Source organism: Saimiri boliviensis, chromosome 11, assembly GCF_048565385.1.
Source record: "Saimiri boliviensis isolate mSaiBol1 chromosome 11, mSaiBol1.pri, whole genome shotgun sequence".
Classification (NCBI taxonomy): domain Eukaryota; kingdom Metazoa; phylum Chordata; class Mammalia; order Primates; family Cebidae; genus Saimiri; species Saimiri boliviensis.
The window spans coordinates 95,558,385-95,630,259 of NC_133459.1; the positions used below are offsets into that span (position 1 = coordinate 95,558,385).

A 71,875-nucleotide genomic window follows, 5' to 3' on the forward strand; every position below is an offset into this window, starting at 1 on the left:
TTTCTCGTGGTGCCCTCACCGTGCCCATCCTCTTGTCACCCACAGACAGCCCTAACTTGTCACCCTGATTCCAGACATCAAGTTGAGTCCTTGAAGTGGTTGGAGAGACAAAACAGAATTCCTGGAGACAGTGTCCTAAGGGAGTGCCAAAGACACTCATTTGTTTGACAACTAATTTTGGAGGCAGGGCTCTTCCTTGTCTTGGGATCTTCCAGTTAACAAGGCTGGAAATCTCCCCGCCTCCTGGAGCTGGCGTCTGTGGAAGAAGGCAGTCAGCAAACACATGAACAAAGACAAGCTCAGAGAGCTTAAGGTGCTGGAGAGAGGAGGAAACAAGGGTTTGTGGGTTAAATAATGTGCCCAGTGTCGTGCATTTTGTAGGGGACAGAGCCAGGACTCAATACACATGGATCTGGCACCAGAATTCACCTGACTGTGCCGCACAGGCTCTCCTGCATAGCTTCTGCTTTCACCGCCAGCAGGTAACAATGAGACCTTACCTTCGCATAGCGTTTTATAGTCTTCTGAGCAATTTCCAGCACATCACCTCATTTCACCTTGGTACATTATTATTTCTAGCTTTTCCTCTGAGGCCTGCCACGAATGCAAAGGAAAATGGTAGGAGCAGATCCTATAGCAACGGAGCCAATTAAGCTTTCTGCAAATGTAGAGCAGTTAAATCCCCATGACATGAAGGACCAAGAAAAGCCTTGAACTGACCATGTCTAGAGCAGAACCTTATGGGCCAGAATTTAAATAGGCAAAGGTCTTTTTTTTTTTTTTTTCTCCTCCTGTGACTTACAGAAACTAGTTCTTATTCAGTCTCTGAATGTGGAAAGCAGTCACTGACAGCAGCTCCTGTATTCTTAGGTGCCTGGGGATGCTGGAGCAGTGCTCTGTCCTTCCAGTGTCTCCAGGGGAAAAATATCTCTCTAGTGGATATTGCTTATCCCTTCGAGCATCCAGTCTTAGCAATAAGGTCAGCGTTTGACTGTTTAGTATTTTTGCATACTCGATCTCGTTTGAGGTTCACATAATCCCACTATGTTGCTTCTCATAATCTTTGTAACTGTTGGATGGGGAAACTGAGGGTCAGGCTGAAGGCACCCAGTGGGTACATTTCTGTGGGAATGGCAGGTGAGCTGGGCCTTGAGACTCAGGATTCCTGACACTAAAAGTCCTCCTTGTTCTGCCACTGAAAGGACGTTTGCTTTCCTGCTAGCTTTGGAAGGAACACTTTCTAAAATGTGTTATATATTTGCCTGTCTCTTACTGCAGAGGACACTGGGGATAGGGAGTATGTGGGATGGTGTAACATTTTCTTGACGAATAAAGGTATTTTTGTGAACACATAGCTCTCCATTCTGCGCAGCATCATGCCTGGGTATGACTTCTCTTACTCCAACTTTTGATAACACTCGGCCTGCTCAGCCCTTGTCCTCTCTCTTGATTTTGAGGATTTCAATCAGAAGATGATTATTACAAACTGTTGTAGGCAAATTCAGTAGGAGTGTAAATTGCTATAACTCATCTGAGGGGCAATTAGGTGGGGAGTTTAAGAAGCTTTAAAAATAGGCCGGGCGCGGTGGCTCATGCCTGTAATCCCAGCACTTTGGGAGGCCGAGGTGGGCGGATCATGAGGTCAAGAGATCGAGACCATCCTGGTCAACATGGTGAAACCCCGTCTCTACTAAAAATAAAAAAAATTATCTGGGCATGGTGGCATGTGCCTGTAATCCCAGCTACTCAGGAGGCTGAGGCAGGAGAATTGCCTGAACCCAGGAGGTGGAGGTTGCGGTGAGCCGAGATCGCGCCATTGCACTCCAGCCTGGGTAACAAGAACGAAACTCTGTCTAAAAAAAAATAAAAAATAAAAAAAATAAGCTTTAAAAATGTTTGGCTAGGTACAGTGGCTCATGCCTATAGTCCTAGCACTTTGGGAGGCTGAGGTGGGAGGATTTCTTGAGCCCAGGAGATTGAGACCAACGTGTGCAACATAATGAGACCCTGTCTCTATTTTAAAGAAAATTTTTTAAAAATGTAAAGAAGTTAGCCGGGCGCGGTGGCTCAAGCCTGTAATCCCAGCACTTTGGGAGGCCGAGGCGGGTGGATCATGAGGTCAAGAGATCGAGACCATCCTGATCAACTTAGTGAAACCCCGTCTCTACTAAAATTACAAAAAATTAGCTGGGCATGGTGGCGCGTGCCTGTAATCCCAGCTACTCAGGAGGTTGAGGCGGGAGAATTGCCTGAACCCAGGAGGCGGAGGTTGCGGTGAGCCGAGATTGCGCCATTGCACTCCAGCCTGGGTAACAAGAGCGAAACTGTGTCTCAAAAAAAAAAAAAAAAATGTAAAGAAGTTTATAATTTTTGATCCTGTGATATCCTAAAAAAATTCAGAAGTGTGCAAAATTATTTCTATATAGGATTATTCATCATGACATTATTTATAAATTTTAAAATGGAAAGTAATCAATATAAGGAACAATTAGACTTTGATTAAATAAAATACATGACATCCATGTGATAGAATATTACATAGCCATTAAAACTGCAAAAAAAATCCAGTCAAATAGCAGTATGCTATGTTGGTTAAACAGGTTGTAAACAGCATGCAGATTTGAATCACAATTTTGAAAAAGTAATTAATAAACACAAATAGAAAAATAACAGGAGCATACACATCAACATTTTATAGGGCTTACTTCTGCATGTGGGGTGATGGGTGTTTTTTTAAAATGCTTTCATATTTTCTATGTTGAACATGTGCTACTTTTGACATTTTTGAAACATGACTGAAATATTATTAGGCATGAAATATTGGCTATATGCTAAATGACCCACTGAGGCAGTGAGTAAGGGCCAGACCGATGGGTATGACTGTTAGACATGAAAGTGGCTTGATGAGGCTGAGACAGTGTTTTTACTGATTTCTGAATTGCGGGCTCGCTTCTGAAGGTCTCAAAAGAGCTGTTCTGGAAGGAGAAGTATTCTTTTCCTTAAGGATTTTAGTCTTGCTGGAGAGAAAATAGCCCATCAAACTATGAGAGAGCACAGGAAGGAGGGGGTGTCCACGTGGGCCCCACGGTGACAAGAGGTAGGAGCTGTGTGTGGGCAGCTGGGCCTTGAAGGGCAGATGGGAAGTCAACAGGAGGAGGACAGTGGCAGCCTGAGCAGTTTCCTTCTGCTCCTTCCCTAGAAATCCAAGCTGCCTGTTGTCGCTCTGCTTGAACCAGTGAACCCCCGAAGCTGTGTGCTGGGTTACAGCATGTGTTGCCAGACCATCTGTGAGGAGGCTGACCCAGCCTGGCATGCCATGGGGATGCCCGTGGAAGGGCATAGTCCTACCCAGCACCAACTGGGAGGGAATGGCCCAGCTGCCCGTTACCCTCAATAAACCTGGGTTACAGCTGCCAAAGCAGTTTGCCCCGGGCTTGTGCTGTCCTGCTGAGCAGCCTGTTGCTGGCTGGGCAGGAGTGTGGAAGGTGCATGAGGTATGCGCTGAGGCCTCACCATGGTATCTACTGTCTGGGTAAGAACTCCAAGTCCCCATGTGGCCCTTTATTACTGATAATAACCCTTGGGTTGTGTGCAGCAGCAAACTCATAGACATACTAAGTGCACACAGGTACACGTGCCTCAGGCAACCACCTCCACCTCCCCACATATACACACACGCCCTGCCCTGAGCATCTTTAGATTGGTGGGTCAGTGGAAATGCAGCCCCTGTCCCCTCTCGTCCTCATCCCACAGCCCTGCGTGGAGTTCCATCCTTGTGAAGCCCCATCGCGGCTGACTGGGCTCCTGGCAGCTCTGTCTTCTGGAGTGAGTCAGCCAGATTCTGGGGCCTTTGCTGCTCTGAGAACCTGCCAGAGTCTGGCAAGCCTCTGTCTCCTGGGTGACCTGGGGAGGTGCACACTCACTCTACCCACCCACCCCAGCTTCCTCAGCTTCACAAGAAGGATCAGGCAGGTGAGAGGAGTCCCTGGCTTGTCTCAACCTAAATAAGCCACGAGGCAAACTGTAACAAGGCTTAACTGACAATTGTAGTTGTTAATTGTTGGTGTGTTTTGTAGTAACTGCCCAAAAATCTTCTAAGAAGATGAGATGCCTTTTTATTCATTCATTTAGTAGATACTTATGCATGTTAAGTGCTACAAGAAATGGGAATGGAAAAGAAAAGACCCAGCAATTTCACTTTCATATGTATACTCCTAAGATAATTGAAAACTTGTACACAAGTGTTCACAGCAGAATTATTCATAATGGCCAGAAAGCAAAAACAACCCAACTATCCATCAACTGATGAATAGATTAATAAAATGTGGTATATCCCTAATGAAATATTATTTGGCCATAAAAAAGGAATAAAATACTGCTAGATGCTGCAGCGTGGATAAACCTGGAAAGCTTTCTGTTAAGTGAAGCAAGCCAGGGGCAAAAGGTGTTACTGCCATCATCCCACTTACATGAGACGCTCAAAATAGACAAATCTCTACAGATTTCTGTAGTCAGAAAGTAGATCAGTGGTTGCCTAGGGTTGAGGAGGTGGTAGATAGGACTGAGGGGCTAAGAGGAATAGGAATTCTTTTTGAGGTGTTGAAAATGTTCTAACTGTAGTGTGAGGCTTACCTCTCTGAATTCAACTCCAGGTAGAGGGGTGGATGAAAGCGTCACTGACTTGGCTGGGCTCTGCCCTCATTGCTCCCTTTGACTGGTATCCCAGGGGGTGGCTCGATTTCAAATGGGCTTGTTGGAGTGGGTGCTAGACTATAGTAAAGCCTTGGTTTCTTTAGATGAAGGCTAAGGCATGGGGTCAGACCACATGCAGGGTAGTGATTCCTGTAATTGCTAGAAAACTAGGCTAAAATTGGCATTTACTCCTCCCTCTTCTGATCCCTGGAAGGGTGGATTGGTGGCCAAGACAGATGGTGTGACTTGATAGGATGCCCTCCTGCTCCACAGCCTCCCAGTGTCCTCAGTCCCGCCAGACAGCATCTGGACAAACCAGCAGAGTCCAGCCTCTTTCTTTCCACCACTATCACTCCAAGCAACTCACCCTCGCTCTAAACACCCCCGCATTTTCCTGGGATCATCTCTTGGTTCATACTGTGTCCTCTGCCCTAAATGAACTTTCTTCATCATTCCCTGTTAAAATTCTACTCTTCTGTTAAGATGTGGACCAAATGCACCTCCTTTCACCTACCATGTGTTCTCACACCTGCCACAGGTAGGAACACTGTCACCATCCAGCATCAGGATGTATCTCTATCTCTCCTCTGTGAGTCCCATCATACCCATTATCCTCTGTGGCTGGGTGACATCACTGTCACCCTGCCCCTCTTCCTATTGTGGACATTTCTGTCTCTCCCATGGACAGTGAGCTCCTTGAGGGCAGGGATGCTCTACGATGTCAATATGTATCCTTCTTGGTGCCCCGTCCAATGCCCTGCACATGGTATGTTTTGAGAAAATGTCTGCTGAATTATGGTGCAGGCATTTTTCTAACCAGATGGGCTGTGTTTTGCAGAAACTCAGCATACAGGAATTCACCATTAATGAGTTTGAAACAAGGGGAACTGATTTCACAAATGGTACCTGTTTGCAAGATTTTTAGCTCTCTCAGTCCGTTTGCTCACTTAGGGTTGCATTCTGGGGTCAAGTTCTGCATCTCTGTACCTTCCCTCACAGATCAGCTAGCACGTTGGTAAATGCCAGTAGCTTCTGCAGGAAAACCCGGGTACAGGGTTTGCACCACGACTGGGTGTGCTCTAAGAGCTGGAAAGGGAGCTGCTAAAATTGAGAGATTTTCGTTCATTATGTTCTGTTCAGTTAAGCCATCAGTGATATTTCTTCTTTAGACCTTATCTTTTCTGCCAAACATAAAAATATTCCAACCATTTGCACCCATATTGGTGAACTGCAAGACAGTGACATGATGAATTTGTCAGCAGAAAACTGTTGTTTTTTCTCTGTGTGATTCGGAAAGATCTGTTGTCCTTTTGCATAGAGTTTTATTATATGTTCGTGCCAATTTGTATTCCAGAGGAGCACATCTCCAAATTTATAATGAAAGGCAAGCAAAGTGGGACTCCGTGGCCTTGGCTGCTCACCAAGTGATAGCTAAGTTTTGCAGCAGGGAAAGCAAAATAACAAGTCCCTGGATTGCAATTTTGGTTTCTCCTTCTGTTCTCAAACAAAATTGTTTAAATAATAAACTCTTGTCTTCATCATAATCATTAGGTAATGGATGAATGCATGTCTGTATTTCAAAAGTATATTTTTATTTTTTAGATTTTTTTTTTTTTTTTTTTGAGACGGAGTTTCGCTCTTGTTACCCAGGCTGGAGTGCAATGGCGCGATCTCGGCTCACCGCAACCTCCACCTCCTGGGTTCAAGCAATTCTCCTGCCTCAGCCTCCTGAGTAGCTGGGACTACAGGCACGTGCCACCATGCCCAGCTAATTTTTTTTGTATGTTTAGTAGAGACGGGGTTTCACCATGTTGACCAGGATGGTTTCGATCTCTCGACCTCGTGATCCACCCACCTTGGCCTCCCAAAGTGCTGGGATTACAGGCTTGAGCCACCGCGCCCGGCTATTTTTTAGATCTTAAATGTCATTCTAGGATTGGCAAATACCTTTGGGCTGCTGACCTTTGATTAAGGCAGAAGATGCTGGTAAAATGAATTAATTTTTCATTTAGCCAAATGGACTGGAAGGACAAACAGAAGTTTAGTTGACTGTTACTCTTTAAGCCTCACATTAGCTGACATCTGATCTTCAGCTAGTACAGAGAAATGATGAGTATGTCCATTCGGTAGAATGAAGGAGTTACATTTAAAACGATTTATTTTATATTTACTTGATTACAGACTCTGAAATAAGGAATGCCATTGTAACATAACTCTACCAACCATTTTGGAATCTCATTTGCTGCCAGGAACAAATGAGGATCTTAATTTATTCAATTTCTTATGTCAGAATAGAAACTTCACGCAACCCAAAAAACCTTGTCTCATGTCTCCAAATGAGGATCTTAATTTATTCAATTTTTATGTCAGAATATAAACTCTACACAGCCCCAGAAACCTTTCCCGTGTCTCCCTCCCTTTCCCGTCATGCTTGTTCTTGTCTGCTAAGACCCCTCGTAGTGTGCAGACTCTACCTCGCACATGTACACACCCAAACACACACACACACACACACACACACACACTCCTATCTCCATTCTCTGAGGACTCCCATCTGCTTCAGCCTTCACAGGTGCTAAAGGGTTAATTTATTTCTCATACCCCCAAGTAACATACCGGATTTCTTCAAATCTAAAACGACATTGATTTCAAGATGCTACATTTGTTTACGTACCATTAAAAAATTATAATGGCAAGAATCCAGAGATTGCTTATGTCCTAATTTTAAAGATGTTGAGAAATGATATAGTGTGAGCCTTGCAATCAATGAAATGTATTTAAATTTTGAAGGGAGCCTTTTGGAGGCAATACCTTGGTGACTCCAATGGTAGAGTGTCAGGGATCTTGGCAGACTCCCGGGGGAGGGGTTTGGAGTCAGTTGATGACTCTGCTGTCACATAGTCACATCATGTAGAAGGCCGCTTATCTCACAGCTCCAGTGGGACTGGCTCTAGGTGTGAAGATCCTATATATAACAAAGTGAAACATACACAAAAAAACGTGCAAGAAGAGGTGTAGACCTGGCTCTAGGAAATTCACGGATGTCCTGTGATGCTGCACAAATCTCATTGACCAGAGAAGCCTGTTACACGCATATTCTGAGAACAGCCTGTCGTGAGTCTCCTTGCCTAGGCTCTGGGCTGAGGTGACTTGAGTTCTAATTTTTGTTTTGCTGTTCTCTAGCCCAGGGGCCACGTGTCTAGGTGGGTGGTGGTTTTTGCCCTTTGTCCTCAAAGTTAGAGTTCCTCAGGGGAGGCAAAAGACCATGGGCCTTGGGCTTCAATCAGGATAGCTCCACTTTCATGTCTTGGATGTTGTACGTTTGTGATTTCCTATTTTTTTTTTTTTAAAAAAAGGTTTCTCTGTTAAAGGAAAGCTTGAAACCCATTGATTCAGATGAACTTTATACTTTCCTTCACTGCTAAAATTCTCAGATTTATTATTTCACTTTAAAAAGGTTGATTATAGAGAAATATTAGATGCTGTCTTCTTTCATAGTGGCATCGAGACAGGAGGGCCGAGGGTTATTCACGTGAGAGGCTGTTCTGTTCTAACTGCTTCCTCCTCGCTGCTCCTGCTGAGGCCTCACCCGTAAGTGAACCCTTGGGAACGAAGTAGATTTGCCCAGTGTCTGGTCTCCTATTGCTGCTGTAACAAATTACCACAAATTAAATGGCTTAAAACCAAATGTATTATTTTACAGTTTTTTAGGCTAGAAATCTGACATAGGCTAGAATAAAGATGTCTGCCGGGCTGCACTTCTTTCTGGAGGTTCTAGGGAAGAATCCATTTCCTTGCCTTTCACACTTTCTGGAGGCCACTCTTATTCCTTGGTTTATGGCTCCTTCCTCCATCTCCTCCGGCAATGGTGAGTGAGTACCTTTCACATCTCCCTGGCTGTCTTCCACAGTCACATCTCACTCTGATTCTCTTCCGCCTCCCTCTTCCACGTCTAGGGATCCTTGTAATTACATTGAGCCTGTTAAATTCAGTATAATCTTCCTATTTTAAGATCACTTGATTATCAGTCTTTTCTATCTGCAATCCTAATTTCCCTATGCCATGGAATTATCATATTCACGGGTTCTGGGGATTAGGACAAAACCCTCTTTGGAGGCCACTATTCTGTCTTCCACACCTAGAAATAGGAGTTGTGGTGTGACAGGGCTTGTGAGAATCAGAAGAAAAGAAGTGACACAAAACAAGCTTCAAAGCTGTAAGCTAGCCCATTTTGAGTTGTGATCTTATCCCCATGTTATTGCTAGATAATGCTTATTAAACAGGGAGTAGCACATAAATATTTCATGTGGGATTTGTATCACAGGTTGAGTTTCCCAGAAGCAGACCCAGAGATGGAAACTTCCACGAATGACATTTATTAGGAGTACCCTTGGGATCAACGCCTTTGGAATAGAAGGAAAGTGAGAAACGATTTGGGCAGAGAGAGAAATTGGGCTGCAAAGCAGTCTCAACATAGGCCTTCGATGACCCCACTGGGAACTTTGAAGGCGGGGTGAGGGTGCCATACCTCATTGGGTGTGGGCTGCTCCAGGAAGGGGTGTGGGGGATGACCTTGAGAGAGGCACCACTCTTCAGCTAAGGCACTTCCTGGAGAGATCTGTCTGCCAGCAAATCCCCAGCAGCTTGAGGGAATAAGTTCACCGGTTCTAAAAAGAAGTCTGGGTGGTGCATCCCAATGCCCACTACAAAAGGACTCTAGTATAGTGTGCTCATCAGTGAGCTGGAGAGAACTGTCCAAGGCGTGGGTCCTAGAGCAGAGAAACGGTGGGTAGGAAATGTAGGGATTTGCCCAGACAGGCAAAGAATTGATTCGGAAGGGATATTTTTCTTCTTCTACCCATAACCCCAGTCCCTGCAGAACTCTGAGGCTCCCTACCCATAGGGAGACAGCCTGCCTGCTGGTCACCTCCTACTCATCACTGGAATCACAGACAGGACAAGTGGTGGCAACACTGGCCTGAAGATTCTGGACAGTGAATAGATTTACACAGAGTGAACAAGAAGCTGGGCTGAGTTTGACTTGATCTCTCACCCCAGAAACCCACACGCTGACAGCAGAGTCAATTCTGCGGTATTTATGTGTCTTGGTGGCTGCTGCTTATGGTGGCTATTTCCCATGATCACATCTCATTATTCTTTATTACCTTGTCCTCTGAAGGAGGAAGGATATCATCATCAATATTCTGTGAATTCCTAAATTATTTCACTTTTTTCAGATGAACTCTCCCCCCAGCCTTGTGACCTTTGGCGTCCTGCAGAACTCTACAGAGAGGCTGGGAGTCTAGGTTCACCTCAAGTGAACGCAGAATAAGTGGCTCCCCCACTCAGGGTCACCAGAAAAATCCTAACCCATGAGAACCTTCCTACCCTGTTTTCTGATGTCTGAAGGCCCACCATTAGGGCACAACATTTTCAACTGCAAGCTCTGATCCCAATTAAATGTAGACACTCTCAGAAAGGGTCACTATCTCTCAGGCACATTTGAGATGTTTTCCTGGGGAAAAAAAATGGGATATTTAAGTAGTAATGTTCCAAATACCAAAACCTCCCTAAGTCACCGTGAAAAGCCATTTGGCAATAATACCAAAAGCTTTTAAATGTTCACACTCTGACCTAGCAGTTTCACTCCTGTGAATATAACCTAAGGAAACTGATCTCATTACTGACAGGACTTTATACACAAGAATGGGCCAGGAGTGTAATCCCAGCACTTTGGGACTTCAAGGTGGGAGGATCACTTTAGGTGATCGCACATACTAACCTGAAACCAGGGTTGTTGGCTCACGCCTGTAATCCCAGCACTTTGGGACGTCAAGGGGGAGGGGGTGGATCACCTTAAGTCAGGAGTTCGAGACCAGCCTGGCCAACATGGTGAAACTCTGTACTAAAAGTACAAAAATTAGCCAGGCGTGGTGGCGGGTGCCTGTAATCCCAGTTACTCAGGAGGCTGAGGCAGGAGGATCGCTTGAACCCGGGAGGCGGAGGTTACAGGGAGCCGATATCACGCCACTGCACTCCGGTCTGGGCGACAAGGGGGAGACAGTCTCAAAAAAAAAAAAAAAAAAAAAAAATCAGATCATAGAAAATAATTTATAATGGTGAAGCTTTGGAAACCACTTAAACATTTGCAAGATGCTCAAAGAAGCGACAGCATACCAACCCCATTTTTTAAAGTTCTGCCATTAAAAATTATAGGCAGGAAGCGTTTGTAATAACACGGTGAAAATGTTTATGTTACAGAGTGGAAAACAACCCTGGATTCAGGTTACTATGCATGTGCGTTTTACCACAGCTGTGCAGAAACAAATCCATACAGACGGACATAGAATGAAGTGAAACACATGCAAATGGAAATCATACTGTCCTTAAGGGCCGAATCGGAACCACCCTATTAAAGTCATTGATCATCATTCGTATTTTAAAAATGCCTTGTGATGGCTGCAGTATTTCTGTAACGAATGTTTTTTTTGTTTGTTTGTTTGGTTTTTTTTGAGACGGAGTTTCACTCTTGTTACCCAGGCTGGAGTGCAATGGCGCGATCTCGGCTCACCGCAACCTCCGCCTCCTGGGTTCAGGCAATTCTCCTGCCTCAGCCTTTTGAGTAGCTGGAATTACAGGCACGCGCCACCATGCCCAGCTAATTTTTTGTATTTTTAGTAGAGACGGGGTTTCACCATGTGGACCAGGATGGTCTCGATCTCTTGACGTCGTCACGGAGCCCTACACTGGCCGACGCGTGGGTGGGAGATCGGAGCCGCGCGCACGCTCAGGTGGCAGCCCAGGTGGCAGCCCAGGCTACCGGCGGGGGACCCTCGGCTGTCCCTGCAGGCGGAGGCTGGGCCGGGTTTGGAGGCGTCACTCAGCCTCAGGCCCGGGACCCGCCGCGAAGCGCCGCCTCCGCGGGTTGATCCTCGGCGGCCGCCGTAGCGCGGAGACGAATCCGCGCGCCCCCAGACGCCATGCGCGCGGCGTGTGGCTCCCACCTGAGCCGCGCATCCTCGGGGCCGGGGCCTGGCCTCCCCGCCTGCGAGAGGGCTCTGTGACAGTGCCCAGCTCGTGGGCCGTGTGGGGGCCGAGTGACGTCGTGCATTTGCGGTAAGAAAGTGCCCATCACGGTGCCCGATCCTAATGCGGGCTGCCAGCCTGAGGACAGAGGCACAGCCCCGGCCCAAAGGCCGGTTTCCAGGTGACCAGTCAGAGACCGGACGAAAAGGCCCCGGTCCACTCTGCTGCACGGAGCAGGGGGCAGTGTGGACGGCGGAGAGGTCTGAAGTCCCTTTAGATGGAGGATGGTGCTGCAGGTTGATAAAAGGGTCAAATGAGATGATATCTAAAGGGATTCGCACGGCAGCTGGGGCTAAAATAAATCATTTTCTCTACTGCCACCGCCCTTATAACCAGACGCCTGCAACAGCCTGCGGGTACGTCCCCTCCTTTGTAAACTGGAGTTAGTAGGTGTGTTGTAAGGATTGAGAAAACATTCAGAGGAAGAACCTGGCGTTTAACTAGGATTCAGGAAATGGTAGCAATTCTTTCTTCACCAGGTGATGGACAGGCTGCACTGTGGTGGGCACATACCCTTAGCACCGATTCTTGTGAGTGCAGGTAAAGAGCGAGAGGAGACATACTGTGTAAGTCGAAGGAGCCAGCGGTATCCAGGCAGCCCCCACACCTCAACAGTACTGTACCAGGGCCCTCTTCAGTGAACGAATCTCCTCTTTGGCCTGTTTGCTGTCTGTTTGCATTTGCTGCATCCATCAGTTCCCAAACCTGGTCTCTAAAGCCAGGAGCTCAAGGACACTTGTCCCAATCCTAGAAAACAAGTGCAGCATACACCATGAGCAGCACCCCTAAAAGCCAACCCTACTGGCAGTACAGGCCCTACAACCCCTAGGTAAGTGGCACACTCTAAGCTTCTTGCAAACAGCTAACTCAAGGCCTGACTAGCTTACTCCTGTCTCCTCTCTTCAGGAAATCAGACTTTGTAAAGTAAGAGAAAAGAAAATTGACGTAAATCCATTCCACTGTCTAATGAAATGTGTTTCACTTGTGTTTAAAGTGAATTGTTGGCTGGCGTGGAGGCTCATGCCTGTAATCCCCAACACTTTGGGAGGCCAAGGCAGGCAGATTTTTTGTAGAGACGGGATTTTTCCATGTTGCTAGCCTAGTTTCAAACTGTGAACTAGGCTAGCAACATGGAAAAATCCCGTCTCTACAAAAAAATACAAAAATTAGCAGGACGTGATGGCACATGCCCGTAGTCCCAACTGCTCCAGAGGCTGAGGCAGGAGGATGGCTTGAGCCTGGGAGGTCGAGGCTGCAGTGAGCTGTAATCATGCCAGTGCACTCCAGTCTGGGTGACAGAGTCAGATCCTGTCTCAAAAAAAAAAAAAAAGTGAATTGTAGGACCAGCTACATTTATAGAGCCCTTTCTCTTTATAGTCATGGTACCGAACTCTCTGATCTCATTTAATCCTCACAACCACCCCTCACAATGCTCTTTCCATTTTACATATTGGAAAACTAAGACTGAAGTTAAGAGTAGCTTGTTGAAGGTCACAGCTAGTAAACTGCAGAGAACCAGAATGTGAATCTGGGTTGATCCTGACTCTAAACAGTTTGCTCTTAACAACTGTACTCCTTTGAAAATGTTGACCCTTATTTTCTTCATTAAGTAAAATGCTTTCTGTATCTTAATTTTCCGAACCTCTAATAAAACATTTTGCAGAACATATTTTCTGAGTATCCCCCATCCTCCCAAACCAGGCTTCTTTCCCTCACCTTTTAGTCAGCGCAAACACATAATAGATGCATGCTGAATTTGTGAGCTTGACATGACAGGCTTTGGTTAGGGAATTCAGCTACAAGCAGCCAAACTCTCAGAGCCAAAGCCAGGGGTGCTAGGAGCCCTGGCCCTCCAGTGGCACTGTGATATGGCCTCTGTGTCCTGCCTCAGAGGCCTTTCCATCCCTACAGTTACTGGGACAGAATATCCTATGCTTTCACCCTTATGTGGCTCCAGATGTAGGATTTCATTTTTTAAAAACCTGCAGTACTGCAGCAGAAATGTAGTTATGAGTCAGGGATGTGTGTGTGTGTGTGTGTGCGCGCGCGCGTGTGTGTGTGTGTGTATTTGTGTGTGAAAGCCAGTCTCTCAGCACCAGCTAAAAATGTGAAACCGCAAGTCTGTGCTGGGAATTGAGGACACCATATGCTTACATTTCTAGGTCTTCCTAAGAGTTATATAACTGCCCCCAAAGCCAGGGGGCAGGAGCAGGGCCAGCCGTGGGAGACGTTTCCAAAGAGGAATGCTGAGGAAGGACTGACCTTGAGGAGACAGGGAGTTTGCCAGGCTGTGGAATGTTCCCAGCCTTGGGGCTTAAACAAAAACTGTATTCAGAGGGTGAGTGCTCTGTTGAGAACAAACCCTGTCTGTCTCCCTGCTTTGTCTTGGGGGCTTATCAAGGTGACCCCTTTCTCTGCAGGTGCTGGATATTGAATTTAAAGGTGGGTGCAGCTGCCAGAGCAGGGCCGTAGTAATCCTCCCAGCCATCTCTAATTAGCAGACTTCAGGGCCCACAGTGTTCTGAGGGTCAGGCAGAGGGGAGATAAGAGCTCTCATCTATTCATAGAATAAGGCGGCAGAAAGGCACCCTGGGAGGGAATACAACCAATCAACAAAGGTTTATCAAGGGCTCACTCTGTGGTCACCCTTCGGGGAGGGAGGTATCTGATTGGCCCCATCCTGCTGAGGGCTTCTGCACAGTATTCTTTCCTAGAAAACACCCCCACCCCCCACCATTCTTGCTCCCTGCTCCAGATCTTCCTTGACTAAAGCCTGTTATTCTTATAGGCCTCAGTTCAGAGGCCTGAGACCTAGAGCAATGTTTTTCAAACTGTGGGTCATGACCCATTGGTAGTTTCTGTAATTAATTTAACAGGTTACATCGAGCATTACCGTCCCCTATACCCTCCCAAAAAACAAAAACAAAATGAACAAAGGAAATAGAAAAGAGGCTATCTGAGCACATTAGACACCATGAAGTTAAGTGTTGTTTCAGTTATGTGTATGCTGGATCGTGATATAAAAAAAATTCTTGCTGGTGACTGTGATTAAAAAAAAAAAAAAAAGATTCAAAAACCCCTGACTTAAAGGCTGTATCTGGCCATATCCTTCTCACTGCAGGTGTCAGAAACCCTGGCTCAATCTAACTTAGATGTGGAGGACATTTATTATCTCACTTAAAGGGAAGTCTAGAGGTGGTACCGGCTCTATGGTGGTTGATACAGTGTCTATACTCTGCCACCAACCGTACCATGCCTTCATGGTTGGTTTTATCCTCAGACTGGTAGTAAGATAGTTACAGACGCTTCGTGTCATATCCAGAGAACCTCAGGGTGGAGAGACAGAGACTGGATCTTCTTGTGTGTCTGAAGAGTGAAGAAATTTTTTCTGGAAGCCCTCTGGCTTGAATTCACTATCTCAGTAGAGAATTGGTCACAGCTCTATTCCTACCATCACTGGCAATGGGGGTTTAGGAGTCCCATGAGTAGGTAAGACTGAGCAGGAAATCCCCCTGGAGCTGAAGAGGAGAGAGAAAGGTGCATACAAAAGTGATCAAAGTAGGACCAAATTGAAACCGGGCGCGGTGGCTCAAGCCTGTAATCCCAGCACTTTGGGAGGCCGAGGCAGGTGGATCACGAGGTCAAGAGATCGAGACCATCCTGGTCAACATGGTGTCTCTACTAAAAATACATGTCTCTACTAAAAATACAAAAAAAAAGTTAGCTGGGCATGGTGGTGCGTGCCTGTAATCCCAGCTACTCAGGAGGCTGAGACAGGAGAATTGCTTGAACCCAGGAGGCGGAGGTTGCGGTGAGCCGAGATCGCGCCATTGCACTCCAGCCTGGGTAACAAGAGCAAAACTCCGTCTCAAAAAAAAAAAAAAAAAAAAAAGTAGGACCAAATGACAGAATGGGAGAAGATGCTTGCAATATCTAAAACTGACTAATATCTAGAATACACAGGAATTCCTACAAATCAGGAAAAAGACAGCGGTCCCATAGAAGAAATGTGTAAAAGATATGAACATGCAATTTATAGAAGAATTAACCCTAAAACCTTATAAAATACGATAAAATGCTCAAAATCATTGATAATCATCAAAAATGTGAATTTAAATGAGACTACGTGCATTAGACTGAAAACAGTTATTAATAGAAAACTGTGAGGTCTGAGAAAAGTGAAATAAAAAAAAAAAAAGGAAAAAAAGCCAGGTGGATAATTCCAGTGATTGGCAGGCTGTGAGGTGATGGGAACCTCACGCTGCTGGTGAGACTGGACTGGTACAGCCATTCTGGAGGGCAGTCTGGTCTTCTTGGTGAAATGATGTCAATGAATATATCATGTGACCCACAGTTCTGCCCCGGGGGAAGTTCTCACAAAAGCCCTGAGAAGACCTGTATAAGGATGTTCCCGCAGTCTGATTGGTGGTGGAAGGGAGTTGCCCACCACCTGAGTGTCAGTTATTGTGAAAAAGAATAGGTCAGATATGGTGCATGCATACGACAAAGTACTGTGCAGCAGTTAGAAGTAATGGAGTACTCATAGCAAAAAAAAAAAAAAATCCGGTGGTTGTGAATTTTTTTGAAAGGTCATTTTCTGTTGATGCATACTGAGATGTATAATGGGTGAAACAATGTCTGGGATTGTCTTAAAATGCTTCGGAAAGAAAGAAGTAGGGATGGAAGGGAGAGACTAGATAAAACACAATTGGCAAAATGTTGGTAAAATCGTTTAAACTAGGTGATGGCTATATAGAGGTTTGTGATATTATTATCTCTACTTCTGTGCACCTTAGAGAATTTTCATGATAAAAATTTAAACACACAATACCCATGTTGCAAGAACACATTGAACTAAAAAGATGAACATTAAAATGGTTGGTTACTTTTTAGGAGAAGGAAGGAGAGCTGAGTGTGGTGTAAAAAAGTGAAGAGTGCTGGTTTTGGACATACATATGCTGCAATTGGAACCACACAGATGACCATGATTCCTGTGCAAGGGTGCCATGCAGATTCACGAAGTGTTCCATAGCTTTGTAAATAAATAAATGGAAAAAAGTGTAAATGGCCCAGAAAAATTGTGATACCCCAGTGGAGCATGGGATGGGTAAAGACCCAGGGGAAGGCGTGTGCATTTGGCAGGCAATGAGCAGGGCCTGCCCAGCACCCATCTTCATTTCCCCAGGAGCTTCCTCCCAACACTTGAGGCTTGGTTAGACTCCTTTTGTGGTTTTCTGTGGTACCAAGGGATTTTCCTCTTCTGGGACTTACGACGCATCATCTTAAGACCTGCTCATTGCACCATCTTCACCACCAGACTGTAACAGGGAGTGGGCTCTTGTGTTTGTTTTGCTCAATTCTGTGTCCCCAGCATGTGACACAGGGCCCACCATTCTGGGTGCGCTCTAAAACCTGTTTAGTGAAAAACAGTAGCCAATGTTTGTTGAGTATTATCTCACTTTATTTCCAAAACTCTATGAAGTAGGAAATAGTATTTTCACCTGTTTGATTAACAAGGAAACAGAGGCTCGGAGAGGTTAAGAGACTTGTCTAAAGTTACAGAGTTAAAGTTTGGCAGAGCAAGGATCCCGGCAGACCAGCTGCCATTAGAACCAGTGTTCTCAATCTCTGCACCATACTATCTTGAAGAGGGATGGAGGCCAGTGGTGTTGAGGAGAGAAGTTAACACACTTGAAATACTTTTCTAGCACCATCAGACACTTCCAAACCAAGAGCCAATGTGGTGGTACAACCTCTGGGAGCTGTGTGGTTGAGAAGGGAGTGGAGTGATCAGAGAGATAGGGAACACTGGAAAGAGATTAGTAGAAACAGCTGCAGATGGCCAGCAGGTGATTGCAGTTGAATCCAAGAACATCTTCCCTAAATTGTGGGGTTGAGATAGTAGGCTGAGGCCCAGCCCACCCCTGTGGGGATGTCTCTTACCTTTTAGGTAGTTCTTAATCAGTGGTTCTCCGCTGGGGGTGGTTTTACCCCTCCAGTGGACGGACATTTGACAGTATCTGGAGACACTTTTCCTTGTCACAACTGGAGGGATAGGGGTGACTAATGGCATCTACTGGGTAGAGCCCAGGGAGGCTGCTAAAATGCACAATGCACAGAATGACGCTCCCCATCCCCAATCAGATTCATCTGACCAAAATCTTAACAGTGCTGCAATTGAGAAACCCTGCTTGAAACCCATCAGTTCTTAACCTGAATGATAGTTCTGACAATTCACCACTCTGCTTCCACAGTCTTTCTCTCTCAGCTTCCAGAATCTCTAAATACAAGGACATGGCAAAGACACAGTATTGTCAAGAGAAGCCTGAGTGTGGGCTGGGCCTAGGGAGCTTCACGTAATGGCATTTCCTTTGATGGTTCATTACAGCCCAGGGCCACTGTACCATCATCCTCCTTTCTACTCTCTGATGCTTAGTCCCAGTGGTGTGCTGGTTAATGTTTAACAACCAGCTCTCTGAGAAAACAAGTCCTGGTTTGTAGCATTTGATGATTTCCATGGTGTAACGATTCCAACCTTGGCCAATTTAATGTTACCAATGAGAAGTCACCTGGTTTGCAAAATTCCTGAAAGTTTAACAAATGAGCTGGTGTGACCCAGCTCCCACACACCACTGCGTAGACCCCACCTTCCAATCTTCTGTGTTCTCTCATAAGCTACATAAATGCGTACCTACTGAGTCAATGGCTTAACACAGTAAAAGTGGGTTTCTCACACAACAGTCCGGTATGGGTGTTCCTGATAGAGTGGATCTCCTCCATGGTCCCCCTCCAAGCAGCAACTCAGGAGCAGGCTCCTTCTGTCTTGTGGCTTACTTCCTCTAGAGCGGTGGTTCTCAAACTTCCGTATACATCAGAGTCATCTTAAAATGCAAATCCCCAGAGTTTCTGACTCAGTAGGTCTGGGATGGGGCTTGCGGATGTGCATTTTCTAAGCCGTTCCCAGGCATTGCTGGTCTTGCTGGTTGGGGGATGCATTTTGAGAACCACTTCTCTGAGGCAGTGATTTTTAACCTTGGCAGCACGTTGGAATCACCTGGGAAGCTTTGTTAACTCCTGATGCCTGGTTCCACTTCCCGAGCATCTGTTTTAATTGGTCTAGGATGCAGCCTGACCAATGGGGTTATTTAAAGCTCCCATGTGATTTCAATCTACAGCCAAGGATGAGAACCACTGCTTGAGGGCCTTCCTGTTTCTTCCACCATTCAGCTGGTGGGTATAGAAAGAGAATGCTTTTTTGTGGAAGGGCATATGGGCCAGGCCTGCAAGTGATATGTACATAAAGTCAGCTCCTGTTCCATTGCTCAGAACAGACACATGGCTGTACCTCCACAAGGTGGGGTGAGAAATGTGTTCAAGGTGGTGAGTGCTTAGGAAGAAGAAGGGGTATGGTTTCTTGAACAACTAATAAGTTTCTGCCATGCCTAACTACTAGCTATTTATTTGGAATAAGTATACCTAGCTAGCTGCTCAAGTATATGGACCCACAAGAATCTGATGAGTCCCGATTATTATATGGGAGTCTCTGGCTTTAGAGTATGTTGAGATAAAAACTACCAGTGGCAACACAGGGTTCTTTTATGTCCCTAATGGGAAGCAGCTTGATTTAGTGGAAAGATTACAGCTTATAGATGTGCTCAAACACTTTTTAAAAACTATCATACTTTAAGTTCTGGGATACATGTACAGAACCTGCAGGTTTGTTACATAGGTATACATGTGCTATGATGGTTTGCTGTACCCATTCAAACCATCATCTACATTAGGTATTTCTCCTAATGCTATCCCTCCCCTAGCCCTCATTCCCTGACAGACCCCAGTATGTGATGTTCCCTTCCCTGTGTCCATGTTTTCTCATTGTTCAATTTCCACTTATGAGTGAGAACATGTGGTGTTTGGTTTTCTGTTCTTATGTTAGTTTGCTGAGAATGATGGTTTCCATCTTCATCCATGTTCCTGAAAAGGACATGAACTCATCTTTTTTTATGGCTGCATAGTATTCCATGGTGTATATGTGCCACATTTTCTTTATCCAGCCTATCATTGATGATATTTGGATTGGTCCCAAGTCTTTGCTATTGTGAACAGTGCTGCAACAAACATATGTGTGTATGAGTCTTTATAGCAGAATGATGTATAATCCTTTGGGTATATACCCAGTAACGGGATTGCTGGGTCACATGGAATTTCTATTTCTAGGTCCTTGAGGAATCACCACACTGTCTTCCACAATGGCTGAACTAATTTACACTCCCACCAACAGTGTAAAAGTGTTCCTATTTCTCCACATCCTCTCCAGCATCTGTTGTTTCCTGACTTTTTAATGATCGCCATTCTAACTCGTGTGAGATGGTATCTCATTGTGGTTTTGATTTGCATTTCTCTAATGACCAGTTCAGAAGTGTCTGTTCATATCCTCAGTTCAGAAGTGTCTGTTCATATCCTTTGCCCACTTTTTGATGGGGTTGTTTTTCTTTTGTAAATTTATCACTTCTTACAGGTTACTAACCTCTCGGTTTCTCCTCCTGCAAAGTGGGGGTTATATTTACCTCTAGCTACCTAATAGGATGAAATGAAATAAAAAGCCCCCAAAATAGTGCTGTAGGCAGTTGTACACGTTCAGTGAATGTTGATTTCCCTTCCCTTAGAAAACATTGCCTTGTTGGCACCAGTGATAAGGGAATTGGAATGGGTGACTGACAGGGACCCTGGGCTCTCTCCTGCCACAGGCACATGGGGTGAAGAGCTGGCTGTGAGCATTTTGCTGTCTCTTCTTTGGGAGAGAACCAACACACAGAAGACTTTTGTAGTAAAGGATGAATGTACGTTCTGGGATAATATTTAATTGGCAATAATATCCTCATATGCTTGTCATTTTAGCAAAACTTTAAAAACTTGCAACCAGGCTGGGCACTATGGCTCATACCTATAATCCCAGCACTTTGGGAGGCCAAGTCAGGATGATCTCTTGAGCCTAGGAGTTTGAGAGCAGCCTGGGCAACATAGTGAGTGAGACCACATCTCTCAAACAAAAACAAAAGAACCCACCACCAACAAAAACTTGCAAGCGGTTTTAAATAGAGCAATAATTTATACTACAAAAACATTCTTTGCATTAACGAATGACCTCTGTAAACAGCTCTGCTTTCCTACGCACCGATTAACTGTACTGCGTCAGAGACCTCAATGGGGAAGGGAAGAGATGAGAAGGGATGAGATCCCTGCTTTTTATAGAAGACAGGGCTGGGAGGGACAGTGTTAACACCTCTGTCTGCTGAAGGACAGTCATGAACACAGAGGAGGCCTCTCTACAGCCCACGGGAGGCAAGGGACACACCCCTGTACGCAGACAGCCGCAGCCTGGGAAGCAGGTCTGCCCATTCACCTAACAGGAGAGGCAGTGCCGAGCTTGCCTGGGATTACAGCCTCCCACCTTCACGCTTCCCAGTTACGCAAGTTGCAGCTTGATCACCCAGCAGCTCCTGGGGGCAAATCCATTTGAGTAACTGTTCAACAGCATGTGCTTAATTTCCAAGAAACTTTCCATGATCTTATGTTTTAACACCAGCTCTAACCTTCCCTGTTCTTTGTTTTTCATACAAACACTGCCCTCCTCCTGTTCTTGACCCCTAGTAGTGCTTTCTACCACCACAGCCAGCACCTCCCTAGCATGTTGGGAACCCAGGCTTCGAGCCTAGCCGTCTGGGTTCAAGGCAGATTCGCCCAACTCTGCCACTTAGTAGCTGTGTGACTTCAGGCAAGTTACTTCACTTCTCTGAGGCTCAGTTGTTTTCACTTGTGAAATAGTCATAGTTTAGGACATTGCCTGGCACGTAACAACCACTATACAGTAAGTAGCTATGTCTGTTAGGTGGGAACAGCAGCGTGTTCCCCTCTGTTTATCTTCAGGAGACACCTGGAGCACAGTTTGTGGTGGAGACGTGTGTATGGGCGGGTGTGTGAGGTGAGTGACCTTTTATTGAACCATGACGTAGGGCCAGTCACTCTGCTAAGCCCTTTCCACATTTTCCTTCACATAGTCTTCACAATAGCCTCCTGAGGTAAGAACGGGGGGTCATCTCCATTTTACAGACAGAGGCTTGGAGAGACCATGTGACTTGCCCACATTGTCCACCTAATATGCCCAGGATCCAGGCTCCCCAACCCATTGCTGAGACTGCCGCTCTCTCCGGGCACACAGGTGAGGGGATGGGGCTGAAAAGGAAACAGCTCTTGAAAGTCTGTGGGCACAAATCCCGTGCAGCCCCACCAGCGAGCCTGAGCCCAGCCAGGAGGTGCCTCCCACTGTGAGTGCCTGAACATCTGTGCACTCAGGTTTTCATCCAGGAGGGCAGCACACAACATAGCTGGTGGGAAATGTGAGACCCACTCCTTCCAGTCTCGTTCCAGCCTCGCCCCCTCCTCTTAACCACAGGACACCATGGACAAGTCACTTTGCCTGTGTGCCCTCCTCCTTCAGGAGGGAGTGTTGACCCCCTGTGCTAAGTGCTCAGTTTTCTTCGTGAGGCACTGAGCTGAGCACCAGGGATAAAAATGGAAAAGAACAGATCAGCTTTATGACCTCATAAAGCTTAGCAGGAAAAAAAGGGATATTAAATTAATAATTACATAACTGGATATCAATAATTAATTAGAATTGTGAGTTCTTTGAAGAAATAGAGAGTACTCATCAACTATCTGATGGGAGATTCCAGTCTAGTTGGGGGAAGGGAGCGGCTTCTTGTGAGAGCATTAGAAACCCAGGTCAGGGACTCAAAAGCTCCGGAACCAGGCAGATCCAGAGCTGGTGTCCTTCTTGGTGTCTGTCTTTGTGGATCTCTTCTTTACCCAGTACCTTTGCTTGCCAGATGGCTCTCCACTCAACTTTCCAACACCGCAGTTCCATGCATGACTTATTCTTACACTCTGTAACTTCAAAGTCTTGAGAGAGGAGAGGCCATAACTCACGGACAGGTGGCAAGCCAGGGCATGGGTTCCCTTGGGTGAAGTGTCAGCCCTAAGCCAAGAAGCAGACTCAAAGTGAGAGTGAATTGTTAAAATGACGGCTGTTTGGGCAACAGAAAAATGTGCATGCATCCATTTACTCTAATAAACATCCATAGCATTAGATGCTAGTGAGGGTACAGCCTGGTCCATGTCATCTAGAAACTCACAGTCTATCTGGGAACAAACAAATCAACAGAAGTGAAAGTGCTACAAGTGAGGATCCACTGAGTGTTTCCCAAAGAGCAAAGACCTAATGGACATGTTCATAGGGTGAGTGGATTCACCAGGTGAATGAAGGTTGGGGGGATGGTGGGCGGGTTGGGAGAATGCCGAAGGGACTTGCGGGATGGCAGAGGAAAGAGCGTGTGGCACTGCACAGGAGTTCGAATGGCTGAGCAGACAGGGTTTTATGTGCTGGGGTCCGGGGTGAAGACGGATAGTGGAGAGGGGCAGCCATGTTGGCTTGGAGGATGGATTAGAGCAATAGCTAAGATTTTACTGTGCCTCAGAATCACCTGGAAAGCTACTTTTAATAGATTGCTGGGTTTCCCCTCCAGTTTCTGATTCAATAGGTCTGCATGAAAATTTGCATTTCTAAGAAGCTCCCAGGTGATGCTGATGCTTCTGGTCCAGAAACACTTAAGAGAACTGCTGGATTAGAGAGAGGCAAAAATTAGGGAGACCACCAAAAGGCTGCTTCAGGCACCCAGATGTGAAGGACACGGGCAGTAGAGAGAATGACTTACTGAACAGCAGCCACTATGAGACTCCCTTTTATGCATAATCTCAATCCTTTTAACAGCTATGAAATATTGTAAAGGAAGCACAAAGATGAGTCACTATCTGTGTCTATGTTGGTAAAAGACGCCAAGTCCATTTTCTCTACCACAACATTGGAATCCACAGTAATGGGGTGTGGGGCAGAGCAGGAAAAGAGAGGGCTCACCTACCTTTCCAGTTTCTGGCTTGGGCAGTAGGGTGCCAAAAGTCATCACTGCCTAAAGCATACTTATTTGTGGGACCTCAAACTTAGGCTTGCCATTGGCACCAAGACTCAAGTGTGCTGTTCTCTCTCTGAACAAAGGCGTACGTCCAGGACAACTGGATTTACACATCGGGTTCAGGAGAGGACCAGATCAGAGCTGGAAATCATCCCAGGAAGAGTATGAAGCAGGGACAGCAGGCGGGAGGCCCTTCCTGAGGAAACGAGGGGTCGAGTAGGTGAAGAGGTGGCTGAGAGCTGAGTGCACAGAGACAATGACAGAAATATGGGAGGTCTGGTTTCCTGAAGGGTGTGATGGATGGAAGAGATATAACAGAGGCATCGGGAGGTCAGTGTGACCTCAACCAGACAATTTTGGTGGACTGGTGTTGGAGCTGGAGGAGGCAGAGGGATGACTGGCAGGTGAGCAAATAGGAGGAGTGGCAATGACTTCTTAAAAGTTCGTCCATGAGGAAGGGTGATAGTTAGAGAAGTGTGGGTCAGGATGTGAGAGGGATGAGACTCCAATTTAAATGCTGAGAAGGACCAGTAAGAAGTTGAACATAACCAGTGAGGGCTCATATATTGAAAAAGGTATGTGGTGAGAAGTATTTTGAGGGCATTTAGAAGGGTGGTCAGAGACAGAGGTCTGCAGGGAATTGACAGTGCTGAGGGTTATCGTGAGAAGCTGCTTCTGTGATTGCTCTGGAGTGATTTTAGCTCCTAGTGACAGGGCCAGAGGGAGAGTTTGAGCGTAGAGGTAGAAATGAGAGCCCAAGCCCTCCTGCTTTTAGAAAGCTAGGAAAGCTCTCACCCACAGCAGACGTGGCTTTGGTCCCAGCTTTACCCCTGAAGAGCAGCTCACTTACCTGCTTTTCCTAAATCAAATGTTTCACTGTAAAACAGTTTATTCGAAGGATTATCAGGTAGAAATGTTCTGGTGGAAAATCGGATGGGAAGTTCAGAACCTCCCTCCTGCCTTGCTCCATCTAGGGTTTCTCCAGAAGATCAGGGCTTCTTAGAGCTGTCGGAGAAACCCTGGCTTAGCGCTTTCTGGGGGTTCCCTCTTCAGAGGCTAAAGTCTCAGAGTGCTTCAAATTCTTCTGCATCAGGAAGTGCCCATGACCTTCATCACAGCAGTGTATGTGTGCTGGTCCTCTCCAGGGATGCTCGAAGTAGATGTACAGGGAGTCGAGGTATGGACACCACCAGTGTGCCAGCCTGAGCACACAAGAGTGGCCTCGATCCTGCCATCACAGCCAGGCCAGTCAGGTGCTTTCCGGGAGGACTGTTACTACCTCACTCAGAATCCTTTAATCTCAAGTTGGTATGAGCAAATGGCTCATTTTAAAGATTGCAGACAAATGTAGAGATCACCCCAGGAGAAAATGCCCCAAGAACGGAGAGTCCCAGACCACCTGCCCCTCCCAGTTCTGTGGCTGGAGTGGGTGGGTGCAACAACCACAGCCCCAGTGTATAGGAGTCACCCCTGCTCCCTCCCCCATTGCCTCAGCTTGGAGGTGCACAGCAACCAAGCTTGAGGACTCAGTTAAGCTTTTCAGAGAAAAAAGACACTGTGATCATCTGGCAGATCACGATCACTGTTTAGTGCCAGAGGTAAGGACTCCTCGTTGTGTTTGCTTGGAGGCAACACTCGGCAATGACAGCCCGGGAGAAGCACGGGCAGTTAACAGCACTCGCACCACTCATGGCTGAGACTGAGAGGAGCCTTTTACAGCAGCGCTGAAAGCAGGTGTTCTCAGACTTGACCCTAAACACATCTCTTTCACCTTTTTCTTAAGTGCCTGCTGTCACATAACCACTTGCTGAAATTGTGTCGTTTGATGCTAAATTAGGAACATGTTATATGGAAGGAAGGTAACCACTCTTCCATGAGCACACATGCCCAGGCAGACTGTGTGTGATAGATTTCTGCTTCTCAGGTAAGCCCTGGGCTAGAGACACTGGAGACTATTGCGGTGGTGATCTCTGGAGGAAAAGCAGGAAGGCCTGTGGTCTGTGTTTAAGACTGGACCAGAAGGGCCTCATCTGCAGTTTATCATACTCTGAGGCTCTGGAGATCCTTTGTGCTTTTCCATCAAAACGCCAGATGCTAAGGCAGCAGAGGTAGAGTTACAGCCGTATCACCCCAGGCAATACCCAGAAAAATGGTTCATGTAAGCTCACCTACTCCAAATAAGAGAGCACGGACAGAATGCTTCCTCTTAGCCAGTGGTTTTCAAACTTGAATGTAAATCAGAATCACCTGAGGGCTTACTAAGCCACATTGGTGATGCACCTCTGACTCAGTGGGTCTGGGCCTGCCTTCCTAGCAAGCTCCCAGGTGATGCTGATAAACCGGTCAGGGACTCGTATGTTGAAAACCAGAGCTCCAGACCACACAGACATCTGTACCAAAGAAGCGACGAGGGCACAAACTCCATTATAATAGCCATCTTTATTTGTAAAAATCCAGATATAAAATGTATTCTTTCAGTCTTTCCGAGTGTTCCTTTTTTACAAAAACAAAAAGGCACATAAAAACCTTCCCCACTGTCATTTCCACAGATGGATGGTTTTCAGGCAGCCCTCCCCCCTCCCCCCATAGAGCTACATGCTTCATTCCAGGACGTCTCGCTTCCCCACATGCTGCGGTGCTTTCCTACCAGGGTAGAGTTCCGAACTCCAAGACTGAAGTACACAAAGAGGGGGTGGGTAGCGGATGCAGAGTGTGTGGCCTGGTGCTCCACGGCGTGCAGGATGGGGGGCTAGTAGTAGGTTTCCTTCTCCACCCAGCCTGTGGGTGGCAGAGAGACAGACAAGACACATGACAGTCAGTCTTCCTCACTCCAGCATTACAGAAAGGGAAAACGGATAAAAACCAGCCTGAGGATGAGGGGGTTGGGTGTGCTAAAATCCAAATTCAACACGGGACCTCAACTACACTTATTTAAATTTTTTTAGGAATACAACGTTACCTGGAAAGATGGTTCAGATTTCTGACAGGTTTTCACTGAATCATACTTGGTTTGTATTTTAAAGTCTAAAAATGACCACTCCTCAAACCGTAACTGAGATCTACATTCTGAAGATGTGACTATGGGTCAGTGTGCTGGTCCAATAACCTGGGCCAATCGGACTGCCCACTGAGGGAGCCCATTCACTTTGGTGGAAACAAAAAGCCAGTACGTCTACAGCCCCTCCCACTCCTCCTCCAACCAAAGTCAGAATGCCCATAATTACCGCCAGGGCGTCGCCTGATGATGAGTTTTCTGACTTCGTCATATACGAAGATGAGAAGAGAGTAGGGGAAGGCACAGAACCACCAGGTAGGTCTGGAAATAGAATGAGGTACCAATTTATATGCACGCAACCACAATTCAGATAAAGGGGAGAAACTGCACGTCACCACAGTGACAACGAAATAATAAGCCTGAAAGGAGAAGCCAAGTACAGTCACAGTTAACTACTGAGTCATTAACAGAACAAATAAAAATGTCTTAAAACAGATTGCTACTTCGTGTGCCCAGGGCCTAGAGACGCGTGAGAAATCCGTCTGCAGATTTTGAAACGAATCCCTACTCATCTTCAGTTTGGATTTCATAAGACTTGGTTTATAGGATGAGCAGAGTACATTTTCTTTTAACCATCCCAGGGCAACTCAACATTTTGATTCTTTCATTTCCAAAGTGTTTAAGAAGCTTTTAAGACCATCTGCCTAATGTCCTGACATTTGAAGATACAGACCTGCCAGTGTGGGTCAAAACCAGCTTATCCCCAAATCTAATCTCGTTGACAGCAGTATTTGGGATATGCAGCTCAGTGTTCTGAGTCCTGGTCCTGGGGACTGAAAAAGCTGAACCCAGAGGCTTCCAAGGGGCCTGGAGACTGAGCCACACAGTCTCCAGCCTGCTGACAGGCAGCCTATGTGATCACCAGCTCCCTGCTGTGGTGAGAAAGGCTGTCCCTGGGCAGGGACCCGGGGGTCTCTTCCTCTTCCTGTGTGTCTGCCACAGAAGCTAAGAGATGACCTCATTTGACTCAGTCACCTAGTAACTGAACCACCTTCCAAAATTAGGCAGAACCTGTTAGAACAATCTCTTGGGTGGTAGCAAAAACAAAACAAAAAAAACAAACCCAGAAATGGAAATGCACCCTTTTCAGTGTGATTTCCATCAGCCTTTTTGGAAATCTCTGTGACCTTTCCCACCCACTCTTGATACATAATGGTCCAAGCTGACAGAATTCAACTTGGACACGGCTGGCCCCTGCTGTATACCAGCTCTGTGTAGTGGGCTGGGGGTGCACAGAGAAGGAAAACACTGTGGCCCATGCCTTCCTGATTAAAACCTAGCAAGGAGGTGAAATGACAAGTAACAAGTAATGCCACAGAAGAGGTGTGGGTGCACAGGCTCTGGAGGGACAGGCTCCAAGGAAACCAGCCCTGAAGGGACTCTCAGGATTGCCAGAGTAGGAGGGAACAGGAGGAGGGACCCGAGGGGAGGAAGCATCCTTACCAAATACAAAGGCAGAGGAAGAAAACTGAATTCACCTAACGAGCTTGGATGGTTCAGATGGGTCTGAGCAAGGATAGGGACAACAGGAATTCAAAGGAGACTAATGCTTTAAATCAAAAGCTTTCTCGAAAGAACTTAACAAATGGGTCCCGCAATCTGTGGCTTAGCACATTTCAATCAAGTTGCAGCTGCTTAACTTCAACCAGTTACCAGGTATCGCCAAACATACTCAGTGTTGCAGAAAGCTAACAGAGTGTGTGATGAACCCTCTACTTGCAAATTCAGGTTTATCAGAAATGCAGTCATTTACTGTGTTTAAAGCCAAAGTCTAACAGTATGCTTCCTGTGATCAAATCTACGCATGACTGATTATAAAGTAAAAGGGACCTCAGATCCGCTTCTCCAGCCATCTTTAAGAGCAGAGGATTCAGAGTCCAAGAAAGGTGGAGGACTTGGACAGTGATTAAGCAAATCAAGATTTGGGCCCGGATGCCTAAGCTCCGGCATATCCCCAGTTGGCCTCTAAAGACAACTGGACTGAGTGCTCCATGCGGTTCACTGCTGAGCAATTCTACGGAGCTAGAGCCTGTGTGGCTTCATCTTATCCTGGGCCAAATTCTAATCACCACCTGCCATCATGGAGACCTCAGGATTTGCTAGTCTGATTTACTGACATGTCAACATTTTTTTTTTTTTTTTTTGAGACGGAGTTTCGCTCTTGTTACCCAGGCTGGAGTGCAATGGCGCAATCTCGGCTCACCGCAACCTCCGCCTCCTGGGTTCAGGCAATTCTCCTGCCTCAGCCTCCTGAGTAGCTGGGATTACAGGCACGCGCCACCATGCCCAGCTAATGTTTTGTATTTTTAGTAGAGACGGGGTTTCACCATGTTGACCAGGATGGTCTCGATCTCTTGACCTCGTGATCCACCCGCCTCGGCCTCCCAAAGTGCTGGGATTACAGGCTTGAGCCACCGCACCCGGCACATGTCAACATTTTTTAGTTTTCCAATCCAGAAGAATTTTTGTACATACCACTCCAAGTTCTGAAAATAACAGCTATTACTGTAAGTCATGGTTGCGGGGGAAAGCCGTACATACTATTTCATACTTTCTGGGGCTACAAGAGGGTCAACTTACTTGAGGGGATACATCCTAAGAGCAACACCCATTCCAGGGCAGTAGGAAAGGAACGCAGCCAGGGCAGTCTCTTCAAAGAGGCCAAATATCAAGATCTTGTTCCTAAAATCAAAGTGGGGGAGAAAAAGCTTCAAAGATGCAAATAAAGGTTTATCTTCTAATGCTATGCATTAAAGTGGCAGATCAACATCTTTATGTATTAGCTGTACTTGAAAACTTGGAGGTCAGATGAAAAAACGAGAAAATTACATTTCTTGGTTTCTATATTTGCTGTATAAGCTAGAGATTCCAGAAACCTGGCTGTATGTTTCAAACGTTGTGTTTCTGGCAAAGGGTTACAAATCACCAGACCCCTTCTTTGCGCCAAGGCCTTGCCATGTCCTTCATTACTTACTTCATCCCCTGCTGGAAGACTGAATTCCTCCTGGTCTTACAGATGACCAAGTCAGCCCACTGCACCACCACGATACTGACGAAGAAGGCTGTGTGGCAGGTGAACTCCACGATTTTCCTCTGCTCATAGGTCTGAAATGCAAGACAGAAGATGAGCTCTGGCTTTTCACCTGCATGGCCGGCGGCAGCGAGGAGCTGTGGAATAGATCAGGGGAGAGGCGCCCACTTACCCACTGCTGTCCGTAGCTGTCTTCCACGTCGTTGATCCAGCGGTCATCCCAGTCCACTCGGAGGCCCAACAGGTGAAGTGGGAGGAAGCCATTCTCAGCCAGAATCACAAAGTACGTAAAGAAGCCACCCAGGGCCTGGATCATACCTAAATTGGAAAAACAACCTGATTACTAGAACCTCACACACAAGGGCACCTGCAGAGCCTTCAGCTGATTACTGTAGTAGGCCTGGAACAGCACATATGGAGTGTTTCCCACTGTGATAAAAGCACAGGAAGTAACTGCTGGGTCACTCACAGGCTATGAGGGATGGGACGGAGCATCCCAGAGGTACACTCCAATCTCGGGGTCCTCTGCTTTTTGAGACATCTTTTGGAGCTTACACAAAGACACATGCTTACACAAAGGCATGACTGCCTTGCTCTCAAAACACCCACCTCTATTATTACCTGACCAGCTGCCTCTATCAGGGCATGACCCTTAGGGGAAAATCTGACAAATAAGTTCTTTTCCATCTCTCAGAATTCCTACATGCTGCCATTTTTCTAGCCACTGTGGCGTCTTCTGACTCTCCGCCACACCTTCAGGACCCTCCTTCAATCTAACCACACTGCTCCAAGTTCCTCGGGGCAGGGTTTCATCTTAAACCACCCGAGACCTAGTCTTCCTTCCTCTCAAAAGTAGGCCTTGGAGGAGGTCAGGATGGGCCACCAGCCAATTACTTTGTTGCCAACAACTGTCCAGTGAATCTTTGCCATAATTTGCACAATGTTCTAATCTGTCTGACTTTATCCAAATGTTCAGTTATGTGACCCATTAATCCAGGAGAAGACATCCATGGTGGCTTCACCAGGTTTTCTTGAAGGAGCCCTAGGCAGAGGATGTAAAAACGAATGGCATGCTGATTGCCCACCACCTACCTAGACTGCCTGTTAGCTAGTTATGCTCCACTGCGGGGGCCAAAGTCCAGCGTGAGGCAGATGGAGGGTCACCCTTTGGTGGTGACCTACCAGCCAAACCCTCAAACACGTATGCCTTCTCCAGTGCCTAACTCTCCATCCAAGTGAGTGACAGATAAGTGTGTATCCCCAGGGAAACCTGCCTGTGCATCAATATACACATTCCTCAGAACTCTGCCTTGTGTTCCGCAAGGCTCAGTGAGGAAGGACATCTTCAGTTCTCAGGCAGAGTTGAGCCAAGTTTCAAGGTGCTCAGTACAAAAAAACCAGTTTCCACAAAAGGTAACTGGGCAAAAGCAACAGATGTGTTCTCACATGGAAGAGAGTTTAGAGAAACTCCACAGGCTCACCCCTAGACCTGAAAGTCACCCTGGATTTGCAGCCTCCGAAATCAACCTGGACCTGAGGTGGATAGCATCACCTCGGATGCCTTAGATGTGCCAGCTTCCTACTCCAGGCTACGGCTTACCAATCTGCCCATAGGCCATACTGATCAGCCGCTCGTTCACAAGTTTGTCTGTTTTGGGATTTCTGGGCTGTCTCTTCATGATGTCACTCTCAGCCTGCTCGTAAGCCAGGGAGATGGCAGGAACCTGGGGAGGGGTGGGGAGAATGAATTTAGAGTTACCAAAAATAAGGAAACTAATATTGTGAACCTTTTGTTATAAAATTCTTGCCCTCCCATTTAAAAATCTTTTAGGTCAACTATACAAAAATAAAGATTCCCATCTGATAAACAGATGTCAACTGTGGCCTTGAAGAGTGGTAATACTGATTCTGTGACGCGGGGGCTGAGACACACACTGGATATGGGTCCTGAGAATTTCTTTTCCCAATGCTAGCCTCATGGATCCCGGGAGCACAGTGCCAGTGAATGAAGACACAGCTCACACCTCACTACTGTCAATCTGTGGCTGTTGCGACACTCACCATGTCAGTGCCCAAGTCAATGCAGAGGATGGTGACGGTCCCCAGTGGTAGTGGAATGTTTGCAATAATAAATATCAGGAAGGGGGTGATCTCGGGAATGTTACTGGTTAAGGTATAAGCAATGGATTTCTTTAAGTTATCAAAGATCAGACGACCTATGAAAGCAAGATTTTTTACTGTTAGCTTATGAGACAAGCACACTGGAAACTGAACATATCCAAGAAGTGTACAGAAATGGATGCCGATGGGCAGTATCTGAACATGATCTTGGTGTGCACCTTAAGTAGCTCTCACCTTCCTCTACTCCAGTCACAATTGAGGCAAAGTTGTCATCCAAAAGAATCATGTCAGCAGCTTGCTTGGACACATCTGAGCCAGCAATCCCCATGGCAACCCCAATGTCCGCTTTCTTCAAAGCTGGAGAGTCATTCACACCGTCACCTGTCACAGCCACGATAGCACCCTATCCCGGAAAAGGGAAGACCGGTGAATACAAACCACTTTTTCTAGGGATGGAAACAGTGAGCCCTCATTACAGACACTGCTCCTTTTCTATTGAGACCCATCTACGTAGCTTGGGAACCGTCACAGCCAAGTATCCACACAGGCCCTACACCAAGTAACAACGGAGAAGTGACAACAAACAGCATCCCAGCATTAACAAGGGCTACTCAATGACTCTGGTGTGTGGCATTCCAGAAAATCCCATTCCTGTATGCACGCTCTGTAGTCTCCTGGCCACTCACATCTCTACTGCAAATATTAGGACCTCATATCAGATGACTCCACTGAGGGGTCAGGCTCTGGGACACAGTGGATACCCAGACTTTAAAGTGCTTCTGTTACTGCTAAACCATTAATGAGTCACCTCTCTATGCCTGGGAGCTTCCTACTGGCCTATTTATACTGAGTCCAATACAGCCAGGTACGTGTCCATCACCATTGCTCCATTTCCACTGGAACTCCGATCCCTAAAGCCAACGGTGCCCAAAGCAGTCTGACCCTCGTGTTGCTGACCTGTCTCTGGCAGCCTTCCACAATGATGAGCTTCTGCTGAGGGGAGGTCCTGGCAAACACAATCTCAGTGTGGTACTTCAAAATGTCATCCAGCTGCTCGGAGGTCATGTCCTTTAGATCACTGCCATGAACTACACAGGCCTTGGCATCCCTAGAATTAAGACAAAAAAAAAAAGTCACGAATCACATCACCAGCCCAGTGCTCATTACCTCAGGAGGGGATATCCTTATGCAGATCACTTTATACACATAACATACAGGGAATTTTCCCCAGCATGTGAAAGTTATTAAGTGTTCAGTACTTCACAGGTTACAAAGCATTTTCACCTATTTTATCTCATTTGAGACTCATGACACCTGTGGGGGGTGGGGGGCCTGTCTGTATTCTTCCTTTCCCTAGCTTCCTAAGACACATTGAAATGTAACCAAGTTTTAGCTGAGTGTGGTGGCTCACGCCTGTAATCCCAGCACTTTGGAAGGCCAAGGCGAGTGGATCACTTGAGGTCAGGAGTTTGAAACCAGTTTGGCCAACATGGTGAAACCCCATCTCTACTAAAAATTCAAAAATTAGCTGGGTGTGGTGGCGGGCGCCCGTAATCCCAGCTACTTGGGAGGCTGAGGCAGGAGAATCGCTTGAACTCAGGAGGTGGAGGTTGCAGTGAGCCAAAATCATGCTACTGCACTTCAGCCTGGGCGACACAGCGAGACTCCATCTTAAAAAAGAAAGAAAAGAAAAGAAATATAATGAAGTTTTAGAAAGTGGCAGAGCTGATACAAGACCGACCCCTCCCAACCCTAACAGAGGGTGAAAGGGCCTGAACTTTAAAACAAAACCAATTTGCTGTTACCTGTTTTACTTCATTGACAAATGTTTCCTATGTCTGCATGAACGACCTAAGTAATTATCCCTTCCTCACTTTATTTTGATAGTGTGGACCTGGAAAGTGCACAAGGTGCTAGGTGCTAGGCAGTAGAGTCAGTGGCTAACAGCATGAAATCAGAAGCCAGATTGCTGAATTTACTGCACGACCTTACCAGTTCTGAGGTACTTCAAAGCCTCTTGAATCCTCGGCTTCCCCACTCTGAAAATAACAGGTCACCATAACAAGCCCTTAGAACATTAAATACCATCTAAGTGCTAGTTATTATGACTTGCTCTTACTTAAAATCCTCCCTAGGAATGACAAGGTTGGTTTCTGGCAGTGCAGGTACATTTCCTAATCAGAGCAAGCCTAGATGCAAACCGTTACAGAACCACGCTGAAGATTTTAAACTATCACTATTTGCTCGTTCACAGCAGACTGTGATTTGAGCTTCTTGCCTTACCTGGGGTTCACCTGGTTGACTGGGATGTTGAGACGGGCAGCGATGTCTTCTACGGTCTCATTGCCTTCTGAGATGATGCCCACACCTTTGGCAATAGCTTTAGCTGTGATGGGATGGTCTCCTGTGACCATGATGACCTGTAATAAATAAGACAATGTGGTGAATGCAACTGTCAAGTAAATTACCTTAAAAAGTCTTCCATGTCAGCAGGCAAGAGTAAATACTAAGGATGATTCAGCTTAGATTATCAAAAGGAGAGGAATGCAAACATAAAACTAAGAAACATCAATTAGCCAAAAATATAAACCTATGTATGCACAGAAAGAAAACACAAAGCCAATATTCAGGTTTTATCTTGGTATACAATCACTGGCATACACAATATCTATTTTTTCCTTCTACAGTCACGTAAAAATACTCAAAAATTACTTAAACCAGCAAAAAATGCTGCTGGCTATCATTCTCAAATTGGCCCAATTTGGGGGAAAAGCAACATGTGACAAGAATTCAAAGCTGTTATTTTTTTGATGCAGTGATTATACTTAGAATATACTTTAAAAAGCAGCAGTTGGGGTGGTGAGGGAGTAACTTCTACAAAGCTTTTCAGGGCAGTATTAATCCTGAGAGGAGGCCGGGCATGGTGGCTTATGCCTGTGATCCCAGCACTTTGGGAGGCTGAGGCGGGTAGATCGCTTGAGTCCAGGAGTTTGAAACCAGCCTGGCCAACATGGTGAATGAAACCCCATCTCTACTAAAAAATCCAAAAATTTGCTGGGCCTGGTGGCTCACGCATGTAATCCCAGCTACTCAGGAGGCTGGAGCAGAAGTGCTTGAACCCGGGAGGTGGAGGTTGCAGTGAGCTGAGATCACGCTACTACACTCCAGCCCGGGCAACAAAGTGAGACTCTCAGAAAGAAAAAAAAAAAAATCCTGAGAGTAAAAAACAGAAACATCAAATACCCAGAACAGGATATTTGTACACTTGAGTAATATTCAGCTACTTAAAAAAAGACAGATACACAGAGGACAGCAAACACTCATTAACAATAACTGAAAACACAGAAAACATGCCGTTCACTGCATAAGACACATTAATTTAGAATCATGCAAGTATTTTAAAACTTCAAGTCTTTTGCTCTTTTTAGTTTGCTTACATTTCTTTTTTAAACAAGTGATTTCTAAACATTTTAAATTCCTAGTGTGTTTACACCACCATATTTTAATACTGTTCGGTCTTTTCTGGCTGCAAGTAAAGCTTTGGAGATGAGAAATTACTACTCCAGGTGAGATAAAACGGCTAGCCATCGGGACCTCAAAGGGCAACACTGACTGAGTAGGGTGTCCCAAGACACTAAGAGATGAAGCCGAGAAGGTGCCTGGCACTACCTTAATTCCAGCACTTCGACATTTGCCCACAGCATCGGGAACAGCCGCCCGTGGAGGATCGATCATGGAGATGAGCCCAACAAAGCACAGATTATCGATAGGGAAATTCACATCATCGGTGTCAAACTGGAACCCTTCAGGAAACTGTTCGTCTGGCAGAAAGAGGTGGCAGAAACCTGCGAAGAGGACAGGAGCCTTTGAAAATTTTAGTACTACAGCAGTGATGGCAGGCAGCCTGTTCAGCCCATCTACCTTTCACTGGAGTGTTTAGTTTGGAAAATTTTTCAAGTCTATTTTTATAACAAGAGTGAGGGCTTTAACATTTATGAATGATACACAGTCACTGAAAGAAAAAAAAAAAACATTCAAAGGACAGAATCCATCACACCAAGCCTCAAAGGAATTGTAAATTGTTTCATGTGGAGAAGACTAAATTGATGACAGTAATTTTGAGCACCGGGATATTAAGGGTTCTAGACTTGCCCACTGGTAATGAAAGTCAATTACTTAGATTTGGCAAATCATGGGATTAACTCTCTCAGCTACCTTCTCTGAAAACATCAAGGCCATATCTGCTCTCTTGTTCATTTAACTGAAATATATTACCGAGCACCAATATCATTCTAGCTACTTTTGAGGATAAGTACAGGTCAGATGCATTCTGCCCAAGGGGTTTATCATCTAGTATAGTCAATACCAGAATCAAGGCACTCCTTTCAATGTTGTATGAAGGTTACAATGATCTTTGAAATAGAATGATATGCCATGTGGACTCAAGAGAGACTGCTTCCACTTTGGGGTGGTGGAGGTAGGGAAGTGAAAAATACTTAAGAGAAGACAGCAGTCCTTTGGTTGGATAGACACATATTAAAGATACTGTGAGTCTGATTTACCCAAGTTAAGAACAGGAAGAATTATCAACCTACGAAATATTATAAATGCCACTTTCCCAATACATTAGACAATGTAAGTGAACTTCTTAGCCTCAGTAGCTATCAGGGTAGAAAAAAATAGGTAGCAACTCAGACTAATGGTTTACCATTCGTCTGGTTCTGAACTGCGCACTTAAGTACTGAAGTAAATTCAGCACTTTCCAAGGCAGTCAGGAAATAATTATGTCTAACTTAGACACACTAAGCATGAATTAACTTTAATTTACTTAAGCTTACCGTTTATGTTCATAGCAACAAAGGTTAGATAAGATCTTCTTCCACCATTGTTTTTTTTTTTAAAGAAAAAACAAACAGAATTGACTAGCCTGAGACCAAAGGTCTAAGTACAAGTCAGAAGTGAACCGTCAGGACAGTTCCCACAGCCCAATACACTGAACACTTCTCCAGCACTTACTGTTTTCAAAATAATAGGAGGCAAATAAACAGGTAGGAGGATTGCCCCAGAAAGATGTACAGGAAGGTCAACAAGTCTTAGAGGTTAACGGGATCACTCGTTAACTGTCTACAACTAGGTTACCTGACAGAAACATGCCCAGGCGCTTTGTCACCAGGTTATCTGCGTACCTAAGACTCGCTCCCCGAGGCCCCCCAGCTCCAAGTAGGCATTCTGAAAGGCGTCTTTCAGCTCCTCATCAAGGGGCTGCTCCTTGCCGTGTAGGAGGATGGAGCTGCACCGGTCCAGGATCCTTTCCGGGGCACCCTTCATCACCAACAGGTGTCGGGGCTCCGAGGCATTGGGGTTCTTATGAATGGACAACTGTGAAGGATTGTTGAGATGTAAACATTGGATGGTTGGATGTGTGGCAATCCACGGTGGAAAACAAAGCATCACTCACTATTTACTAATTGCTCTAAACGACCCAAGATCCGTCATTTCTGAACTCTGAAGTATCTTAGCACTATGATGTATTCATAAATTCCTGATACTTGATTGGGGCACACTTGTGCACACACACCTCCAGGCTTCTCCCCACAGGCCCCAAACCACAAGTATTTAGAAGGGCTCAATGGTGTTTTCCTAAGAGGCTTCATTTATCCTGCTGATATTCAACTAAATTATGACAGTCTGTATGTAATCAAGGGTAAAATTTAAAGCTAAAGCTTATAAAACTCCTAAGGGAGACTATTTCCTCTTCCTGTTCGTGTACCTCCCTTCTTTGCCCCCCAGCCTGCCCTCGCCCTCTGTGTGCCCACTGATCTTCAGACCTGGTACTTGTTGGTGGAGTTGAAGGGTATCTCGACGATTTTGGCATATCTTTCTCTCATCTCCTTCACGGAACCACAGCACAGCTCGATGCATTTTAACAGTGCTGACTCAGAGGCATCTCCCGCAACTGCCCGCTGTGAACAGAGACATCATCTGTAAATTAGCTCAAAAAAATTTCACTGACGCATCACTGAAAAACAGGAAAAATAACTAAAGACACGTTCCAATCTTGTCAGAGGTAGCAGAGGACGGGCAAGAAGGAGGCAGTGGTGTCAAGTGGGACCGGAGTCCCTCTAGCCCAGACCACTGCTGTTCACAGCCCTTCGGACTCAAACCCCAACTTCCTTCCCTGCCACACAGCAGCTTCTAGGGAAAGGGTGTGGGAAGGTGTCACCTTCGCTAGCAGAGGTATAACACACCCTTCCATCCTACTCCAGTCTATTTTTATCTTCCCCTGGCCTAGTGAAAAGTCTCAAAGCCAATACTATTCCCAACTGCCTATTTCTGGTTATTTATCTGAAAATACCAAGTGAGAGACTAAACGTTTATAGCACCTTTCATTACCCTAGAATTTATTTAAAAATGCCCTAGGGTCTCAGGACTGGGGACAAACTGCCTGTGTCAAGGGCAAAGTAGAAGACTTTACGTTCTAAACATAGTTGCGCAAAGTTCACCGGGCCTGAAGGATGTGAACTGAAAGCTATTACCAACTCCAACAGTAATGAAATCTAACCAGGTAACATTTTAGTTAAAGCCCACGCTTCGGGTGATACACATATTTTCTGTGATACATGATGACACACTTATATTTTGACATACTGAAAGCATTTTCAGTTGTAAACAATTCTTATATAGGTAAACCTTTTAGAACTGTAACATGTAAGGCTGCATATGCAGATGAACAAATTAATGCTCACAAGTATCGCAGCTCCATAGAGCAAGGAAGTTGGCCAGGTTTGGAAAGAAACAAACAATAAATAAGTGGGGGTCATTTTTAATAAAAGCCAGTTATTTTAACAAAAGCAGACTAGAGCTGCTGCTTCCTCCACTTTTTAGTAATAATGCCATCAACATGGCCCCACTCTGGAAGTCCTTAGAATACAGCTTCTGCTACCTTTCTGGGGTCTTTAAGTCAGGAAAGATTTGATACTTTCGGGACCTGTTGCTCAAAGCCTAGAACATTTCCACTTTGAGATAAAGAAAACCATGAAACACTTATCTCAAGTTTTATCCCCAAGATAAACAATATCACCGTCAAATGAACATGGATTCAATGCCAAGAAAATCTCCTTTGCAGAATAAATGAACTCTATCCTCACCACAGAAAGCATCTGAGTTACATGCAAGCCATATTCCCTTTGGCAATTTAGTTTACACCCACAACTACTACGGGCAGCTTCACAGAGAAGGTGGGGCCCAGAGAGCCTCACACAGCCGCCTCCTCCTACAGGACTTTACACAAATTCAGGATCCTTCTAAGATTGCATCTTCACTTGGGCAGCACAGTAAAACCTCAATCATTTCAAACTGCATCAGAATTCCACAGGCTGAAGCTGAGCTTATTTTGGCCTGGAGCTTATTTTCACATCATTAGTAAACAAGCTAAGGACCAATAAGATAAGATAAGCTGAGCTATTTCAGGAAAATAAATGGCTTAAAGGATTGACTGGAATCTACTGTATCCTAATATGCAAAGACGATTATGGAGTCACTACAGCCCTCAGCCCTCAGCTCTCACTGTCCACTAGGTTAGGTGATCATATAAACTCAGAGTAGTAAAAGCAGATGAATTAGGTTTTTTATCAATGAAGACTCTTCTACCTCCTCCCATCCCGCTTTGGTCAGATTTTTACTGCGTCTTCCCTTTTTCATCAACCTACATGGAGCAGGGGGTCCTATAACACACTGAGATCTACAGGCAACACAATGTAAGTTACACACAGGAAAGTACTGTACAGACTGCTCCAGATGTCCTACAGTGAACAGTCATACAGACTGCAAAGGTAATGTGCCACTTTTAACACTCAAATGGCAGTTCTCATGTGCCGCCTACACCCCTCCAAAAGGCAACTCATCGGTTAACTCCTGAGCATACCTTAAGAATAGGTAGGTTTTCCTGGTTAGCCTGAAACACTGCCCTGTTGCAAAGACCTGCAATTCTGGACAGAGCAAGCCAGGTAGCTGAAGTCTTGTCAAAAGAGACACCTGATGGAGGCAAGAAAACACAACAGGAAAGTAATGCATTAGCCTCAAATGCTATGTTCTCAGTTCTCCTATTAAAGCCCCATAGAACGCTGCAGTGACACATCTCATTTCCCAATTAATGAAACCAATCATGTTTTAGGCATTCTTCAATCACGTCTGTAGGGCAATTTAAAGTTCCTACTGACATGCAAAAAAAAAAAAAAAAAAAATCAAAATCCCATACCCTCGACTCATTACTAAATGATTTAAAAAAAAAAAAAGAAAAAGAAAAAACTGTCGTGAGCTGAAAAAAAAAATTTTTCATGTCATTTCTTAAAAGAAAAGCAAGCAAGTGAAGCGAGCAGGTGGCTGAGGGGTGTGACGGCCCTGGCCTTACCACTCTGATTCTCTGTCGTATCAGCTTCATGGATTTGATTGTCAAACCACATGTGGGCCACTGTCATCCGGTTCTGAGTCAGAGTCCCAGTTTTATCCGAGCAGATGGTGGACGTGGACCCCAAAGTCTCCACCGCTTCTAAGTTCTTCACTAAGCAGTTCTTCCTCGCCATGCGCTTGGCGGTAAGCGTCAGACAGACCTGAAAAACAGGAGGAAAAGTATTACTTCATTTGACCAGGTTAGAATCTACACAAATTCTTCCTACACCCTAATGTGGAAGAAGTTTGTCTGAAATTAAATCTCCCCAACCTTTTTCTGAAGAAATAATAACGGGAACCCATACGTGAGGCTTCTCCTTCCTTCCAGAAAAGTAAATACTAAGAAAAATAACAGGGTCCTACCACAATCTATTCCCCTACTGGATCCCAAGTTCTTCTCCCTTCTCCACTGAACTGTTCTGGACCACGGGATAATTTAAAAGCAAAATGTATGCTTGGGGGTTATTATCTTACATATAAACACCCGCTGAGGTTTTCTCACTGTCAAAAGTCACATGTGATGTGGCTCTGAAGAAAAACTGTATTAAACATGCAGAATGAAACATAAGTTGGTGATCCCTTAGAAGAGGATAGCAGACAAGTGTTAACCATCACGCAAGCTGATCTGAGCCAGGGTGACCATCACCTGCCTCTTACCGTGACAGTGGCCAGCAAACCTTCCGGCACATTGGCCACGATGATACCGATGAGGAAGATGACAGCCTCAAGCCAGGTGTACTCAAGGATGAGAGAAAGGATGAAGAAAGACACACCCAGGAACACAGCCACACCCGTGATGATGTGGATAAAATGTTCAATTTCTGCAGCAATGGGGGTCTGGCCTCCTTCGAGCCCAGAAGCAAGTGTGGCAATTCTTCCCATCACAGTGCGATCCCCAGTGTAGACAACAATGCCACGGGCGGTGCCTTTAAAAGAAGGGGAGGGAGAACTGTACCTAATTTTATCTAACCTGAAAGCAGCCACAGATTTTACACCATTACATAGCATGGCTAAAAAAAAAAAAAAAAAAAAAAGTTGACCTCACAACAGCACACTTTTTAAGGGCCAGCTCTTTGGCTGTATATGCTGTTTGTGAAAGGAACTTCAACCCAGTAACAGGACAGCAGCTCCAACACCCATGCCAGGCTGGTGGTGTTGAGAGAAGAGGCAGGGAGGGAAGGGAAATAGCCACGAGGTTTCCTGCCAGCATGGAAGACACCTCTGCTCTGTGCTTGACTCAAGTTGTCAGAAATGGAGCCAACAAAACGTGAGATTGTGCCTATGGTTTGTTTTTGTTAATGCCCAAGAGAAATACCACACCGTGCTCACAGTGCCAAAAAATGGCCTACCTTCAACACAATTGGTTGAAAAGAAGGCAATGTTCCTAGTCTCCAGGGGGTTTTCATTTGTGAAATCTGGAGACCTAGTCTGGGGTTCTGATTCACCAGTGAGGGAGGAGTTATCCACCTGTATGTGAGGAAAAAAGGAAAATGTCACGTGACTACCCCAGCCTCATCATGGGCTTCTGGACCCCCTCAACTCACACTGCCCAGACACCAGAGCTAGCTATGAGGTTTGTTGAAATAAAAGATCTACCTTGCAGCCATTTGCAGATATGATTCTGAGGTCAGCAGGAATTCGGTCTCCCCCTTTTACTTCTACCAGATCCCCAACCACAACTTCCTCGGCATTTATGCTCATCTTCTCACCATTTCGAATCACAAGGGCTTGCTTTGGAAAGGAAACCATTTATACCGTTAGGATACCAACAAAGGGAAGGTATGTCCAAAACAAGAAAATCAAATTAAAAATGGTCTACAATCCTAATTATCTGAATACATAACAAAGATATTATTCACTTTTTTATTTATGCAAGTTACAAAAAGCTTGCTTTCCAGTTTAAGAGAGATTGCTGTTACATGGCGTGCCTGCATTCAGAGTTTACCTTCAAAAGAAAGGCTGCCACTTTTTCGGGGTAGAAGGAAAACAGGTGGTTTGGGGTAGGCTAGAAGACATCCATGTCTCTGATGGAGTCATGTAACACTTGGAAAGCCTTAACTCCCCACTAAGTTACAGGCTGACAAGCCTGGAGAAGGAGAAAGCATCTGGTACCTGAGGGACCATGTTTTTGAAGGATTCCATGATCTTTGAACTTTTAGCTTCCTGATAGTAGGAGAAGCAACCAGTTATAATGACAACAGCTGATAGCACCACACCCAGGTACAGCTGGAAAAAAAAAGACAAGTTAACGCTGATGGCTCTAAGCAAGAATTAGGGACATTCAATTAATTTTTTGACTGAGTAAAAAACAGGTTTTTCAATAGAGAAATCAAGGTTTCAGAAATATAGAACTCATGTTTTCCTATTTATCCTTCCAGAGACCACACAGGAAGGGTCAGAAATGGAGTCAGCCACACCAACACCTGATCACTAACTGGACGTTTGGAAATGTTCTAGATGCATCTATGAAACAAAATGTTTTTCAACCGACTTGTGGATTTTGAAGAATGGCCACCAAGCATTTCTGGACAGGTGACTGTGCCAACATTAAAAGCTGTGCTCTGCCATCCAGTGGGTGGTGGCAGGGGCCTCACAGCGCTGCCTGCTCACAGCAGCACATGCAGGGGGCTTCCCAATTGGAAGATACGTGATGTGTACTACAAATCCACATGCTGAACTACGCAACTCACATTATCGTTTTGAGGTTCCTCTTCTGTAGCAGCTTGGATGCTATAAGCCAAGAAACAAAGAATCGCTCCAATCCACAGTAACATTGAGAAGCCCCCAAAGAGCTGCCGACAAAATTTGATCCATTCAGGAGTAGTGGGAGGGGGAGTGAGGGCGTTGGGGCCATCTCGCGCCAGGATCTCAGCTGCTCGAGCAGATGTTAAGCCCTGAGAAGCAGAAGAATATAAACAAATAAGGCAAACCGTACGCATTTACAAGCCAATATACTTATCTGATAGCTGGACAGCTGCAACAAGGATTTAAGGAAGAAACAAAATGTCCCAAGCTGGAGAGCCAAGGTAAAACCTAGCAAATTCCTCCATGAATAGTTCTGCTAATGAGCCAGCCCCAACAGGGTTCAGGCAAACAATTGCCCGCGTTTCCCAAGGAAACCGTAACACCCAGATTCAAACTCTTCAAATTGACCCATCAATACATTTGAATCCAGCCTGGTTTCTTCTAAGTTTTAGATCAATGGATTCATGCCAAATTGCATTTCTACCAAAAAGATAACCATTTTTACAAAACCATTCAGTTTTGCAAATAAAGAGCTTTGAGTTTTCTGTGTATTGATTCTGTCTGGAGGGGGGAAAAAAAAACCCTCTCCAAACATCACAGGAGAAAGAACTTCCTGTAGAAATCCGTTGGGTTAACAGCCAAGTTTTAAATATACAGCTTGACTCTTTGCTTGTCTGGCAGGGAAGCGCTCACCTCCATGTGCATTTTAGCCAACTCCCAGTAAACCCGGGGACTGAAGGGTGTTCACCAGAAAAACCCACTGTACTAAAGCCTGCTGTTTTTCTAATGGGCCTTAACCCAAGATTCACTGACAGCAGACAATTAGATACAGGTTCTCATTAAGAGAGGAAAATTATGATCACTTTTATACTATCAAAATACCAAGCTAAACAAAAGAAAATAGTTTTGTCTAAAGTATCTATTTGTATTTTGTGCTTATGTTACCAAACACTTGAGTGCTCATCTACATGCCAGGCACTGAATTCAGTGCTGTAATTAACTTGTTCAATTCTCATGACAATCCTTTTCAGGCATTATTAACCTCATTTTACAAGTAAGGAAATAGACCCACAGCATTTGAGTAATGGGCACAGGTCAGCGAGAGCACACTTCGTAAGACTCTAATAAAAACTTAAGTGAGATGATGTATGTGAAGTGGCTGGAGACTGCCGGGCACACAGTGAGCAGAGTCACTGCTGGCATGTTGTTCTGAGTCAAGTCGAGGCCCCCTCTTGGAGCTTAAAGTACCTGTGTCAAGAAAAACACTCTCAAACCACATTCTTCTCTATTCTCTTTTTTTTGAGACAGAGTTTAGCTCTTGTTGCCCAGGCTGGAGTGCAATGGAGTGTAATCTCAGCTCACTGCAACCTCTGCCTCCTGGGTTCAAGCAATTCTGCCTCAGCATCCTGATTAGCTGGGATTACAGGCACGCACCACCATGCCCAGCTAATTTTGTATTTTTAGTAGAGACATGGTTTTGCCATGTTGGTCAGGTGGTTTCGAACTCCTGACCTCAGGTGATCCACTGCACCCACTGGGCCTCTTCTCTATTTTTACATCACAACAAACAACACAGAATGTGACTTCTGTAACCAAAGGTGTGGTGGTTTCTCCCCATCACCAAGGTTTCCTCCAATTCAATTCCAACACTATCTACCTGGAAAATCAGAAAGGTGGAACAAGATTAGAGTCCTGCCTTGGGGCAGGTGAAAGGAGGGCAGGGGAGAGAGATTCTGTTTCCTGAAGCCTGTGCTGAGGCCTCACACACCCATCACTATAACAACAGACTGTTTTAAGGACTGCCGGAGTTATGAACCAGGAACTGTGGACAAAAACCAATATATATCAAAACACCACAGTACCCATAGCTCTTGATGCCTTACTGAAAAAAATGCTACATATTTGCTTGTTATTCAAGTTATTCCCAGACTTTTCAGTGATTATCTGGAAAGAAGACACCCCTAGACTATTTACTTTTAAAACATTTGTTGCACATTTAATATCAAAATCCTCTGGATAATAAGATACACAATGCCTATTTTATGAAAAGCTTTCTTTAAATTTTGTACAAAACAATTTCCAAACAAATGATAGAGTCACTAAACAAATGATAGTATAATCTATAACACGCTAAAATGGGTTAGCTGGGAAAAGTGCAAAAATGTGAAATGTTGAAGATTCAACTAGGTGAAATATTCAACTCAATTTAACACATGTAGAAAAAGAAAGGGAAAATTTATCATCAAAAGGTCAAGGCATAAGCATAGCTTTGAAGCCAACTGCCAAGTCCTGGGCTCCCACTTACTGGCTCTCAACTACTATAAAACAGGGAAAATAACATCAGGGATTTTTTTTTTTTTTAACATCAGGGACGTTTTCAGGGAAATGAAAATGGTAGGATATAAAAGCCCAAGCTCTGTGCAGATGGTGTCTGTCATTTTCTTACTAGTGCCTGTGAGGTTAGACCTGTATGTAATACAGGAAAAAATGTAATAGGGAAAGCTAGGATTCTGTACAACAGCTTTCCAACTAGAACATACCCGGCTCAAGTCTGTTCCATATTTACGATGAAGTTCATCAAGGCTAAGTTTATGATCATCCTAAGGAAAAACAGAAACAAAGAAAATAGTTAAACACTGTAGTATAAAAAATGACCAAAAAAAAAAAAATCAGCATTACTCATTATCATCATGAAACTTAATAAACGAAGGGCAGATGTTTTCTTCAGTGCAGAAGTTGGTACACTTTTCACCGTCACTTCGTGGCTTCGCAACCACACAGCTATCATGACAGCTAGCTCTTCACTGGAGAATGGCTAGAGCTGAGTGACAGTGGCCCGCCACCACTTGCCACAACACTTTGGAGAAACCCAGCAGCTCTCAGGGATCTCGCCAAACCTTATCTGCGTTCAATCCCAGGCAGGGTAAAGACTTGGAAGCTTCCATAGCCTGGAGAGGCTGAATTTCCCAATGTTTGACATAATCCAGAGAAAAGCAAAGACTCGTGATATCAACCTCAGTTCCTTCTGTTGATTTCTGGTTATGCCAGAGTGACTGGGTAACTTTTCCAAGCCTCTAACAGCTTTTAAAGAAGAAAACGTTCAGCATTAACCTCTACAACTAGATGAGATCTGCACAACTGCTATGATCTCTTTTAATATAAAGCAATTACCTGGCTGAAGACGACAGTGAAGCTTGGGGGTAGTGTATGATCCAAGATATAGGATACAATGGATTTTTAGTAAGGATGGAATACAGCATTCCTCCTAGTACTTACCATAGAAACTTCTTTCTTCAGTTCATCCATATCCCTTTCTTTTTTGACCTTTTTGCCCTTTTTATCACCTTGTTCCGAAACAGCCGCAGGTTCATATTTATCACGTCCAACCTATAGGACAAGGTGGGACAAGTGAGGCTGTGAATTATGTACTTCCTCTGAAACGGAAAATTCTGGAGTAGGGGATTTTGGTAGTTTTTAGGGTAGCCATAATTTGGAACAGTCATTACGATACTAGTCACAAACACGTATGCCCTTATGTTGCATCCTATATATGCAAAGCAATCTACTAACTAATAATACATTATCTCAAAGCACATCCTCTCCATCCAAGAGCATTAAGACCAGTGGGAAAGTCTTAATGCTTCTGATGCTAGTGGTAGGCTTCAGAATGGCCCTGTCAGTACCACTTCCATTTGGGGTTAACGAGGAGATTTTTGTTATCAAAATCCCTATTTTGCAGCCTTCCATCTTCCCTACTGAAAGGATAAAACTAACTTTGCGTTATTAACTTAGAGTGCAATATTGTGTGTAAGAGTCTGCGTTCTTAATCAGACAGGCTTGAGTTAAAATCCTGGGCTTCGGCCGGGCGCGGTGGCTCATGCCTGTAATCCCAGCACTTTGGGAGGCCGAGGCGGGTGGATCACGAGGTCAAGAGATCGAGACCATCCTGGTCAACATGGTGAAACTCCGTCTCTACTAAAAATACAAAAAATTAGCTGGGCATGGTGGCGTGTGCCTGTAATCCCAGCTACTCAGGAGGCTGAGGCAGGAGAATTGCCTGAACCCAGGAGGCGGAGGTTGCGGTGAGCCGAGATCGCGCCATTGCACTCCAGCCTGGGCAACAAGAGCGAAACTCCGTCTCAAAAAAAAAAAAAAAAAAAAAAAAAAAATCCTGGGCTTCACCGCTGACCCAGCAATGTATCCTTAGGCACGTTACTGACTCCTATATTTCAACTTCCTCTTCCATAGAAGTGGAGATAAAGAACAGTGCCAACCTTTTTGTATTTTTAAGAATTAAATGATATAATACATCTAAATGCTACTTACTTTGATATTGTTTATGTTCTTTGCTTTGCAAAGACATTATTACATATCAAATTTAAGTATCTTTAGCGCTCACGGAAGAGCACGGACCTTTTTCAGCTTCTCATATTAAAAAGTCACCCTAAGACTCCTTAAAATTCTTTCCATAAGAGATAAAAAAGGGAGCCCCCCCACCCCATTCTGTAGCCTGAAAATAAAACCTCCAAAATGAAAATCTCTGGAAATGTTTTGACATAAGCAGGATGTAGGAAAAGCATGTGCATTACCACATAATTCACAGGATCCACCTACGCCTCTTGAAAACTGGAACAATTTTTAAAGAAAATGTTGATTCTATAGTTTAAATTTAGATTGTTCCACTCCCCCACTCCTGTTGAAAATCCCTGAGCTTTTCTACACAAACCCTGAACTTGGTGCCCCAAAGCTTAGTGGAGCAGAAAAGCCCCTTGTTCCAGACACCTCCCCGCCCCAGGCAGCCTCCCACAAGGACAACTGAAGGCCAAAAAGTAGACATTAACAATTTTCTTCAAATGTGTGACACGTGGTGCTATTCCTATTCTGTGGCTCTCCCTTACTCATTTCTAACTTTCTGAAGTGCATTACCAGCTACCAAAGCAGTAATTAGGAACTCATGTGTCCATATTATAATTGTATTGTGCTGAAATGAAAAAAAGAAAATCAAAAAGAGTATGTGTGTTTCAGTCCTAACTAATACAGCTGCAAATAAAATCCAGTGTTCACATAAATTTTAAAAATATCCCCTTAAGACTCCAAGGAGAAATCCTTCTCCAAATTCACTGGTGTGGCCCACATGTAGTGACACATCATTTACATTTGTAACTTCTGTGGTCACGTGTGCAGGGCTACTTGACTAGTAACTTATTCCAAGCGGGTAAAGTTATTAGTTTCTATCTTATCTATTAATGAAGCAGGTCTAAAGATAGTCAACATTCTTGACATTCTCTCCACTATGGAACAGCTACATTTGTAGGCGCTTCTTTCAGTACAGCTGTTGGTGGCAGAGTTTAAAAGAAAAAATAATAACATACAAATGGACAAATAAAAAGGAAACGGCAGCTCATCTACCAGAAGGGAACCACAGCTAAAGTGGTTATTTCCTTCATACCTTTAACGAGAAAGCACGACACTTAAAAACCATTTTACAACATTGACTAAGGATCTTTACAAGATTTATGTGACCACTTCCTATTGATTTTTAAAATACAGCTCACAAATTCTCTCTAAGCAAGTTGAGTATCATTGAAATATATTTTAATAAATGAAAATCAGAGTTAGAACCCCTCAGTTTCATCATCTGCATGCTTTGATTACTCTCAGACTTCCAGTATCTTCCACTCCAGAAGAGGAGAGAGGATTACTAGAGCAGCTAGGCTTTGAACACATTCCAGAGCTTCACCTCTGCTTACAGAACTGTCTTGCCCACAGTTTCATCGCTGTCAATGCTGAAGTCAGCTGGGACTCTAGACACCCTAATAACTCTCCCTTTTCTTTATCCATTCATGCTAAGTAAGGCAAAGTTTTAAATGAGGCAATTTGTGAATGAGACATGGTCAGTATTAACAAGTGAAATTGCTTTTTCTTCAAAACTTTAATTTTTTCACTAGGCAATGTTTGTACAGAAGAACCAGGCAGCTTATACAATTCAGTTCATCTCCACAAGTAAAATAATGCCTTAATATTAGCTTATCCTGGTGGGAACCAAATATTACTTAAGTCCCTCTCAATTACTGCAGTCTCAAAGCTGCAAAATTCAGAGTCAGGGAGTGCATACTAGGTGAAATGAACAATGGTATAATCAGGTAAGACAATGTTTCTTTATTATCTTTTTTTAACTTTTTTTTTTTTTTTTTACATATTTTATTGCATTTTAGGTTTTGGGGTACATGTGAAGAACATGCAAGACTGTTGCACAGGTACACACATGGCAGTGTGGTTTGCTGCCTTCCTCCCCTTCACCTATATCTGGCATTTCTCCCCATGCTCTCTCTCCCCAACTCCCCAACCCCCACTGTCCCTCCCCTATTTCCCCCCTACAGACCCCAGTGTGTAGTGCTCCCCTCCCTGTGTCCATATGTTCTCATGGTTCAACACCCGCCTATGAGTGAGAACATGCGGTGTTTGATTTTCCGTTCTTGTGTCAGTTTGCTGAGAATGATGGTTTCCAGGTTCATCCATGTTCCTACAAAGGACACGAACTCATCGTTTTTGATGGTTGCATAGTATTCCATGGTGTATATGTGCCACATTTTCCCTGTCCAATCTATCATCGATGGGCGGCGTTTGGGTTGGTTCCAGGTCTTTGCTATTGTAAACAGTGCCTTAAGGCATTTGGGAAAAAATGAAGGTCACGGGAAGAGTGAATGATAAACACGGTGTTTCCTCCATCAACTACAGTGACCTTCCTGCTCATCTGGGCATTGGGCACATACTTCCTACTTTTTCAATTAGAAAGTTCATGTCACTTCCCCACTCCCAGAGGACTGGGAGTGATTAATCCTCACTCTCACCATGTTCCACGTAAGGGCACCCCTGCCCCTGTGAGCATCTCTGAGGAAAGGTACAATGGAAGCCCAACAGGTTACACCATTCTCAAAAGGGCCACTCCTAAAAATGAAGTTGGGTTGGTTCCCCCCCACCCCCTTCCATTCTACTTTAGCAAGTGGAAAGTCACAGCAAGGGCAGGGGCTTACCTACTGTGACACAGCTTAGGACAGCGTCACCATTTCATCCTGTGCTTCCCATGGATTCCATCCTGTCAAAGATTAACTAAGGATTTTGCTATTTGATCTGGGTAGAGGGAACAGGTGCCCAAGAGATGAGAAGAGAAAGTTCTTGACAGGAGCAACCAAGGTTAAAACATGTAACAAGGTTCACTCACTTAAAAATATATACCGAATCCTCACAGTCCTCACAATGAGTGAGACGTCCCAAAGACCTGCTAGAGATGAAGATGTTCCTTCCTCTTTTTTAGAAATTAGCCAGCCATTTCATGGGGACAGAGTTGGGGAGAGATATGACAGACGCAGAAATTATCCCAAAATAGGCAGGAGCTTCCATCCCAGCGGCATATCACTTGAGGGCTGCATAAGCTACAGCTACTGCCCAAGGCCTTCACACCCATCCCAAACACCAGCCTTTGCCTGTCAGCCTCAGTTTCCTAATCCCTAAAATGGGAATAACGCTTGGTGTAACTATTAGAGAACCCAGAGAAGGCATTTTCATAATCTGATTAGTCAAGAAACCATCAACTCTGAAAAATAAAACACCTAAAAACTGGACTATTTTCAGAGTCCACAAACAAAAGCTTTTGACTGGCAAGAAGGGCCCGAAGGACAGCAAAAGGAAGTGCCCCAAATGCGGCCACTTCAGAGTTGCCAAGAAGATTGTAGAAACGGCACCTCAGGACAGAATTTGGCCAATTCCACCTTAGCAGGAAAGTTGGGGGATGGCCCCTGACCCTGCTGGTTTCCTGGAGGCTGCCTAGTCTGGGCTACCCTTAATGCAAAAGTTAAGGGACAGGGGTGCTTCTCATTTTCCCGGATGATACATAATAAAACCATCCAACACAACTGTGTAAGTAAAGGTATTCTCAAAGCACTACACAAAGGCTATTACTAAACTTGGTCCTAATTAACATACACATTACTGCCATTTTTCGCTTTCCATGAAAATTCTTTTAAACCTTTAAAGAAAAAAACTCCTTTGGCTTTATTTTTCATTTGATCTTATCAGTGAAAACTTAAAGTAACAGTTTTCTCCAGTTTAGCATGGAAAAAGAAAAAGAAAATAACAGTGAAGAAATGATCACGTCCAGTTTAGTACATCTCCATTTGCTCCTAAATGACTAAGTAGCTTAGTTTATGTGCAAGGAATTGTCTAGGCAGGGATGGGAGGGCTGAGGGATGGCCAGGGTTGAGGGAGGACACTGTCATAGCACCAGCAGCAGCACATCACTGCAGGGGGCAGCAGTTCTCTGCCGAGGAGGTGAGCCTGCGGGGGCCACCATGCCTTTATCTTCCTTCTCTCGCCCACCCAAATATGCATGCTGGAGAATGTAATTTACCAAGGCCAAAGCAGTAGGTCCCTTTGTGAGCCCAGTTCAGTAACTCCGAACTTGGGCTGCAGCCCATCAGCCAGCCATGGGCAAAGAACAGTGACAGCTCTAGCCAGCAGGTTCCCTCAGCCCAAAAGAACATGACCTGCCCTTCCTCCCCAGTCTGCCTGTATGTCAATTCTTAACGAGCCTGCCAACCTACCCTACCTGCAGTAGTTAGTATACATCCACGATCATTCAAAAAATAAAAATCCTAAAAGGTGTAAAGAATCACTGCACTTTAGATACACTTTTGTTTTTTTACAATTATTAAGAACAATCAGACAAAAACTTCAGTTTCTTCAATGGGCTATTCCACCTCTACGTTAGGCACATGGGTTATGAAGGGTTAAAACTTTCTGTTTATTCCTTAACTCTCCCTATTTGCTGACCACCTTACCCTTTTTTTTTTTTCATTTTGCCAGACTGCTCCGATTTGAGAGACAACTGAATAATAATCGACATATGTGTTATGAGAGGACTGAATCAATTCTCGGTAAGTGCTGATCACTCCTCAGTAAGTACCCTGAAGCCGGTGCTAGGAAGGAAAATCACTGCCAGGCTGAAGAGGCTAAAGGCTGTCCAAGGCCCTAAAGAAATGCCACATGAGTTGAAATAATAAAACAAATACGGTGTCATGGAAGCATTACGCAGAGGAAAAAAGAAACACATTAAGAGGATAACCCCCAAAGCATATTAGGGTCCTGCCCCCACATGGGAACAGACTAGAAAGAGAAATCATGGCTGACCCACACAGCAAGGCCCACTGAGCCACAAAATCTTACACTGATTATCAGGCCCCCAAACAATACAAGTCCCAAGGACAAAGCATGAGCTACCATGAATCAACTTCTCAAATCACTGAAACCGCTGACAGTTGTTACTAAATAAGGTTTGAATAAAACCAGAAAGAGATCACATGCAGATACATTTCATCATAAATCCCAAAGGAACTAGTGAGTGAGGTCTAAAACCAGATAAAGAGAGTCACTGTGAAGTCATAAAAGAACTAAGGAATGAGGTCTATTAGTCAAAAAGCCCTTTGCTCAGTACCCAAATAAAAACCAAACCAAAGGGAGAGTATACCGTGAAGGGTACCTCTTTCCTAACAGAATCTGCTACCCCAAACACCAAATAAATGTGAAGAACTTCTTGTGGATTCCTGACAACAGATTTCAGCACAACTAATGAGGTGAGTCATATGCAAAGAACAGTCTCTCTATGACTCCAGCCAAAGAATACACACTTCCTCTCATACCCTCAATTCATAGCAACGTGAGAAAGTTCAGACCTAAGTTCCATATCCTTTCCCCAAAATATATAATAAATGAAGGAGAGATTTAAAAATGAGTGAGTAGGTTTTACAGTTCTCTCTACTGCACATTACCGTGTACTGAACATGTACTTTCAGTGTAATCTAGAATTGGACAGCTCTGGCAGGGATGGGAAACATTTTGCCTGGTGTTTTGCGGTCCAAACCCAGCCACTCTGATTACTGTGAGCCCATCTGATCTGACACTCCGGTTTCTTCTTCTAGCCTGTTGGCTGGCAGAGCGCCCTGGGCAGCTAGAAGAAGTTAGCACAGTACAAATGTTCAGGCTCCCTCTCATCACAGAAGGCTGAAAAGCCCATTTTATTTTGCAAGACTTCAAAAACGTAAAAAGGATGATCAACCATGAACAAAGTCCTTCACCTGAGAAGTGAAAGCAGACAGCAAGATGCTATTAGACAGATCTGCTTGTTGAGCATAGATAACAGTTGCAGTCATGTCAACTGACACCTCTACTCGACTTTCCTACGAAGGGCAATTAACAGTATTTTCCATTATTTTTAAACCGTAATATGTTCTCCTGATGAAAGAAAAAACCTGCTTTCTAATTTTGAAAGGGCTAATGACTCACCGACAAACAGCAAACCCAGTCTGTAAAGATGGGATCTTCTCTCGGCTCTAATTACCTATGTAAGCCCAGTAACAATAGCCACAACTTGGGCTGGCAACGCACTCCTTCCATAAACAGAACATAGATTACTTCACTTGATCCCCAGGATGAACATTCTATCCAAGAGCCCGATGAGAAACTGAAGCTTCAGGACTTTTAAATTTTATTTTAAACCTGTTCCGTTTTTAAGTGAAGAAACCAATTTTACTTTACAATACCAAATCCTTCAAAGCTATGTTAGTTAAGCCCTTCATACGGTTAAGTTTAGATATATTTAAAGGAACATGGCCTGATTTGAATAGAAAGTCACATATCTGTTCATTTGTCGCTAAAATAATCGGGAAAACAATGACTGAGGGTACTGGATGCGTGCCAAGTCTATTGTGCTTTAAAATGTTGAATTAACTTGTATTTTTAAATGCAATTTAGGAATAACATTCCCAGGAATCTGTGCATTTAAGTGTTAGCCCTCATCTGGACAAACATCAAACTGGATTTTAAAAGGCTTTTTTTTGTTGTTTTGTTTCGTTTTTTGGGCTATCAGGTTCCCCACTCTCTCCCCATCTCCCCAGGTTTAAGAGGCAGGCCTCTCGGCTTTCCTACCCTCCCACCCGAAGGTGAGTCACTACAGTGTTACAAACTTACTGGCAGAGAACACTACAAATTAACAAACAGTAAGTTACTAAAAGGGGATACACCCTCATAAAAGGGTACAGAAAGAACCGAAGAAGCAGGGAACTGTTACACACTCAACAACTGACAGGCAAAGGGTGAGGCACAGGGCTCTTCTCCGCCCCGCAGCCCCAGGCACTAGTTCTTCCTGTAACTGCTCCACTAGCTCCGGGCCAGGCCTGGGCAACTTTCCACTCTGAGGCCTCTGCCTTACAATGCTTTAAGTCTAAAGTACTAGCTTTACAGCAGACAGAGGAGCTTTGGTCACACTTGCAAGCCGAGCTCCAAAAGGGCAGCTGATAACGTTACCATACAACCAAGATTTCTGCTGACAGGTGCACCCCCCCCCCCAACTTCCCTGGAACCTTTTTTCCCTGCTCCTCTTTAAATCACCACTCATAAGCTATGATTTTTTTTTTTTTTTTTTTTTTTTTTGGTAACAACAGTCAAACTAAATCCAGAATGCAGTGAAACACCTGGTAAGATCCCCTCCTCCTCATCTTTTACACACTTGAGAAAACAAACGTTCTCACGTTTCTACACAGTTACGGTGTGTAGCTTTGGTGAGCGAAACAGTTGCGGGTGGTAGGCCTAGCTGGAGGTTTAAGCCGAGTCACTGGCAATAACACCCAGTAAGAAAAAAAGGGACAAAATCCTATTTCATCCAGGAATGATTCAGCAAGAGCTGTTCTTTCATTTTCTTAACAAATGCTTAGGAATTAGACTTTTAAGGACATACAGAATCACCTGAAATATCATCAAAACCTAGGACACAAACGGTACTGAGGAGAGGAGGGGAAGAAATTTACAATGACCTTAACAATTAGCTCCGGTCCGGGCTTCCTGGTTAACCAATTATCAGCAGGGCTTTAGTCACCACTACACCCACATTTTAATCCCCATGTGGAAAAATCCCAACATGAAATATTCTCCTGAACATTTGGACGATCACAATAAGTCACTGAGGACAAACACACATAAAAGTAACCTCATGTTCAATATATGTTCAGTGTATCAGAATACCCAAGACACTAACTACCACCCAGCAGCCAAGCAGCTCATCATCCCAGTGTTTGCCTGCTGTAATTTAATCTTCTGTTTGCTAGCCACCATACATTTTGTTCTAAGACGTCTGGGCTGAAGCTCTATTAACTATTCAGGTGGGTTACTACTGTGCCTGTGTGTGGTTATAAAAGAGACATCTAGATATATGGACATAACTTAGTTACCCAAACTACTTCCATGGCCTATTAATTCAACATCACAAATACCCTAGTTTCATCTGAAGGGTAGGTTTTGAGTTCTGTAGGGAAGGTGATGTTAAAAGCGTAAATGTATGTTCAGGCTTGAGGCCACAGGCTGTTCAAGAATCAGGGAAGCCTGGTCTGTCACAAGCCAACAGTTTGACCTTGAGCAAGTCACTTCACCTTCCTAGGCCTGGGGCACACATCTATGACCTCCACACCCCCCAAAATTAGCTCAGGAAGTAACCTTTTTTCTTTTTTAAGAGAGGACAGACAACCAATGAGCTTTCAAGTGCTTGTTTACAGGGAATGATCAAGGGTTTGATGATGTGGTAAAAGCACAGGCCACTAACCCAGTTTCCATTAGGGGAATGGAGAGGCTCTGCACTCTGCTCTTTGATGCCACTCGACCTGGACCGGCTCTCCACGCCGTATGCTTTTAAAAACGAGGCGAGCTGTGCATTTCACTTGGCCTGTTCGTCTCACCAGGTCCAAGCCTTTCAATTCTCTCCTTCAAAGCCCATTTAGAGAGTCCCAAAAGAGCGCAGTCTCCTTCTGCTCCGAACACTCGGTCTACACCCAGAAGCCTCAGGGCCTTCAAAGACCTACTCAGTGTTTGCACTGTGCTAAACCCTGGAGACAACGGAGTGGATTCTCTCCCATCTTTATTCTTTTTTTAATTTATTTATTTTACTTTAGGTGCATACTACATCTGGCATTTCTCCCATCTCTATTCTAATGACCTGGTCACTTTCATCCCATTTGGCTCCTTTGGAGTCCGGGCCCCAGTCTCCTGCAGCAGCTAGCTACCGGTAATCAAGGCTTCGCTACAGAAATGTAGGAAAGCGGTGTGGTGATGATACTCCCACCGCGCTCCGCGCCACTCTCCTGTCCCAAGACCCCTCGTTTCCTTAACGGACTGACTGTCCTTTGGTGCGTCCGCGACGCTGGAAACCGGCAGAGTATTCCTACCACCGTATTGCCCGCAGCCTCCAGTCCTCTTTCGGGTTTATTGTACCCTAAGGCCCTGGTGGGTCAGCCTATTTTCCTTCAAGGTTCGTCCCCCTCAAAAAAAATTTGCACGCCTCTCCCCACCGTCGGATAACTCCAGTTGGCACCGGCGCATCCGTGTTTACGGAAAGTGGCCCAAAAGAGCTCTCAAAAGTATACATTAAAGGCCATCTTAGGGCGGTGAAGACACACCCTTTCTGGCACCAGCTCGCCCAGCCGGCTCCGCACTCAGGGGAAGCCACTTTTTTCTTTGGGGGCGGGCGGCCGCCTCTGCGGGGAGCCAGCTAAGCCTCAGCGCCTCCAAGAGAAGGAGCCCCGAATCCGCAGGCTGCCCCCGCCGGCGCCGAGGCCGCGGCGGGAACGGAGGCCCGGGAGGGGCCCCGGCGGAGCGCCCCAGGGGAAGGGGAGGAGCGCGCCTTTCCTCCGGGTACGGAGGGCGGAGGGAAAAGGAAGGAGAGAGGAGGTGAGGGCGGGCGCGGGGAGGGGAGCCGGGCTCGGTCGGGGATGCCGGCTCGGTCCCGGGGCCGCCCAGCTGCCGCTCTCCCCCGCTCCTCCCGGCCCCGGGGCTTCCCAAGCACCGCCTCCCGGAGCCCCCGGCCCGCTCGGCCTCGGCGGCGCGCAGCCCCCACCCGGGATCGGCGCACCGCCCAGCAATGCAGCGCTGCAGCTTCTCGGTGCTCCCTTCCCCCGCCCCCCGTTACTGCGCTCCCTCCATTTCCAAAGTGCGTCGTCTTTTAAGCCGCGCGGCTCTGCCAGCCCACTCCGCGCCGCGCCGCTTCCTCCTCCGCCGCCTCCCGCGGGCCCCAGTCGCCCTCCTGACTTCCTCCTCTTGCCCTCCAGGGCTCCCCGAGCCCCCTCCCCGGGGGCGCCGGTCACTCACCCCCTTCCCCATGGTGGCGGTGCTCGGTGCCCGGCGCCGGGTCCTGTCGCTGGAGAATCAGAGAGAAAAGCAAAGAGCAGCTCCCGGCCGAGCTAGCGGGGCCGGGGGAGCCCAGTGGAGGGAGCTAGGGCTGCCGCGGGGCGGGAGGGAGGGAGGGCGGCCGGCGGCTCGGGCCGATGCCGCCGCCGCTGCTGCTGCCGCCGCCGCCGGGGCTGCTACCGCTGCTGCTGCCACGTGTCCGCCTCCTCCCGCCGCTGCTGTGAGCCCCAGACCCCGCCGCAGCTCCAGCCCGCGCCTCCTCCACACTTCCTAAAATATGCAACCTGCGTGCTGGCCCCGCCCACGCCGCGAAACGTCACCGTTACCGGAGCAACCTGACACCGGCCGCGGGCCTGGCTCCGCCCCCCCCAAGTCCCGCCCCCGGGCCCGGACCGCGCCTGCTGCGGCCAGTGCAGGCTCCCGCGGAGGGCGCCCGGTCCCCGGCCGAGAGTGCCCACCGCGTCCCGGGAGGGCTGCGGGGCGCGCCTGCTGGCTGAGCCCCGGGGACTCGGCGGCCTGAGCCCTCCCGCGCCCCTCCTCCCGCCGCCAGGCGCGACCCGCCTGCTGTGTAGGAACCGGAGGTCCGCAGTGGGTGCGCTACGGTCTCAGAACTGGGCTCCCCCATCGCCGCCGACCCGGCAACGAGAAGCCTTGCGCGGAACGGCTTTTCCAGCGCTCGGGGAATCTCCTCTAGGACTCAGGGATGCTGGAGGGGGCTGGCGCTCGGGCGTGATTGCAGCCGGCGCCTGACCGAGGGACTCCGCCCCTCTGTGGAATCCAGGCCCCGCGCCCACCTGCGGATGGCCTCCCCAGGCGCTTGCCGCCCTCCGAGTGCCTCCTGTGACTTGGGGTCCTCTTATCCCCTTCCGCTCCGTCATAGCTGGAATGGATCCCAGAAGTTCCAAGCCCCCTCCTCCCACCACCTCTCTTTCTTCAAGATTCCAAAATGAGAATCCAAAGGGCGACCAGCGAATTTATTCACGCTATTGTGTGAATGTGACCTGCTTGTCCAGTTTGGGGATTCTCTTTTTAGGGAAGAAAAACCTGAAACCCAAAGGAATGCGTATCTTTAGTTAGAGGAGCTAAATCGAGGGGGAGGCGTTTGAGGACTTGTCAGGTGCCTCTCCACTCCTCCACCTGTCACGGCAAAATCTCCAGCACAGCCTCAGGTTCTCTAAGGGGGCCCCGGAAACCACCCTTCTCCCCGAAGAACCCTGGTCCCACTGCACTTTGGGGCTTCTCTCTCATTATAGCTTCTGCTTCTTAGCAAGAGGTTGCAAAGGCTGAAGTTCTTCAACATTTTAAAAAACAAAGCATTTGCAGAAAGTCAAGTACTCTGAGAAAGGCCAGGATGTTGAGTATCTAAGCAAAGGTTCCTAAGTTAAAGCCAACTCTTATCAACTTCAAGTATTCATGTAACATGAACAAATCAGGATATGAAGCTGGAGAAAAATGGGGAAGGAAGGAAAGAAAGGAAAACTAGAAACTGTGTTGTCAGTTACATCATTAGGGTAATTCTCATCCCTTCTCAGAAGACAGTTGCTTATTAGGAGTCTCTTTCTTCTTCCTCAAAAATGTATGTTAAGGATTGATGTTGCCTCCAGTGATCTAGAGTCTTGGTTCAATCATTCCAGGCCATGGAGAGCAGAGGAATTGTCAGAATTCGAAACCCTGACTGCTTGGAGAAGAGGCCCCAAATTCCCAACAGAATTCCCAAGACTGTTAATTCAACAGAGGGTTACAGAGTGTTCAGGGATCCGTCTCTAAGCTTCTAGAAAATGCTTCCTTAACATGCTTGATAGCCTCAGTTACTGTACTTTGTAAGACGCTTCTGCTTACTAAAGATAGCTTATTTAAGATGACTCCTTGGGTGCTGGTCTGAACGGGAAAAGTGCAGCAGCAACAAATACAAAGCAAGAGTCGGAACAATATATAAAGCAAGAGTCAGAACAATGTGGATGTCTCCTGCCAGCTCATCTTCTTCCGCTCCCTTCATAAGTAAAATTCTCATTCACTCACTCAACAAAATAACCCTGGTAGATCGAGACATTTCCTTTTGTCTGTGGAGCCATTTATTTGGCAACTAAAAATTGCCAGAGGTCCTTTCAGGAGGATCCCAAAGTTCTAGCTGTGTTCCGGTGTGAAGAAAGGGCAAAACATGTAAGAAACATTATCTTAAATCTGTATTTTGCTTTTGATTTCACACAGTAATTTTAGATGCACAGTGCCCTTGAATTCTCACAAGTTGATGAGGTAAAGAAAAAGGTGAGGTTGCGGTGAGCCGAGATCGCGCCATTGCACTCCAGCCTGGGTAACAAGAGTGAAACTCCGTCTCAAAAACAAAAACAAACAAACAAAACAAAAAACAAACAAACAAACAAAAAACAAGAAAAAGGTCAGGCATGACCAGGACTGAGGTACAGAAAGGAATCTCAGATGTGAGGGAGACACCTTGGGAAATGGGTAAAACCAAAGGAGGAAAAGTCTTTTTTAATCCTTTTCTTCCCTTGGAAGAGGGGCTTCTGAATGAAATGAAACCTTACCGATGAAACATCAAGCTCCTCATGTTTTGTGATGAAGAAACTGAGGCCCAGGGAGAGATTGGCATTGAATATTCCAAGAATAGTGGCAGGACTTTCAGGTAGCTTTTCTAACTCCAGTACAGGGGACAAATTTGGATTCTAGAAGAGAGGGTGGAGAAAGTAATGCCTCTCTATTCTGTCTGCTTCTTATCCTATCAACTCTTTTTAAGCTCCTAGCTCGGGACACAGGTAAACTAATTGGCCTGGAGATTCAGCATTTATAGACCTTAAAGCTGCCAAGTATGGATGGCTTCGAGGAGAATTTGATCACAACTATAGATGGTTGCTCCAGTCATTGTGAATAGAGTCAGCAGATGTATGAAAAATAGGATGCAAGTCAGTTTTTTGAGCCAAGAAGGCTAGCACTTTGAGTCTTTGCTGAATTGAATAAACACACCATTGCAACTAAGAGCTTTAAAATATGAGTTGGAGCCCACACCAACTTAGCATTTTCCATAGGATGCAAAAATTTGGGGGCTCTATGAGCTAGAGACCTGGAAGAACAGGATGTTCTTTGGCTTTGCATTCTCCAGAGTTAGCATGGAAACAGTCATAAGCATGCATTTTTATCCTTTACCTATTTCTCATGTTACCCAGAACTTTCCACGTTACCCAGAAGTCCACTCTTGCTGCCTTAAAGTTAACTCTCTTCATCATCCAAAGTTCCTTCTAGCCGTTATCTATACCTCCATTGCAAATCTAGTTCCTTTTCTTGTGTTCAGCAGCAGACATATCACCTGTCTTTAAAAGCACAGTTCTGGATGCATTTCTGACTATCAAAATCTGTCAGCTAAATAATCCTGAATCCTATAACTTTTCCTCTCAGACTCCATTTCTCCTCATTTCTTTTTCACTTTTTTTTACCCCGGGGAGGGAGTCTCACTCTGTCGCCCAAGCTGGAGTGCAGTGGCGCAATCTTGGCTCACTGAAACCTCCACCTCCCAGGTTCAAGCAATTTGTGTGCCTCAGCCTTCTGAGTAGCTTGGATTAAAGGCAGGCACCACCAAATTCAGCTCATTTTTGTATTTGCAGTAGAGACAGGGTTTCACCACGTTGGCCAGGCCATTTTCAAACTCATGACTTCAAGGGATCTGCCCACCTTGGCTTCCCAAAGTGCTGGGATTACAGGTGTGAGCCACCAAACCCGGCCATTTCTTAATCCTTTTGAAAGCTCCTTAGTATTCTCTTAAACATATTTTCTCCTGTTAATGGTGGTTGAAGACTTCAAGTTGTGCCTCTGGGAAATTGGGAAATTTGGAAGAGTCCGCGTTTGCTTGGTAACTCTCACAGGTTATCATCAACCACAACAGAGTCAAGTCCTTGGTGTTTTACTCAGCATCCCTCTAACCCAGTTGCCCTTTAAATAGTTTGCTCTTATTAATAGCGGTCTTTGTACATAAAACAATAATAAAGGATTCTTTAGTTGTTTCCCATGTGTTTTATACCAGATCCTGAGCCAGCATTCTGTCTTCTCCTTTAGTATTCTCCCCCATACAGTTCTACTCCCCTCACCCTAGTTCACACTATGTGAAGTTACAATATCCTTCATTTAAAAACTCACCAAGTGTTTTCTGCAAATCAACAACCACCGAGGCACTGCAAAAAAAAAAAAAAATATATATATATATATATATATATATATATATATATATATATATCAAATTGTAACAAAGAAGAGATCTGGACTGAAAAATATTCTACTGCCAGAGTCTCATCTTCAGCCAGCCAGCAGAGACACAGGTTCAGGCAGTCTTACAGCTCAGCAAGGGCAAGCCCGAAGCTGGGAAGAGGTGGCCGGAGGTAACTGGCATGTAACCCTTCCTGCTCTCCAGGGAGTACGACCACAAGCACTAAGAAAATAAGTGCCATCATCATGGTGGATGGATTTGCTATTCTTGGCCTTAAACTCTTCCATGGAAAAACGATTGAGAGAGTCCTGTAGAAGCCGGTCCTACTGAGAATAATACTCTTCCATAGATGCCTTTGTACTAAAGCTGGGTTTCAGAGACTGTACAGATTGTCGTTTCAGTAAAGAACTACCTTAAGAGAACAGAATACGAAACCATCAAAAAGTGGTTGGGTTCATTTATAAGAATGGAAGTTTTTGCAACAGTAGAAGTAACCAAAAAGTAGGCCAGTCGCAAAAATAGTAACCAGCTCAATTCGTCTTTAACAGCGTACGTTTTATTCTGGAGGCGTCCATTTCAGTGATGGTGACCTCTGCATGTGGACTTTTACAAATAAGCCCCTAAGAAGGATTCCCTCTTTTTTCCCCATCTTATAAAGAGCATACTCCAGTCCTTAACTCTGGTACTATACAGTGTTTAGCAGAAGTAAAAACTAGTTTATGCGAAAAATCAGAATAAACGTTATTGAGTATCTACTCTGAGCCTAGCACAGAGCCTGTTGCTGGTGTATAAAGATAACAAAGACACACTCTCTATCCTCAAATAGCTCACCATCTGGCACAAAGAAAGACATGCAAAGAGACATTAGTAACACAGTGAGAGGTGCTGTGTCTATGCAGGCCTTCATGAGGGCATGAAGGAAGAAGTGGCCAGCTCTGCCTGCAGAGCGGGAAAGTCTTCCCTGGAAGGATCTTGAAAGATGGATAGGAATTCATTGGATGGGCGGCGTGTTAGGTGGGACCAGGGGGATGCAAGCCAAAGTGACCCGTGGGCAAGGTCTTCAGGACAGAAACAAACTGAGTGTTGGAGGACTGGCCAGTCCATTCAAATGGCTAGAGCCTGATTGTGAGAGGGATGGCAGCAGGAAGTAAGCTTGGAGAGGTGAGCAGAGTCCAGATTGTGGAGGACTTGGATGTCATCAAAGGACTTGGACTTTATCCTACGGGCCATAGGGAGACACTGTGGGGTTCTAAGCAGAGGTGTGGTAAGATCCGATTTGTGCTTTGGAAAGATTTCTCCAGTAGATAGGCCTTCATAGCCAGCACATTTATGAAAGCTTCTCTGATCACATTATTTAATTCAGAATCTCAAGAAACCTGTATCTCCTAGTGTATTTTTGTCATAGTGTGCTGATTTTATTTTCTTCCTTTTCTTGCGCACACACATGCGGCATGCCTTAATCCCCATTTCCATCCCTATGATCTACTCCCTCCCTTGAACAGAAGCTCTCAAATTGCTGGATATGATGAAAAACTGGAATTAGGACATAATTTTAACAATTGGTCAACATACAACTCCCTAGCCTCAGAAGATAGTTCAATTTGCTGGGAAGGCTCAGGCATTTTATCTGATTCCCCGGTATTTCTTGCTAAGCCAAATTCCAAATGGGCCAAGGACTTTGTTGGTTTCTACTTCTCTTCTCATAGTGCTTGGTGCAACCCCAGTGACTGAAGAGATGTTAAGCTGCCTGGTGAGCAATCTCACATATGAAGACGGAAATAAAAAAGGACACAGAAAAGAAGGAAGAGGCCAAGTTAATGAATAATTTAGCTTCGATTGTCCAACTCCCTGGGTGAGAGGGTCACTTGAGGCCAAGAATTTGAGACCAGCCTGAGCGATCTAGTGGGACCGCCCCCGCCCCCCCCCAAAAAAGTCCAAATAGCTCAAGTCCCTGCCTAACACATCTCTGCTTTTCTTTTTTGACAAGTCCCTTTCAACTTAACATTTGACATCCAGTCATGGACATGGTGTTAGAGATAGCAGTGGAGACAGAGAGGGTGGTGGTGGTAATGAAGGTGACAGTAGGAGGTGTGGGATGGTGGTGAGGGAGGTGGTGGACCCAAAGTAGTTGATCACATGACAGGATTCTAACCAACTACCTTCTTCAAACAATGTATGTAAATATGAAGCTTTTTATCTAGAAAAACTAACTTCATAACTCTACCAGTGGGTTGCTATGAGAAGCAATTGACATGATATACTTAAAGCCCTAGAACATTGCCCGCCATGTAGTCACTGTTCAAAGAGTGCCAGCAATGATGTTGTCTTGATTTCAAATTCTTACTCAGCCTGGGAGAAATAAGGTCCAAGGAAGAATGAAGGCAGCTACAAAAATTTGTCTGCAAGACGAGAGAATGAGAGCAGAATCTACTTTATGCTGGCTCACGTCTTCCCACAGCAGTCTCCTTTATCCAAAAAAGAACCCATCTACTGAATCACAGCCAGCTGAGTGTACCAAGCTGGGTGGTATAGGTCAGTCAGCACTCCACCTGTCTGAACTGGTCTGGTTATTACCAAACCTCAGGCAAGGACCGGGAAAATAAGCCCACTAAAACATCACAGCCGCAGCCCAGCTGATTGATTTTCACCTTGAGAATAAGAAGCCTGAATATCCAGGATCTCGATTGCATGGGCTACCTCGGGAGAAAGAAAGCATTGTCTCCAAATGCAATTTAAAACCTTTTCTTCTTTTTCCTTTTTCCTTAAAAAAAGATACCATCTGCTAATGCAATCACTAATTAGGGAGGGAGAGTTATTCCAGCTTCCTAAGAACAAACTCAAGAGGAGGCTGAGTTTCAAGACCATGACTCCTGCTCCAGGAATAAGAATAAGAAGGAGCAGAGTGGGACAGACACAGTACTGCCCGCTGGAGCTGCAGGGAGCGGCAGAGGCCAGGGACCCAGTTCCCTCCCCTCCCTCTAATCTCATAAACCACAAGTGCTCAAACTCAATGTATTCTTTTTCCCCTCTCATTTTTCATAATGAAAAAAAAAAAAAACAAAAAACGCTGTTAAAGTTTTGAATTAAGAAACAGTTGCCATCTGGGTAATTGAATTCTGCTTGAAGCAGGCCACCTGGTTCACATCAGCGGCCCTTGGCAGGTATGGAAGTGTCAGCTAAGGTCCTGCATTGACTTCTAAACACAGGCTCACATTCCCTGAGCAGCAGAGAAACCTTAATTTCAAAATAGTGAAAGCGGTTTTATATCAGGTTACCTCAATGCATGGTAGATTTCTTAGGCTGCGGACACGTAAAACTGTAGCAGTGATGATTGGTCTCGTCCACTCCTAGCCACATGCTGCCTTAAAAAAACAAAAACTGCAAAACCAGTTCGCTTTGGCTTCCTGTTTGGACATCCATGTCACGGAAATATGTGTGGCTTAAATCACCTTGCTCTCCTAGAGGATTCAAGAGGCTGTGTTTCCAGCTCCTCTGATAGTGGAGAGAGGAGAGGTGTCAAGGATGGACCTCAGGTTTGGATGCCAAATCCTGTCCTTCTCTGCTGCCTTCTTCATTGCCAGTTCCTCCTGTTCCTCCAGGGAGACATAATCATGCAGCATGAACGGTTTGCGGAAGTTGCCGTCCTGTTCCCCTCCCCCACCAGACTCTCACCTACGCAGAAAGATGGAGTCAGGAGCTTTGCATGCACCTCCCCAGCCAGAGCTGTCTGGGCCAACAATGCTGACCATCTACGTGCATAGCCAGAGCTGATATCAAGAGAAACACTGACATCAACATTTGGTTTGCTAGGATAAGACACAGCATAAAACAGAGCTGCTCTGAACTTGGGTGGTCTTGAGCAAGTCCTCTGAATCCATTTTTCATGTGTCTGCAATGTCTGCAACAGAATTGACTGCAATTGGGAACTTCCCCGAGGCAACATTGGATTCAAGAATTGGGGGTAGCTATGCATGGGATCGAACTCTTGTTCACAAGTAGGTTGGGTTTTACAAAGCTCCACACGGAGCTTATGGAATGAGAATTCTACACCAGAAATAATCTGGTCTCCCCTCCTCTTTTACAGGGTGGAATTGATGCTGAGTGGGTACACGTGCTTTCTCCAGGGTCACAGAGCTGCTGCTGAATGCGTGAGATCCCCAGTCCCTTCTCTTTCCACTGCACCACAGTTTCCTTAGCTTCGGGGCCACCAGAAAAGAATCAGCCGTGAGAGCAGAAATGTTTTGCTTCTAAACAAAAAAATGAGGCATATCCAAAACATGTAATTTAAAAGACCAGCTCTTTTGAAACAGAATTTTCCATGATGCCCTGTGTAGTACTTATATAAGTCACATACACACACATACACACACACACACACACACACACACACACACACACACACACACAGTTTTCAAGTTGAGATAATTCATGAAAGCATCTTCCTTTTAACAAAATGATACCAAGGTAAAATTATTGTTATTATTGTTATTATTTTGAGATGAGTCTTGCTCTATCACTCAGGCTGTAGTGCAATGGTGCGATCTCGACTCACTGCAACCTCTGCTTCCCCGGGTTCAAGTGATTCTCATTCCTCAGCTTCCCAAGTAGCTGTGGGATTAAGGGTATGTGTCACCACACCAAACTAATATTTGTATTTTGAGTAAAGATGGGATTTTGCCATGTTGGCCAGGTTGGTCTCAAACTTGTGGCCTCAAGTGATCTCTCTACAGCCTTGGCTTCCCAAAGTGCTGGAAATACAGGTGTCACCACTGCCCCTGGCCTTGTAAGGTAAGATTAAAGTAAAATTTTTTCACAGTGTTTCCAGGCTCAGGATTAGCTCACTCAGCTTCTTTCCTGGGAAGCCACTTCTCCCTCCAACGATGGTCCCCTGGACCCTGCATCACACCTGCACAGGGGCTCCTCAGGCTACTGGATGATATTGCTCAGCTCTACTCCATGGCCATCTTGGCTCCAAAAGAAGACAAGGAGAACAGGAGGATCCTACAGGAAAATTCTGATGAGGACAGGGAGGGGCAACGGCTTGAAGTCCCGGGCCTGGTGTGCAGCTGGAGCAGGCCATCGCAGACACTGGGGTTGGAGATTGAGGCTAACGCAGCCTCACGTAGCCTGGACCAACTGCCAGCAGGCTCACGTATGCTCCCTCAGCCTCACGATCTCCTTTCCTAATCCAATAAAAGTCCACTTGCCTAAATTTGAAAAGGTGCCATAATGTGATTCCATCCACAATATCCTGTCTTCAGGCATTTAAGTTCATGTGCTTCCTCCTCAAAACTAATTTCTGTCCAATAAGACTCTCCGTATCGATCTCGAATCACTAACATTTCGAGCCTCTGAGGCAGCATTGTCTCTTCATTCTCCTCCTTTTGCCAAATCGACAGTATCTCAACTCTGCTGGTTCCCTGGCCCACTCCTGCTTCTCTCTACGCTGCCACGGCATCCTTCTAGCCACATCTCTAAGGTAGAAAATCCTCTTCTCCTGGCTCTAATCAGAGAAGACTCCATCTTCCCACATCTGAATCCTTGCTTAGAGTTCAAAAAAATCAGCCTCCCCACGCTTTGGAATAGTGTGGTGGCAGGAGAAGTACTGATTCTAGGTCCACTTGCTGGACAGGGGTGCAGGGAAGCTGGAGGGACCTCGAATTCCAGTACTGTAGGAACAGGAGCTATTGACTTAGCAGCAAAACTCCCCTCTTTCGACACAGGCATCAGAGATTCCTTAGGTAACCTCATTTTCCTTGTTCAGGCTATTCTTCTTACCATATCCCACTGATAATAAAAGATTAGTTTTTTGTGGGAAATCCATATTGTGATTTTTCCCGGGTACTCGCACAACCTCTACAAACATCAAGGAAACGGGTCTCTCCTAGGTACTTTTTTTTGAGGGTATTGGAATGTTGTCCAAATATAAAAGATCCAACAATACTGCAGTACATTTCTGGAAACCACATGGAAAATCCTAAAACTGATCTTACCCGTGGGATCTGTGTTATAATTGGATGTTGCATTCTTGACCAAAGACTTGGCATCAGATAAATCACAGATACTAAATATGTCATAGAGGCAAAGATTCGGAAAGATTCACAGTTTAAATCAGTAGTTCTCAACCCTGGCTGAGCCTTAGGATTGTCAAAAGAGATTTTTAAAAATACCAATGCCTGCACCTCATTTGGGATCTGTTAAAGCCAAATCTCTATGGGTGGGCCCAAGTAACTAACTTACTTTGTGTTTGTGTATTAAGAGCCAGGACCAAAAGAAAGACATAGTTGTCATCTGGCACTTCAGAAAGTGAAAAGAGCCACTTTAAGTGAAAAGATTTACTGATTCTCCAAATGGAAATTCAGCGATCCCACATTTGATGAACGTGCCATCATCTCACATGGCGAAGAGACAGGACAAATTGCACGTGCTGTCCACCAGGTCCGAATGTGAGGTAGTGCTCCCAGGTGCAATGTTGGAAGGCTAATGACTAGTGAGTTAATACATATTTACAAAGATGTCATGATGAGCATAATGTCTTCGTATTGCGGACTTGTTTAGGAGTCTTTGGAAAAAAATAGGCATAGTCCCTGTTCTCAAGCATTGTTCAAAGAGACAAGAGCCCAGTTATTCTGAAGTCAGGCTTCTAGCAAGTTAGCAACACAGAAACATTGCCCTTTGCTGACAGTAGCATTTGTATCGGAAATGATCTCAACCAGATAGATCTAATTATTTAAAAGTTTTGAAAATCTGAATCTATATTCCAGGATTCTTCTCTTCCCTTAGAAGATTAGAGAGAACTGACCCAGGGAAGGGAAGCCTCAGGCTCATTGACACACTGGGCCGCCTTCAGAGACACCCATTGCAGAGAGGAAGGCAGTCCCACAGGGCCAGCCACCCAGAGGCCCCAGGGGAAAACTATCCCTGCACATTTCTCACCAGGTTTATGTAAGTAAAGAGGACGATAAACCCTGCCAATCCAGGAGGTTGGTTTCTATATCAGATTCCAGTTCTTTGCCGTGAATTATGTGATTAAAAGCAGGGCAAATACATGCCTTAGTATTTCCATTTTAAAATAGAATAGTGTCTATTCCTTACTTACCAAAACAAATACCTTACAGATAAATTAAGTTCTGTTCAAAGGTATCTGAGCAGTATTACGAATATTTTTTTCTGATTTTTAGACTGGCATATTTACTAAAGAGAACTCAGAAATTGCAGAGAAATAGTTATATAAGTAAAATTTACCTATAATCACACTCATAATCCCACAATCATTTTAAACACACAAACAAAAATGCAAATAAAGAGCATCCTCTATGTGTGGTTTTATACCTGTTTATACAATAATTAAGACTGTATAATGAACGTTTCTGTATATCTTAAAACAGCTTTAAAACAGACCATTTCATGGCTTTCTGACAGCCTACTTTATGGCAGGGCCATGATTTGTTTATTCATTGTTAGATACACAACATAAGTATTTTTTAAATTTAAGAGAAGGCTAATAACCCCCCAAAATTTAATTACTATTATTTATAATAATCCATTTGGAGATTTTAAAAATATATGGACATCAACTGGAAATAATCTCAGAATCACGGAAAACGAGATTTAAAAGACAATCAAGAGAAGTTTTATTTTTAAAGGTCAATTCACTTATAAGAGGCACAGAGAACATGCAATAATTGCCTGTAACTACATTTCCATTGACTTCTGAGTGGTAATTTTATCTTTAACACCCCCTGCTGGTTTGCCTCATGGTTTTAGTGTTATCACTTTCTTTTTTTTAAAAAAAATTGTGGTTTCATTAGACTGACATTTTTCCAGTCCTCTTCATTCTCTCCCTCAAAAAATAAAATGAGAGGGATATGAGCAAAGGAAAAACAGAACAATTGATTATTACTTTATAGAAATTCTCCCCCTACAACTCCAGATACCACATGTAAAGGAAAGAGGCTAGAGACATACAAGAGAATGAGGAGATACACTCGGGCTTTCTTTTAAGAACTTTGTAACTTCTTGCATTACTCATTTATTCAAGGCCATTGTCATAGGATCTATGTCTCATATTACTCCCCAGTAATTATCTGAAAGATAAACCCAGGAATGTGTGGATTCACAGGTCAGGGCCAATGAATGATCATCCTTTTTTTTTTTTTTTTTTTTTTTTTTTTCTGCTAGGGTTACAGGCAGATCAATTCAAAGCACTGCTTGAGATGGCACTTACCTGAACAGTTGTTTGTTCCACCAAAGCACCTTATAGCAAGCTTCCATCCTCTAATTTTACTTCCTACCACAAAGGTCAGCTAATGCCCCTGTGTGATGTAAAAAAAAAACTAAGAAACAGCTATTACCTCATTTCTGATAGATCTGGACTTTCTTTGTTCATTCAAATAACATGTATTGAATGTCCATTCTGCTAGCACTGATGGAGGGACATCAACAAGACAGGTCACATCCCTGTTCCTCTAGAGTTTCCGCCTTAGTGGAAGAGATAAATAATAGCAAAGCAAGCAAACAAATAAGCAAGATAACATGACATAGTGACCAGCTCAAAGAGGACGGTGACCCAAGTGGTGGTGGTATGACAGAGTAACTTGGGAGGAGGAGGCTGGTGTAGGGAATACTTTTGTTAGCGTGGTCAGGGTGGGTGGCTTTTGAAGAAGTGCCTAGTCATTTACCTTCAGTCTTCCAACCTGAGTGTTGCAAGTTTCATTCTCCAAATCCTCTTCCTGCCATGACTCTCATAGCTTAGTCTAATGCTTTTCCTCTATCTTTTCTGCTTTGGGACCCTGGGATGGGTTTGCAGGGGCTCCACACCCCCAGCCTTTCTCAAGATAGCCTACTTCTTACAAATCTACATTCACTTTACAATCATCTTTCATCCCAGTATCTCCCTTAAGGAAACACAAGATAAGATTGGAAATAAAAGGGATTCCTGTTTGTTTCCATTATATTTTTAAATGTGCATATTTGCATTTGAATACAGATAATTCTATTGTGCTATTTGGGATTCTGCTAAAATCATCTCTTTGCAGAGGAAAAGTATTGCATCACCCACAGTAGCTTTCACCCTCACACAAAAGACCAGATTTCCAGAGAAAATGTTTCTTGGGCTGCTTTAGGAAGTCTGGGGCCAGTGATGGTTTTCAGGTTGGTGAGAACTTCTTTTTTCAGCCACAGATGATGAATGTACATGTTATCTGGAGACATGATTATAAATTTTCTTTGATGTCCTTGACTGGAGTAACTTTGGTAGTAATTTTTAATCACTGAAACAATTTTTGGAGTTTATAATGCTTTCCTGCCATTACTCTTCCCTTGGCTGTAGCTGATTTAAGTATTTCTTGCTTCTAGATTAAAATAGCAGGGCATTGGTTCCATGTGTCAAATTCTGTGTATGATAAATCTATTTTCTCTTTGCATTTTTGTGACAACCTCATTAATCATGTGTTAGGAATGGGGAAGATGAGATTCAGAGGGTTTATGGCCTGGCTCAGAGTCAGAGGTACAGAAAAGATTTCACTCAAATCTTGATTTCAATTCAACTGTGTACCTCTCAGGCTGTAGCTGTTTCCTTCCAGCGCTCAACTAAGTCTTTAGGAAAGTAATATGAAATTTAGTATTCAGGTAACCATCTTAATGAAGATTCCAGTTTCACTGGGACCACTAGTTACCAATGGAACAAGACATTGAATATATGCATGAATATACAGATATTAAATATGATTACAAATAAGAGGGTACATCCCTCAGGTGTTGGCTCCCTCTCCTCATATGCAACCTTGAAGAGACCACAGGGATACGAATATAAAATATAGCATGAATTTATAAAATTATATATAAAGACATAATTTACTGAAACATCAACAGTGTCTGGTATTATAGTAATAAAGAATGTATGAATCTTTACTGAAAAATTTTTTTTAGCTCCATTGCTCTATTAAAGGAAAAAAGAAAAGACCTAAAAACATGACTAGGGCAATTTATTATTGCTAATGTGCCATTTGTCCCCAGATGGTTTTATATATTTCATGACAGTTCCAATCAAAATCACAGTAGGAATTTCTGAAATTATGGTAAACTGATTTTAAATTTTATATGAAAGAGTAAAGGCTCTTGAGGAACTAAGCAATTTTGAAAAAGAACAAAAGAATAGAACCATTTTACTAGAAAATGAGATTTGAGAAAGATATAGTAACTGAAGTTACAAAGTTTAGGCGTAGAATAAGCAAAGA

At 44.9% G+C, this 71,875-nt stretch overlaps 1 protein-coding gene and 1 long non-coding RNA gene across 2 annotated transcripts; one reads left to right on the plus strand and one right to left on the minus strand.

Moving 5' to 3' along the window:
• The first annotated feature begins 11,661 nt into the window (after positions 1–11,661).
• On the plus strand, positions 11,662–26,303 carry LOC104652268 (uncharacterized). Its single transcript, XR_012512505.1, has 2 exons — positions 11,662–11,808; positions 13,941–26,303. It is a non-coding gene; the product is annotated as an uncharacterized LOC104652268 (long non-coding RNA).
• Positions 26,225–57,689, minus strand: ATP1A1 (ATPase Na+/K+ transporting subunit alpha 1). The gene is made up of 23 exons (XM_039460844.2): positions 57,389–57,689; positions 46,481–46,591; positions 45,745–45,804; positions 43,150–43,353; positions 42,572–42,685; positions 42,056–42,190; positions 41,809–41,926; positions 41,117–41,385; positions 40,422–40,620; positions 39,936–40,045; positions 37,840–37,974; positions 37,198–37,390; positions 35,681–35,856; positions 34,295–34,431; positions 32,969–33,119; positions 32,246–32,414; positions 31,952–32,106; positions 31,491–31,614; positions 30,063–30,208; positions 29,834–29,964; positions 29,440–29,541; positions 27,029–27,120; positions 26,225–26,582 (listed from the first exon to the last, which is right to left on the minus strand). The coding sequence occupies exons 1-23, from the start codon at positions 57,398–57,400 to the stop codon at positions 26,554–26,556; spliced, it is 3,072 nt and encodes a 1,023-aa protein (XP_039316778.1). The 5' UTR covers positions 57,401–57,689; the 3' UTR covers positions 26,225–26,553.
• Between the last annotated feature and the right edge of the window lie 14,186 nt (positions 57,690–71,875).

What these genes read in the sequence shown, in the direction of transcription:
- ATP1A1 (XM_039460844.2), bottom strand. An exon ending in TTGACTTGGGCACTGACATG is followed by an intron (nt 31,615 to 31,951) that starts GTGAGTGTCGCA and finishes ACCCCTCCCCAG; the next exon opens with GTTCCTGCCATCTCCCTGGC. An exon ending in GTCTTCCAGCAGGGGATGAA is followed by an intron (nt 29,542 to 29,833) that starts GTAAGTAATGAA and finishes CTTTGATTTTAG; the next exon opens with GAACAAGATCTTGATATTTG.